The 71,900-nt window shown below is 38.2% G+C and overlaps 3 protein-coding genes across 21 annotated transcripts; 2 read left to right on the forward strand and 1 right to left on the reverse strand.

Moving 5' to 3' along the window:
- Positions 1-1,220: 1,220 nt before the first annotated feature.
- On the forward strand, positions 1,221-15,039 carry mak (male germ cell-associated kinase). Of its 13 annotated transcripts, none has more exons than XM_041967884.1 (17): positions 1,221-1,295; positions 4,841-4,969; positions 5,106-5,453; positions 6,424-6,478; positions 6,803-6,924; positions 7,368-7,447; positions 8,585-8,717; positions 8,800-8,971; positions 9,114-9,281; positions 10,217-10,465; positions 10,677-10,885; positions 11,072-11,211; positions 11,500-11,643; positions 12,669-12,755; positions 12,983-13,102; positions 13,352-13,447; positions 14,382-15,039. In XM_041967884.1, the coding sequence occupies exons 3-17, from the start codon at positions 5,353-5,355 to the stop codon at positions 14,540-14,542; spliced, it is 2,037 nt and encodes a 678-aa protein (XP_041823818.1). In that variant the 5' UTR covers positions 1,221-1,295; positions 4,841-4,969; positions 5,106-5,352; the 3' UTR covers positions 14,543-15,039. The 13 variants fall into 13 exon arrangements, with proteins under 13 accessions (XP_041823818.1, XP_041823822.1, XP_041823816.1 ...); XM_041967888.1 differs by having other exon boundaries at positions 7,368-7,423; XM_041967882.1 differs by lacking the exon at positions 7,368-7,447 and adding an exon at positions 7,913-7,995.
- A 27-nt stretch (positions 15,040-15,066) lies between these two features.
- tmem14ca (transmembrane protein 14Ca) lies at positions 15,067-19,089 on the reverse strand. Of its 4 annotated transcripts, none has more exons than XM_041967902.1 (5): positions 18,980-19,089; positions 18,404-18,488; positions 15,729-15,830; positions 15,469-15,556; positions 15,067-15,276 (listed from the first exon to the last, which is right to left on the reverse strand). In XM_041967902.1, exons 2-5 carry the CDS (start codon positions 18,477-18,479, stop codon positions 15,216-15,218), a joined length of 327 nt encoding a protein of 108 aa, XP_041823836.1. In that variant the 5' UTR covers positions 18,480-18,488; positions 18,980-19,089; the 3' UTR covers positions 15,067-15,215. The 4 variants fall into 4 exon arrangements, with proteins under 4 accessions (XP_041823836.1, XP_041823837.1, XP_041823838.1 ...); XM_041967903.1 differs by having other exon boundaries at positions 18,977-18,997; XM_041967904.1 differs by lacking the exon at positions 18,980-19,089 and adding an exon at positions 18,687-18,731.
- Positions 19,090-21,981: 2,892 nt separating this feature from the next.
- Positions 21,982-35,869, forward strand: tfap2a (transcription factor AP-2 alpha). 4 transcript variants are annotated; one of them, XM_041968831.1, is made up of 7 exons: positions 21,982-22,093; positions 26,436-26,855; positions 28,080-28,131; positions 29,798-30,023; positions 30,930-31,048; positions 32,814-32,955; positions 34,171-35,869. In XM_041968831.1, the coding sequence occupies exons 1-7, from the start codon at positions 22,061-22,063 to the stop codon at positions 34,457-34,459; spliced, it is 1,281 nt and encodes a 426-aa protein (XP_041824765.1). In that variant the 5' UTR covers positions 21,982-22,060; the 3' UTR covers positions 34,460-35,869. The 4 variants fall into 4 exon arrangements, with proteins under 4 accessions (XP_041824765.1, XP_041824764.1, XP_041824763.1 ...); XM_041968830.1 differs by lacking the exon at positions 21,982-22,093 and adding an exon at positions 23,640-23,881; XM_041968829.1 differs by lacking the exon at positions 21,982-22,093 and adding an exon at positions 24,564-25,086.
- Positions 35,870-71,900: the final 36,031 nt, after the last annotated feature.

Consider the following 71,900-nt stretch of genomic DNA (forward strand, 5'->3'; position numbering starts at 1 on the left):
ATGTGACATTTAAAATGTCGTTTATAGGGTCGCAATGAATTATTTACCATTCACTAATTTAAAATATTACCAAGTTCCTACGGTGTTTGTGTTAAAGAAACAGCAGTGGTGGCAGTTGAGAGTTAATGACAATTACAATCATGTAGCGCCATCTGCCGGTGAGGAACATGAACTGCTACTGTGTCCACAGAGGTGGTTTTAAAAAAATCTACACTAATTGTTTTTCTAAAGCATTCGTGCTGTGAATGCTCCTGTGAAAAACATGTCAAACATACGGGTTAAAAAAATGCCGTCTCTGTTGAGGTTAAACATGAAGACATCAAAATACTGCTAGGCTGTGGTTTTTACTTGTTTACAAGGTTACTCAAATAATTCCGCTTGATATTAATGTTCAAACTAAACTTAGTACAAAAAGCAAGGAAAATAGTCTTTAATCAATTATTTAGTCGCTTTAAAAATACCTACTTGTATTGTGTTATACATATAGACGCCAGATTAGTCCCCTTTAAAAGGTATAACTTAAAGATCGTGCTTCTGTGGCATGAGCAAAACAACTACAGTACATGTGTGGGTTCTATCCCTCAATATGTGCCAAAATTCCCTTGTAATATTCTCCTATTGGTACTGATTATTGTAAATGTTAGACTTCGTCCTCATGTTTATCAATATTTCTTTTTTTAAAAAACATATATTTATTGATTTTCTCATTTATACAAGGCATATTGTACATTAGTATACATTGAAAGCAAAGATCTAGTGGCCTCACAAACAATCAATTTTTCTTTTCCCAGTCCCCCATGGCGCTGCATTGAAATAAGTGGGTAAAGGAAATGGATGTATGGATGAATGGATGGATGGATGCATTTCTATGGTAGGCTCATTCAATTCACATTTTGTCAAGTTTATGTAATAATTATTTTAAGCTTAATAAATGGTGTGTAGAATACTTTATTTGTGGTAAAAAAAAAAAAAGACTTCATGATGCAGCTAATGCTAATTTGTTGATGCTTATTAATTCACTATTTTTTATAATCTCTTCTTACAAAAGTGGGTTGAGGTCAGAAGTCTGCAGGCCAGTCAAGTTCCTTCCAGACCAAACTAGCACCATGTCTTCATGGACCTTGCTTGGAATACCTGAATTTAGGGATTTGCAGGGGCGTCCCAGTAGTTCTGGCAATATTAGATTAGCAAATAATGGCAGTCTTTAATGGACAAAGAATGATGGAGGTGTGTGTGTATGTTCATTGCTGCTGTGGAAACTGTGGCATCAAGACGTCTCGTTCTGACTGATCACGGTAAAATGTTTTTCGCAACTTTTAGTAGGCCTGCATAAAAAACTAACTAACTAACTAACTAACTAACTAACTAACTAACTAACTAACTAACTAACTAACTAACAGCATAGTCTGGTTAAATTTAGACATAACCGTGAAGTTAGTCTTTTCCAAAAGCTGCGCCAAAGGACAACAAGCCCCACAAAGCATTGCGTGCATGGCCTACGCCTCTTGTGTCACCAGGCAACTGAACAGGCGTTGCGTTTGTATGCACGTTACCATGGGAAGAGGTCACGCATGCGCGCGCGCGCACGCATCTTATCGTAAGAGCTGGGTTTAGACACCACGCAATTTTTTATCTGGAGCTGTCAGCCGAGCCAGACAATAGGACAGAGGACAGACTACACCCCAAACTGGTGAGTTTAAAACTGAGAGAGAGAAGCAGATAGAGTGAGCTTAACGGATAACACGTTTACCATGGCTGATAAAACGAACTGTCAAAGCTGAAAGGCTGTGTCAAAAAAGTAATTTGAACTTCGCTTTTTTTCCCCTCCTGATAAATTACGCAGGATAGGCCAACGAAACTGTTGCAATGGGCTATGAAGATCATTTTATTTGTTACACTCACAGCCTGCTAAAACGAATAAGTTTTACAAACAAAACTCAAGAATATTTGTTCAAATTAATGTATTAAGAAGTGTTGTTTAAAATAATTTAATGTTTTCCATTTTCTTTGTGTGGTTAATGTATGTGTGTGCATTTAGTATAACTGACCTTGATTAGCTTCCAATGTCATGTGGCCTTGCTACATCTTAATTCCCTTTAAATCCCTCCTCAGCAGATTGCAAGCCAGTTCTTCTCTTGTTGTTATTAGTCTCAGTGAGACTTAGTTGTCATACTGTCATTTCCTTTTAGAGAAAGAATTTCTAATTTAAAATTAGAGAAATAAAACAAACAAACAAACAAAAAAACCTCTATGCAAAACAGATTACAAATCTAAGAATATTTACTCATACTTAATTTATCTGGTGATTTGTGTTTTACATGATTGTCAGCATTCCAATAACCAACCCAGATTTTAGCATTCTTTTAAAGTGGGCTGAAATAAATTATTATTATATATATATTATTATTGTCTTCATAGTTCAATCCTTACATTCTCACAACTGAAGATGGCCATACAGACCCCTCACAGACTCCCCCATATACACCCCTACAGACACCCACAAGACTAAGTGTGGGAGAAAGAACAGACACCAGAATATATATATATATATATATATATATATGTGTGTGTGTGTGTGTGTGTGTGTGTGTGTGTGTGTGTATATAAGGGATAAGTTATTGAAAGATCAGTGTGCATTTAATTGTTATTTATGCAAGCTATTATGCAAAAAAAAAGTTTATCCAAGATACACATTTGCCTTAGATTATTTTCTTTATCGATAAATTCCAACTGATGCTAGGAGGATAAAATTAAAGGCCATTGAAATTATTTCCCAAATAAATTAGCTGGGTTTATAAGAACCTTATTGATATCTTATACACACTTTGCTAATTCACCTACTTCAACTACTTCTTATTACATACATGCAGTGCTTATTTTATCTCCCCACACTTAAAACACTGAAAATTAGAAGTTAAATTGTTGTTGGGAGGTGATTCTGTGGTGTCATGCTTGCAGTGAGTGCACCACATGTTATTTTACTACAAAATATGACTTAAAACTAAGAAAACAAGATGACGTGTCCCTGTTTTCTTGCCACAAGACTGACTCATTCTTGATACAGCTGGCATTGTGTAAAGCTTCTAATGACAAGATCTTGTAAGTGCACTCCTTTGTGCATTTGTATCTCCTGTAACTGTGGAGTTATCACTAAAGAAAGCAATATAAATAAATATGAATAAAACAGTTTTTGTAACAACTGATCCATGTGTTTTATTTATTTATATTTATGTTGCATGTTTATTTAAAAACATAAATAAAAATAAATAAATAAAAAAAAAAACAATATGTCTTACTGTATTACAAAATGTGTAGGATGCAAACATATTTTAAAATTTCCAGATAAGTGAAATCAGCACACGTCCACCATACATTTTGATGAATCTTGATCTGTTCTTTTCATTTATTTCATCAAATTTTAAAGGAAATGTATTAAGCATCATATTTATTTCCAACTGAGAAGATTAAAACCAGCTTAGTAAACTAGTCTACAATGAAGTCCTGTTACTTTAAGAGACAAAGCAAACAAAAAAGTAACTAAATTGACAGTATAATCAATTTTTAATTGTTTAAAGGTATAGGTAATTAGTCTGATTAGCATACAGCTTATTTTATACTTGTGCTCACCATACAACTCTATCAAACAATTAATGTGGGAAAACTACTGAAAGTGTGGATTTAAGTTAGAGTATAATTTTGTGAAGTCCAAACATGGTTTAGTGGGATACAACAATTTGCATTCTGTTGTAACACCAAATCATTCCTCTATAACTTCTCCTTCATTTAATTGTAACTGGACTGTACTTATAAAGCACTTTTCTAGTCATAGTTTGACCACTCAAAGTGCTTTATGAAATTCATTTTTTAATTTTACTTATTTTGTTTGAATGACATGTGACTGTGGTTGTCACAGTGGTTGTTGTGGATAAGTTTCTGTGTGACTTAGAATAATAACTTCTGTTAATTCATGAATTTTAATGCTTTGTCCTGCAACTTGTGGTGTGAACCCTGTAATAAAACCGTGCTTGAACTGGCAGAGTAGGAGGGGGGCGGGCAAGGTGGATTTGACACAGTGAAAAAGTGTAAATGAAAAAGTATATCTTGCATTCCTTTAGATTTATATATTGTTGAAGATATACAAAGATAAGCATATGCATAGTCACAGTCTGTGACTATAATGACAAAGCACATGTGCCAGGACTGAGCCCTGGCACATGTATCTTGCCCAAGAACATCCAGCTTAGATCACATGGTCTACCCTTACAGCCATAGTTGTAGTTGCAATGCCTAAGAAGTTGTTTACACACATTCATTTCAGCATGTCTGACTGTTCAAGCCCATGATTTATGTTTAATGTTATTTTTCCAATATACATATACTCATTGCAGTTTCACTGTTTGAGTCAGCCTAACTTGGGTCCTCCATACAAAATTATTCATTTAGCTGAAAAGGCTTCAAGAAGGCAGCTCTGCATTCATTTTGCAACCTTTTTCAGTGTATTAGTAATTAATAAAGTGTCAGACTGCATGTATAGATAATATCTAGCTATATCAGGAATACAGATATAGCTCTGATTGCAAACTAAAACAGCAGTTAGCTGTGCACGTCTTCCAAGAAAAAAATTCCACTATGTTTAATGTAAGTATAAGTTGTTTACCCTTCAGTTCTGAAGAAGCATTTAGGGAGATTTATTTGGCTGAACATACAGTTTGATCACTATGGCCTATGGCGTCAATCAAATCCTCTTGCCAGGCAGGGTGCTCGGAGAAGGTTTTGAATGCTGGTAAGCATGCTGGTGATGTAACATCCTATTTACATCTGTTTGTCTAATCTGCTTTAGGCTGGCTATGTCATCTCCCTCAGGTGCTCATGTTTGAGCCTCCTACAACACTCATGCGGCACGTAGCTATTCCTCCTCATTAAAGGAACTACAGGAAGTTATCCTGCTGTAACATCACCTTTTGCCCAGGTCTCTTAAAAATGTTCCTGTTGTGCAAATTTGTGAGAGCTAGTGAGAGAAATGATAGCATTTTAGTAATTTTTTGTATTTTTAATTAACATATGTGTCTGTTGCTGATGAGTTTTCTTCTTTTCTTTTTTTTTAGCTGTCTCATGACTTCAGCCTTTCTATCAATGGATCTGTTAGCGGAAGATGAGTTTTGAGTTTCAAACTCAGTGGATTTGTGACATATTGGATCAACAGAAGATTCCTCGTCTTGGAAAAGAATAATTAAACTTTTGTAGAGACCAGGCTGGAGAAACAAGACCAGGAACAGGAAGGACATTTTTTTTATACAGATCGTCTAAGACTTAAACAGCGTTAAGAAGCCGATGAAATCATTTTGAGACATTATGAATCGCTATACCACCCTGAGGCAGTTGGGTGATGGCACCTATGGGAGTGTGTTGATGGGGAGAAGCAATGAGTCCGGGGAACTTGTAGCTATCAAGAGGTGAGTGTGTTGATTTTTTTATTTTATTTTATTTTTTTTAACAAAATCTCTACTAGGCCTGCACAGTGTATGGATATAGCATCATGTGTTGTGAATGGAGGGAACTTTATGTTGTGACAAGTTTACTGTTGTGATGTTACGCTTATTTTAGTTTTTTTTTTATTTGGTGGACTAAGCAGTAATAATCCACAAAACAGTGTTGTTTTTTTTCTTTATCTTCAATAAAAATTGATGTATTTAGAAAAATCTAATCAGCGGTTAATAATAAGGTGCTGCCTTTTTCTTATATGTCTCTCTGATGCTTTCCACCAGCTTTAAGTGATCCTGGCAGATATTACTATAAGACAAGAGGTTGGTGCCCTGGATGAGCTGCGTGCCATTAACAAGGCAAACAAACCAGCTTACTTTGCTTTGTTTCTGCAACGCAGTCATGGTGTTCAATAATAGACGAGTAACTGATGAGATGCGTTCACTTGTTGATCATTTGGTTACCATGCAAGATAATACATGTGGTGACGGTGAAAGGCAGTGAAAGTAGAAGGGGTGTGTCAGGTTGCTGACATTGTGGAGGAGATGAGGAGGAAAGGATATCTGCTCATTCTGTAACTCTTATGTAATTCCAGAGGGAGAGGTAATGTTGATTAGAGAGGTTAATAAATGCCAGCTGGTATGTTGTATTCATGCACATGGTAACCGACAAATAAATGCATTGATCAAATCAACGTATAATTTAAGTCAAGAACCTAAATTAGTTTGGAATAATAGTATCTAAAGTAGCTTGATATACATTAAAATTGGAGATGCCTCCAAAGAACTGAATTATTGATGGAGACACACAAAAGAATTTTTCCAAATACATTTATAGCACTAAATTGTGCATTGTATGTAATTATATAAAACGTTATTCCCTTGCATATATACATACCTCATAATTTTTTTTATTTTAAAGTCTTTTTATTTTTTTTCCCAGGATGAAGAGAAAGTTCTATTCATGGGAAGAATGTATGAACCTAAGAGAAGTGAAGGTAGGGATGGTTGTATATACTGGTAGCAGCACACAGAAGCAGTCTTACTCCTAATTACAGGCATCAGTGACAGCCACTGGACCAATATGTTTATTTATGAAATGATTATTTCCTGGTTGACACAGTTGTCCATAAAGTGTCCTATGTGAGCTAGTCTACATTTACATGAAACACTGTAAAATATGAACCAACCACCTTGTGTTTTTAATTACTACGCTAGCTCTTTTGATATATCCCTTAAAAACCTGGTATTAAATGTGCATGAGCATGTGATTACACACACATTAATATTTTTCTTGCTTTTCACATTGTATTTCACTCCAGTCACTGAAGAAGCTGAACCATGCCAATGTGGTGAAACTAAAAGAGGTTATCAGAGAAAACGATCACCTCTACTTTGTCTTTGAGTACATGAAGGAAAACCTTTACCAGCTTATGAAGGATAGGTAAGAGGAAAGACACATTCACATTACAAATGTTTGACAAATGTAATAAATTTAGAAAGGATTTGCAGCCAATGTGCCATTAAAAGGTTTAGATATTTATCTTTTTAGTGATTTATTTTCAATGAGCCGATAGGGATCCAATGATTTCTAGATTTCTCTCCCCAGTAAACAGTTTCCTCCTCCCACTGAATTTTGCAAAAAGCTGCCACAACACAGAACACCATCTCTGGAGGAAACCTTGATGTTTTTGCTAGTTTGGAAAACCCCAGTTGTTTATACAGTATGTGAAAAACACAGCTGGGGCTTATTGTCAAAGACAAAGGCAGACAAGTAAAGGAAGCGTTCAGATTTGTGGCTTTGCGTTGTTTTACAAGAATACTTCCTGTGTTGTTTTGCTTTCGTTAAACTTGCTCATGACACTTATGTTGATTTTATGTTTACAGAAGAAAAATGTTTCCCGAATCAGTCATAAGAAACATAAGCTTTCAGATTTTACAAGGTCTGTCATTTATTCACAAACATGGTAGGTGCATTGGGTTTTGTTCATGCTTGCAAGCCTATGAGAGTGGTTTCATTCTGCAAGATTTACTCAGTTTTACTCACACTTCTCTACAAAATCATGAAGTAATTCAGTTACAAATCAAATGGCTAGAATGATTTAACATTTATTAAATTCTTGTAGTATGCGAACCCTCCAATGCTGTCTCACTCTCTGCATGAGTTCTGCGTGATGAATGGATATGTGGATGCCTCTTATCTCAAATATTAAGCATTTCTAAAATGCACTTAATACATCTGACTGGAGTTTTTTCAGTCTGGCCTTGTTATGATCACATTTGACCAGAATTATCACAAAATTAGCAAAGTTGGAATACGATCAGAATAAATGTCCACGCTTCCACACATCCAAAATGCAGATATTTTTCCTTTTCTTAACACTTTTCTTTATATCTGTCCTTCCTTCTTTGTCTTTTTGGTGCACTGATAGAGAGAATAAGATGTTCTCAGAGAATGAAATTAGGAACATCATGTTTCAAGTGCTATCTGGGTTGGCTTTTGTACACAAGCATGGTAAGAGGATTTGCTCTGTCTCTTTTTTTCCCCCAGAAAGTAGCACGACCTTTAGCATTAGTTAGGATTTATTTTATATACCAATAAAATGCTTTTAATATGTTTGAATTTTTTTAATGTCGTGTTTAAGATTATAGTGAGGAAACCTGGGAATAATATAATTATTTATCGTCTCAAAGACTGCATTTGATTAATATAGAGACATATACTTTTGTTTTACTTACAGGAGTAATGGGGTTAATATTTGCTTCTAATCTCATGTTTTTCCAGTGGTTTAAAATTAAACATGACATTGCTGAAGCTGCATTTGAAATTTTCATGTACAGCTTGATGCATATTTTAAACAACTTCTCTACGCTTTCTTTAACATATCACAAATCATTTAATTATCATTGTAACTCCCAGTGAGAAAGTGTGCAATGCCCTTAGGCCTTGGTACTGTAAATAATAAAAAAAAGTTTAAAAGCAAGATTAATGTAAATCTATTTAGCTGTAATTCTAACTGAGTTATACACACATTTGTAGCACATGTAAAATGTGTGTGATTGTAATCACATGGGTTTTAATGCTTTATTTATTATTTGTGCAGGTTTCTTTCATCGAGACATGAAGCCAGAGAATCTGTTATGCATGGGTCCAGAACTGGTCAAAATAGCAGATTTTGGACTGGCCAGAGAGATCCGCTCCAAACCTCCATACACAGACTATGTGTCAACTAGATGGTGAGAGCACTTTTCTAGAGCGTGCACTTATCTATTCTTGTTTACATTGTTTTGCTTAAGAGCTATATTTTTCTGTATCAAGGTACCGAGCTCCTGAGGTTCTGCTAAGGTCATCTACCTACAGCTCTCCTATTGACCTGTGGGCGGTGGGCTGTATCATGGCTGAACTCTACACACTCAGACCACTTTTCCCTGGAAACAGTGAAGTGGATGAAATTTTTAAGATCTGCCAAGTCCTGGGAACTGTTAAAAAGGTGAGAACTTGTTGAGCAGAGGGATGTGGAAGAGTTCGACCTTACCTCAGGTGCAAAAATGAATTTATAAATTCATTTAAACATTTAAAGAAGTGAGTGAATATATGAATAAATGTAATCCTTTGAATGTCTCCATAATTAGACAGACTGGCCAGAGGGCTACCAACTAGCATCTGCTATGAACTTTCGCTTTCCCCAATGTGTGCCGACTCAACTGAAGACCCTCATCCCAAATGCAAGCAACGAAGCTATTTTACTGATGAAAGACATGCTGCAATGGGACCCTAAAAAAAGACCCACTGCTGTACAGGTAAACAAGATTTTTTTCAATGTTTGATTATATACTTCATGTATTAGCATGACTGCTTGTTTAACTGTACTGTGTATGTGGTTGCTGGGAATTAAGACTGAACCTGCTCCAAGTTTTTAACTTAAGCATCACAACAAATCCTTTAGCTTTATTTTTAGGTCTACTGCCCTCAGTTTAGTTAGTCTGTAACGCTCACAATAAGATACAAATGAATTGTTGTTAACATGCAGAGATCGAATAGTCATCCTAATCCCTGTCATTTAAGGGGAATTTAAGTCATAATTTATTTCTTCTTCAGCTGCAGAATTATTTCCTTTGCATTTGTGTTTCAACATATTCTACACAACGTATGGCCTTATACTATTTATATGCTCCAGTGAGATGGCTGAGTTACTCTGTGGACCTTGAGATTGCTTTGATTTTGTGTGGTGCATTTCTGCATCATTTTAGCCCATTTTAACCCTTTAATGTTTGCACAAAAAATAAATAAATAAAAGTAAGCAAAGAGAAAAAAAAGGTTTTCTTTTCCTTTGGACAACGATAATAAGAATCCATGTTTTTTTATTTAAACAAATGGTTAAACAAACAGTTAATATTATTGTAACACAGTGTATTTGTCAAAACTTGAAACCATAAAGGGATAACATGCAATATATCACTTTTGTCCTTACATACCCAAACCAATTTGAGTCGAGGTGACTCATGCATGTATACATCCGCCATTTTTTAATTAGATTAATTGTAGTCACTGAAACATTTACTTTACCAAATGGCTTGAACAAGTCAGGTTTTTCAAAAGTTTTGATGTTTTAATGTAGAAGTTGTACAGAAGCATTTTTGTCTTTTTTGTATGAAAGATTTACATAATAAAGAAATTACACACAGCTAAAACATTAGAAAAACAGCAATTTGTATTCATTCCTCTCTGTACCCAGGCCCTGCGTTATCCTTACTTCCAAGTGGGCCAGGTCCTGGGGCCTCGTCCTCAGAGCCAGGAGGTCAAGAAGGTCCAGACCAGGCCACTAGTTCAGAAACAGGTCTCTGAGTCGAAGACGGATGTGCCGCAGTCTTCCTCTGAGTCCAAAGCTTCCTCAACTTCCTCCAGAAACCATCAGCACCATCAGCCTCTTCAGCAGATCCCCATGCCTCAGGCTGACAGTAAACCAGGAGGCCTTAGCCAAGCAGTGAGTGGTGTCATGAAATCACATCATTATTCATATTTTTTTAGGCTACATTAGGTGAAACAACCAAAGATTGTACAAATTTAGGGTAACTTGGCAGAATAAATGTATCTTTCCAGCTTGAGTGTTCTGTTCAAAGCAACTGTAGAATACGATGTAGTAGAAAGTAGGAGTTAATTATTCAGATACTTTATAATATTGTTGTTTTCTGCAGAAGGCAGCACCACTGGGCAGTGAGAACACTGTTGGGAGTAGTGTGATGGGGATATTGAAAAGCGGACGTCGTCGTTGGGGACAGATGGTGACGAAGACCTCAGACAGCTGGGAGGAATCTGACCAATCAGAAACTGCTGCCTCCAACTCCAAGAAACCCAGTCTAGGGACTGCAGAGGAGGAGAGGAGTTCTAAGGATTGCTGCCCTTTGTAAGTGTTGTCATCCTTTACAGGAGTGAAAAAAATTAACTGTGAAGCAAATCAACAATCTAATATCATTGAGTATTTTTAATCATGTGGGTACCTGCAATATTTTTCTTGCAAAAATACTCAATTAAAATGCATAACTTCATAATCATCCTTAAGACTGTAAAATTGTTTGTATTTTGTTGTTAGGGCCAAGGATCAAAAACCTCTGTATTCCTTCAGCACCGTTACCAAATTACCAAGCAATGTTAAGGTCAGCCAAATGGATTCCAGTCTTCCTGGATCTGCAGCACGGCAGCACTATCTCAGCCAGTCACGGTACCTGCCAGGTAAGACAAGCAGGGAGCCTCATTCTTAATGTAAGAAATGTAATTACCTTAGGTAGAATCTGCTTTTTGTCATGTTCGTAAAGGGATTATTGGCCATTACTGGTAAGATTGTCTGCTGGTATTTTAGTTAGTTTTATAAACAACAACAAGAAAAAAAACCCTGATTTCAGGTTCATATATATTTATATATATATATATATATATATATATATATATATATATATATATATATGTATATATACAGAAAAGCTCCACTTTTATTTACATCTATTCATGTGTTGCTTTAAGGCTTGATTGGAAAGACTCAGACTCCATCTGGGGATAAAGAGCTAGGTGGTATGACGCTGCGGGACCTGTGGGAAAACTCTTCAAACACTGTAAATAAAACACTGGGTCCAATTGGAGGAGGACTATCTGTCAGAGCCAACGCAGGTATGGACCACTAATGTCTAATGCAAATGTATTAAGAGGTGTTTGGTGTAGTGTACAGTTGAGGGAACTTTTCACCAGATTTCACCAAATCATTGAATAAAAGATACTTAGCATATTGCCTAGCATCTTGCATATCTGATATTGGAGTGTGTGAGATGCAGAATCTATTGAACAAACTAATGAATGTTTTTTAGGCTGCTCTGGGCTTTTATCAACATTTTTGCAACGCTGTAGAAAAGTGGCATGCATGCATTTCATTGTGTTTTTCATTTTTTTGTCCTCTTGAATCGACCATTTTTGTGCTGTGGTTGTTAAGTGAATGCTTTGTTTCTTTTTCATTTTAATTGCACCTATAACCTGAGTATTTTCTTAAGAAATAAAAATAAAAAGGCATGAAGACTAAAGCAAAGCATTATCTGTAACAAATCAGCACAGTAAACCTGCTCACTAATGACTATACCATCTTGCCTAGCATAGTAAACCTGTGGGCTGGCAGTGTTGCATAGTGTTAAGTGATACTGTCCTCTTTGTACCACAGAGATGCTAAATGTTAAGGATGCAGTCAATATTTCCTGCTTAGTAGTTATGGATAAATGAACAAATAAGTGTTGGGAGTGAGCCCAAATATCTGCAGTTGTGGAAATATGACACATCTATAAGTCATTGCTTGTGCAGACATACAGTATGTGTCCACTTCTTTGCCCGTCTCTTTGTCACCTTGTCTCTCTCTTTCATGATCTATTCATGAGATTAAGACTGTCTGTTGAATATCAAGTGTGCCTTAAATGGCCTTCAAGTGCACCCCTCACCCTTCATTTGCTCCACCTCCCAGCATTTATTTATAATGCAGCTATTATTCTATTAGTCATTACTGTAGTGTTTCACAAAATTACAAAAGTACTTTTGCTTACAAGTTCTTCTATATATCTCTTTTACTATTTTCCTTTCAATCCTGTCATCCTTTTTCTTCTTTTTCTCCTGACTGTGCCCACATCCCCAACTCTACGTTTTGGCTATGAAATTAGCAGAGAATGCCTCTAAATCTGCAGATAGCACACCAGAGAAAACTGTTGTCAAAGAAAGAATACTGGAGAAAATTGATCTGTCTAAAGGTATTGAAATTAGATAACTTATTAAAATTCCAGTTTGTCGCAATTATGTAAATCTGTAGCTTCCTTATTAGTTTGTGTATTAAAGCTGCTTTAAGTGTAAATATTGTACTTACTGTAGTTTGTATGCGTAGTATTTAGTATTTCATGCAGTTTTAAGTCTAAATGATTTTGGCTGATATAAATTGTTAATAAAGCAAATGCCTGATACGTGTTCTCTTTTCTTAAAGGGAACTTTATAAGCACCAAATACAACCTCTCCGGTGGTTACATCCCTTCTTTCCAAAAGAAAGAGGTTGGCTCAGTGGGACAGAGAATCCAGCTTGCCCCTTTGGCTGGCCAGCACACAAGTAAGGACTTCTTTCAACTGAATATGTTTACTTATTTTCATAGACTTAACCAGTTTACTTTTGCTCTGACAAAGAACTTACCTGATTCCTGATGCCTTTCTCTAATCTTAACCAGAAGTGAATAAATTTCACTGTGTAGTCCTTAAGCTTAACTGTTCTCATATTCAATCTTGTACTATTTTCTCTCTTTTGTTTCTATTAAAACTCAATTATTCCAACTATATTTGTCCCTTTTCTTCACTCTTTCAGTCAATCTTTCTTCTTCTCCTGATAATAAAAAAGACAAGACAAAAGCTGCAAAACTCAAGCCCACTTCCAACTCATCACTGAGTGAAACTAGTGAAGGTATTACCATTTTTAAAAAGCTGCTTTTTTCCCAACTGTTCTGGCTTTTCCTTTTTTTGTTTAGAAGACCACACTTTTTATTTTCAGGCAGCTTTTAGTCATTTTCAATAGTTAAAAGATTGTTCATTGTAGCTGCTGCCAAATACAAAACATGTGGTTTATTTTGTATTCAAAAAGAAAATGCACCCTCTTCTTCAAGTTTTTGACATATTAAAACACCCCAAAAAAAATAAATAAATAAAAAATAAAAAACACGATGCAGCAGCTTGTTTGCAGCCATTTGTTTATGCGCAGGTTTCTGTAGACAATGTGAGGTCTGAATTTTGTCTGGATTAATTTTTTTGTTCATTCTTTTGTTTAGTTGCTGCTTTGTTTGGGGTCATTGTCTGATGCACGGGTCAACTTTAGCTGTTAAACAGATGACCCACATTTGACTCTGAAATACTTTGATATACAAAAGAGTTCACGAGCAACTCAATGACTGCAAGGTGTGCAGTTGCTATGGCTGAAAAAAAGCCAGAATCATCAACCCTCATCTACTAAGATCTCTGCTGTAATCTCATCAGCCCTAAACACGTAGTTCCAGAAGACTTGTGGTTTGTTAAGATGTAGCTTGCAAACCTAAGCTGTGTTGCCATGTTCCTTTTTAGAGATAATACGCTTTGCCCACAGCCATTTGGGACAAGCCATACTTTTTCCAATTGTACTGTGATGAATTTTAACATATAAAATGCTAACTGAAACATGTATTTATTTTTTTAACTTCTGCTGGAAAAAGACCAAGCACTGCACAAGAACTGTTGAACATGAACTATTATGTCCTAATACATAAACCTTAGAATTGTGAAAGTGTTGATTGAGGGTATACTTTCATTTTCACACGACTGTATATATTTGGGGTGAAAAAGTAAAAGTATCTGGCATGTTCCTCTAGATTACGAGGGCTGGAAGAGGAGGACAGAAAGGACTCAGGTGAAGGGGAGCAGCTATTCAGCACTGGGGAAATCATCTGGAAACCTCCTGAGCAGAGCTCCTGCTGTGCAGCCCGTCCACGGCAGGGTGGACTGGACATCCAAGTACGGTGGAAACCGGTAGTCTTGGGAAACAGCTAAAGAAGCTTTGAACTGTGGGTGTCAGGCTTTGTGTCCACATCATGGACATTTTGTGATCTCGCACATAGTTCACATTTTAATTTCCAAGTTTGCATAATGTGTGCGTTGGAGGGGATGGTTGCCAAGACCGGTACTGTCTACAAGACAATCCCACTGTTTTCCTGAGGAATCCAGTGTGAGCCAATTCTACTGTTACTTCTTGGACACTCTAAGACTTAAATGTAGTTTTTCTTTTTTTTCTTTTTTTTTTTACTTTGTAAAGTGTTTCATCTCCGCTGGCAATATATTTATTGTTATATGAATGGATTCTGCAATTCTAAATTCCCTCAGCTTTATATGTCCTACTGTAGGTGGCACAACAAGAAATAGTTGATGTCAAGTCAGAATGATTCCTGCATACTGTTAACCAACTGAAAGACTCTTTGTATTACACAATAAATATTTTGTAATGTTTTTTTTTACTAATAAAATGTAACTCAGAAACAAGACAACTATCCTTACTGTATATAGACAATATATTTCATGGTCAAACATTTTTCTCTCTCTTTTTTTTTTTAAACAAAACAACAGCAAATGCCAGATGCTGACAGGCTGTCCCTGAAAAAGCAGACTGATGTGAGCGAATGAGAACTAAACATTTTTCAGTCGTCTTCGTCTCATGAGGATCCTGCAGGTTTCTGGAGCAATGCCAAGCTAAGTTTCCCCACCATCAGAAGACTGGAACAAGAGGAACAAAATTAGAAGTCAAATTTAATTAACGAATTAAAATAATAATAAAATAAATAAAATTACTCAAGATAAATATATTAAATAAATACTGGATTTTATATATTCAGTAATAATATCATGAATAACATTAATATCCTTAGTATATTTATTCTTTTATTATGGATTTGATAAATATCAGACCTCACTCCTGCCATCAGACCAGCTGGCATGAACTTCCTTGATCCGTAGAACCTCTTTCCCATAATGCCGGTCAGTGCTGCTGATGTACCTGGCAAATAAAACACAATGATCAATGTTAGTGAAGGGAGTCATAATGAAGATTCAAACCATGTTAAATGCTTAGCACACATTTGCATTTAAAATTATTCTTCCCCACAAAGAAAACATTGAAGGTTTTCCACTTCAGTTTTCTGAAGCCAAAATATTTCACTTTTACCCACCTAAAGACACCCAGACATTATTAGGGTCGTTGGAGATCTGGTAGGCTCCAAAACCTGCAAGGCCCCCGAAAAGAAGACCAGCAGCCAGGGAAGGGACGCTGCCTGAAAACAACAGATGAGAAAGGGAAAGAGATGGAAAAAAACAAAAAAAAACATACTCTATTTGCCTTATTTGACTTTTTATCAATATATTTTAAATAATATTGACAGTATTAATAGTATAGTAAATAATGTCTGCTAATGAAACAGATTTGCTAAGGGAATAAAAAACTCTGTTTTGTAAAAGAAATGCCAAATATTAGCGCCATCTCTCAGTTGGATTTATTAGTTATTTTTAGCATAATTCTTTTAATTCATGGGTTCAAAAAGACAACCAAGAAATATTGTGAAACCATTACAGAAAACTATTACAATAAATTTACATCAATTTGATCCATTATGTGTAATGCAGCAGAGAGGTAGGATACACCCTAGACAGGGCAAACACACTCAAGTTCACACTCACTCCTAGGGAGAATTTAGAGTGAGCAGTTAACCTAACGTGCATGTCTTTGGAAGGTGGGAGGAAGCCAGAGTACCCAGAGAGAACCCACACATAGACAGGGAGAACATGCAAACTCCACTGTTTGAACATCCCGCCCACAGGTTTCTTCAAAACAGTCTCAAAGACTGCAGCCAGATCTGTTGCAGATTGTGAACTTGTCTTTAATTTCGGGCGTCTTCACAGAACGTCTAAAAACAGCTGTAATCAAAACTCTGCTAAAAAGGATCTAGACAAGACACAAATGACTAAACTACAGGCCGATCTCAAATCTTCCTTTTCTGAGTAAGATAATCGAAAGAGCTGTTTTTCATCAGCTAAACAACTTTTTAACACAAAACAACTGCTATGATGTCTTCCAGTCAGGTTTTAGACAGCATCACAGCACTGAGATGCTCTGATCAAAGTCATTAATGACATGTTTGTATACAGACGATGGAAAAGTGTCAGTCTTAGTCTTACTAGACCTCAGTGCTGCATTTGATACAGTCGACCACAATATCTTACTTAAACAACTGGCAAACTGGATGGGTCTCTCTGGCACTGCGCTATTTAGAGAATAGAAAGTACTTTGTGTCAATAGGTAACTTTACATCTGAGCAGACAAGAATTACATGTGGAGTTCCCCAAGTTTCCATCCTGGGGCCTCTTCTGTTTAACATCTACATGCTCCCACTGGCACAGGTTATAAAGAAAAATTACATTTAGTTACCATGGCTACGCAGATGACACACAGATATATATTACAATGTCTCCAGGAGACCAAGGACCTGTACAGGCTCTTGGGAAATGCATTGAGGAGATTAATGACTGGATGTGTCTAAACTTTCTTCAGTTAAAAACAAAACTAAGGGGATTGTCTTTGGAGCCAAAGAGAAACGACTAAAGGTCACCAGTCTATACACCTGAAAACTACCAACCAGGCCAAATCTGGGTGTATTGATGGACTCAGACCTTAACTTTGAAAAACACATTAAGAGAATCAAAAAGTCAGTCTACTATCACCTTAAGAATATATCAAGGGTAAAAGATCTGATGTCTCAGCAGGACCTGGAAAAACTAGTCCATGCTTTCATCTTTAGTTGGGTTGACTGTAACAGTGTTTTTACAGGTTCTACAAAAAAAACAGACACCTGCAGCTTATTCAGAACTCTGCTGCTCGAGTCCTCACTAAGACCAAGAAAGTGGACCACATCAGTCCAGCTCTGAGGTCTTTACACTGGCTGCCTGTTCATCAGAGAATAGACTTTAAAGTTCTGCTGCTGGTCTATAAAGCTCTGAATGGTTTAGGACCAAAATACATCAGAGACCTCTTGACCCAGTATGAACCTACCGGAACCCTCAGATCATCTGGATCATGTTTCTTATCAGTTCCAGAGTGAGAACCAGACACAGAGAAGCTGCATTCAGCTCTTATGCTCCACATGTCTGGAACAAACTCCCAGAAAGCCCCAGATCAGCTGAAACAATCCATTTATTTAAATCTGGGTTAAAGACCAACCTGTTCTCTGCTGCAGTTCAATAGTTTTTATTTAGGAGTCAAAATCTGCATCTGTTTCTTTTCAGCTGGAATCTTTAAACTTGATCATGTTTTAATACCGTCTTTCCCCATACTGGACCATTATTTCTTGCATTTTAACTATTTTATTTGAGCTTTTTCTGTCTGTTTTCATTTAATTCATTACAATTCTTTTAATGTTTTTTTTTTAATGCACTTGTATTGTTTTCTATACCCTTCTGTAATGTTTTATGTAAAGCACTTTGAATTGTCTTTTACATGAAATGTGCTATACAAATAAATTTGCCTTGCTTTTGAACCTCCCCTCAGCTGAGGTGCTAACCACCACCCCACATGCAGCCCTAAATAATAATAATAATAATAATAATAATAATAATAGTAATAATAATAATAATAATAATAACAACAATCTTACTATGAACTTCCTTAGTTGATTAATACACTAATACAGTTTTGCTTTTGTTTTAAGTGTAAGTAGCTATTTGAACCTCTAATCTAGCTGAATAATTTAGGCAATGCCTGACCATGCGGGTGGTTATCAATAAATACATGTTTGACCTGACAGGTATAACCCTACTTAAAACCCCACAAAAATATTATATTAGAGTCCATTACCTGCTTTTGCATAACCAACAACTCCCCCAGACGCGATGAGCGTGGCGTAACCATAACCAAGCCAATCCACAGACATGTTGGACACCTGTCAGGGCCACAGAGTATTCAGTAAGTGAATCAACAAACAAACTTGAAGCAGCAAACATGAGCAGAACTCATTCAATACGCATGAACATTACTTACTAATGCAAAACTATTAAAATAACTATCAGACTCCTGCAACACAGAGCTGTTACTGAAAGCTAACTGAACCATCAAAACATACACAAACATTTTAACATACGAAAAGTTTTCAGGTTGTCACACAGTAGCACTCAGTTACTTCTGATTAGAAATCGTCACACTGAGGGGTACATGTATGTGTTGTGTGTGTCTGGAAAAGAAGATAAGCTGCTGTGAAGAGACTAGCAGCAACAGACTTAACTAGCATCGTCGTTACATGAAGAAATTTTGCAGTCCGTTGACATGAACGTCATACAAATGTTAAAACAAGGTTCCGGTTCTAATTTTATTTTTATTTTCCCTTTTTTTTAACGAATAATAACCAAAACAAGGGCTAATAAGACTACATACAACCTTGTTCCTTCGGTATGTCCTCTGTTACAGTCAACTACCAGCCTGTTCTCTACCGGGCACAAATCAATGGTGCACATTTTATGAAGTCGGTTGGATGGCTGATGGGAAATGTAGGCGGTTTCATTTGATGGCGAAGTGCTGCGTTCATGATGCAATATCTAGTGTGTTGGCTGCACATCTAACAGCTTACAATTACGGATACAAATAATTTAAGTATATAGTATATATAATACTTTATTTCCAAGATACAAAACATGGTTCGTGTAGTGATTTTAAAATAAAATTGCATTATTGACCCACGAGTAAAAATAAATAAATAAATTTAAAAAGAAAGAAAGAAAGAAAGAAAGAAAGAAAGAAAGAAAGAAAGAAAGAAAGAAAGAAAGAAAGAAAAAAAGAAATGTAAGACATTTTCCCTAGCCAGCAATGCATTAATAGGTCTGCATTTCTCCCCAAATAATCAGGTTTAAAGTAAGACTTCAACAATGTATTTGTCTTAATCATGTTGTGCATTAAAGTAATAGCAGACTGAGGCATGTTTATAAAAAATACTGTCCCATCATTCCACATGCTTAATTCCCGAGCAATAGTGCCACTAATATAGACTCGTTAGATTTAAATTAAAGAACGCCTTGTTGACCCCATGAAGGACACTTGATTGATTCCAGTCGAAAATAGTTTTATATTCACGACCACAAGATGGCATCACAGGATTGAATTATGTTGCGTTTTTATCCACAACACTTCACCATTGAGTGGTCAAGACAGGGTAAGTTCTCACAGTGCCTTTTATTCTCCAAATATCACGAGTTTTACTTTGTAATCCGATGGCAAAACAAGTGATTAAATCAACAACATCAAAGATATATGGCTATAAATGTTCATGTTTCAGACCTGTTGTTGCGGGATTTTCTAGCAATACTCGAAAGGTTGTGTAAAGTTGAATTGAAGTTATTTAATACAAGAAAATCAAAAGGTACTTTAATTAATAATTGACTGGAATCGCCCATGTACTCATTGGTTTCCTGCCATTTGTCATAAATCCAACTGCAGTGTGTTTTTTCTGAAGCAAGGTGGCGCCAGAACACAATTTATTTTCCTTAAAGAGCATGCGTTTGATTTAAAAGACCTGAAACCCTCTCACTGTCACCACATGAGGCGTTTGTACCTAGAAAACTGATGATGGGATAGTTACCGTCTGTGCCGGACAGACGCTTCGGTTGTGGTGGGATCTCCAGCCATAAATGAGTTATGTAATATTCATTAAAAAGAAAGAAAGAAAGAAAGAAAGAAAGTTTCCTTTTAGTTTGAAAAAGAACAAACCAGCCACAAAACAGGAAAAAAAAAACTAAACTAAAAAAAAACAACAAAAAAAACAACAAACAAACAAACAAACAAAACACCCCCCCCCCCCCCCCCCCCCCCCCCCCCAAAAAAAAAAAAAAACCCCAATAATAATAATAATAATAATAATAATAATAATAATAATATAGTGTCAGCTGTTTGGAAGAGGTTGGCTTGCTTGCCTGGGGTGCAGCCTTTGCCAGTGTCTATCAAACACAGCTCGCGGTTTTAAGTTGTTTGCCGGAGGCCTTGGTGCAGTGGTGGAAGTGGTTGAAACCAAGCCTTGTAGACAGGCAAGATATTCAAAAGGGACCCCGCTCCACTCTGAGAGTATTCAACTCTCAGACAGCTCTGCTTCAAAACTTACTCCTCCCTTGCGCAGAGCCCCAAACAATATTTCTGACCCCCCACCCCTCTCCTCCTCCTCCTTTGTCCAGGTCTATATTGCTGCAGGTATTGTGTGTGCAGTTAAAACGCATTCGCCTTTGAAGACAAACATGAAGGCTTGTTTTAAATATTAACACTGCAAAAATCTATATCTCCGTGCATTATGCAACTGCAAAAAAAATAGTTAAAATAATAAGATGAAAATAAGTAAATAGATCTATTGTTTGGAGAAAGAAAAAAAGTGTTTGTTGAAGAGTACTCCTCTGTTAAAAGTTGGCCCACTTTTCACTTGCAAGCATTTAATATGTTTAATTTATATCGTGGCAGAAATGCCAGAAACGAGCATCGCAGCCCTTTACGTCCCGTTGGGCTGCATGTTTGTGTGGACGTGCGTTAATCTGCGTGTGCTTCAAAGAACATAAAGAAAACAAACAAACAGAAAAAAATACAAACAAAAAAAAGCTTTTTTGTATATATATATATATATATATATATTACTTTAAAGAGGAGTGAAATTTTTGTTTGGACTAAAAGCTTTGACCATTATCACCTATGTGAGCGCACGTGTTGCTTTACCTTCACAGTGCGCGTGTGTGCGTTCGTGTTTTTGTGTGTGCGTGAGAACAAGTGAGAGGGAGAGCTCATTCGCTTTCTAGCCCGAGGGGTCTACATAAGTATGTATTAGAAATAAACAGTGGATAAATAAATAATGACCCTCACAATAGCAGGGTAGCTTTTTGTGCAAAAGTAATGATATTGGCAGTTAACCTTCAGGTTTTTAACTTGACACACTTTTATTTGGAGAGATAATCCGTGTTTTACACCAAAAAACAGCAGATAAGACAAATAACAGCACAGAAAGGTTAAAGGACTCATACTGGCCCTTCCCTTTTTTATTTTAATTGAAAGTAGAATCTATATAATTTAATATATTTTCTATGCCATACTCTTTAATATTCTGTAGCTTAAAGCATATCCTCAAATAAATGAATCACCAATGACAAAGTATATAATAAATAAAACTGAATTCTTTAAGGTACTGGTGTTTAAGATATATATATATATATATATATATATATATATATATATATAAAGCTCATTTATGACATGACTGTTTGAGACAGCTCAAACTTTTCCAAGTCTCCCCCCCCCCCCGATTTTCCCAGGTATTCATGCGTTCTTGTCCACACCCGAAACAGTGCGCATGCGTCGCCAGGTGCCCCCCTCGCCGTTTTTTTACGGCCAGGTGAGACGATCCGGTCTTGGTAAAAACGTAAAGGTTTACTTTGGAGATGAGATAGACAAGGAGCCGCTCAAAAACAAACCCGCAGAGTCAGCAGAAGACAAAGAATGTCAATTATGGGCAAAATGGGGGAATGGCAGGTATGTGCTGCTTACTTTAAAACAAAGAGATTGCTTCGAAAAACAATGAAAACTGACAGTGTTGACTCCTGGTAGTGTGTAACTGCATTGTGAAGTCTTCTATGAACGGTGCGTGGTGGTAAAGTCTTACCCTGAAGACTGTTGTTTGTTTTATTTTATTTTTTCAGATTGTATTAGTATAAAAAAACAGATAATATATATATATATAGTCTTTTAGCATTTTTTCGGTAGATGTCATATTCTTTCTGTTCTGAAAACCGGTTGAAAACTGTGTTTTAAGGTCTGCGTGCAATTTTGATCCAATGTATTTGACATTTATCATAAATTAGAAATGTGTGGAAACCGACTTTGAGAGTGTTTGGTTTCTTTGTTAAAGTGGAGTACCGAAAAAGTGCAGGTTTGCTCTAAATCGAGTATCCGCGTCTTTAACTTTTCATTAAAGTACTTTTCTTTTATCCATAGCAGCTGTTCCAGATTCGGACTGCACGCAAAGAATCCTGTAATTGAGTTTTTGTATTCATATTCTGTAGATTGCCTGGGCTTCACTGAAAATCTGGCCTTGTTTTGGGAGGTGTGTGTGTGTGTTGAATGGGTGGATTTAAGAGACGAAACAAAACACTTGGGTTTCACTCGTTAGAAAAGAGAAGAAAATTATATATAAAAAACAATCACCAGGCCACATCTCCAGAAACACGCTGGCATGAATTGCTGTCAGTCACTTTCATCGCTTCCAGATTCATTAATAACAACTGAATGTAAAAAGGAGAAAAAAAAGGTACTCCACCAAAAATGGTAATCCCGGTTTTAAGCAAAAGGGGCCAACGCCTGAAAGCGCTGGCGACCTGTCTGCTGACCCACGACCTGCTGAGGTGAGGGCTCGACCGGCGACAGGGCAGAGCCAGGCTCCCTTAGCCGCTCATTCAAATGAAACAAGGCCATGTTGTTGTGTTAATTATTTACATCTTCCACCCCCCTCCAAAAAAGCCTGCTACCTTACAGGTAGTCAATGAACCTGTAGAGCCGCTTCAACTTTTTAACATAACATTGAAAGAATAGCCTGTGAAGCTCTGCGCTCTCAATGGGATTAAAATAACACTTTGAGTTTGAAAGAAAAAAAAAAAAAAATCAACAAAGTGTATGGCAGGGTGGTATTTACATAGCCATGTTGTTTTCACTTAAAACAAGAAAAAGCTAAGAAATAGACTGGCTTCAACAGTTTAAACTGCACAGATTTTTACAGCAACTATAATAATTATTTCACATGTTTAAAATATTTTGAAAAGATTTTTATGTGGGGTTAACTGTAGTTTCAGAAAGACGAGGGAAAACTGTACTAGAAACCGTCCCAGGTGCATGCAGGTCCCCATGCATGACTATGTACCCTCCCCTTCGCTCGACAAACAAACACACCTCACTGAACAGTAGCAACAATAAACATGTGTAGCGTCTTGCTGCTTTAGTTTTTACCTGTGCGCTGTCCATTGGTGTTGTGTGAGCAGATGGGGGGGAGAGAATCAAAAACGGCTGTTGATATGCTAATGAGGCCCTGTGCCAGTGTTATTACGGAGTTGCTCCAGCCCTTCACTTCCACCATTAGAGGGAGACCTCAGAGCGCGAGACAGACAGCAGCCCACAGCTTCAATAAAAGTAGTTTTTTTTCCTGAGCGGGGAGCACAATTCACTGAGTGAAAACAAGAATAAGGCGATACCTATACTCAATAGCCACCTCAACAACTCATGAAAATGCTTTGGAAATTAACTGATAACATTAAATATGAAGACTGCGAGGTAAGGCATCTTTTTCTTTAAATTTTATTTTGTTTTTCCCATTTTTTAAAAAAAAATATTTGATAATAATTTAAGGGTAAGTTGTTTTTTATTTATTTTTTTGGCCACATTTGGCATTCTTTTGACAGCAGTTAGTGAATACATTTCACTGCAGGAGGCTTCATCTCATAGCAATCACTGACACCTGTACTGGTGTGCAATAATAAAAAAATATTATTATTATGAATAATAATAATAATAATAATAATAATAATAATAATAATAATAATAATAATAATAATAAAAATAATAACCATTTATTTATTTCCCTCTTTTTTAAAAATAAAATATGGTCAAATATGAAAAGACATGCGGAAGCATTAAAATGGTAATATGAACTCACCATGGATTAAATTTAAAAATATATTTTGGACCACTTTAAGCGCTGATACAGCCTGTTTTTATTTAATGCTTAAATGACATGCACATGCAATTTTCTTCCTTTTTATTTATTTTATATTATTATAATTTTTTTAATCTGTTCTACTTTAAAGCCTTTTCCTTTTGCGTGTGAACATCCTTCTTACATGCACGTGTGGAGTGCTTGCAGAGTGAGTGTTGTTTTGGATATAGACAAAGTTTGCCAGTAGTATCAGTGGCTAGTTTAGGAGTGGAGAAGCCTGTCAAACGTGTTTTTTCGCGTCTTGCGTGGATAGGGACGGTGGAAGAGCTGGAGAAAAATCAACTGGAAGAAATAAAGAAAGAAAAGGGGGAAAGAGGGAGATCGAATCATTCGCGTTATACTGACTCTGCGTCCAGATATCGATGGAAAAATAATATATAGATACGATTTTCGTTTGAAATCCGGTCGTGGCCCAGTGTTTCGAAATTTTAAAATGCTTGTTTGGGCAGGAAGGGGAGTGGAGCTTTCAAGCCGCGCGTAAAAAGTTCGTTAGAGCGCCGGATCCAGCGGCCCTATCTTAGACAGTGATTTTATTTTTCTGCATCTTTCCGGATCAGAGTTGACGTTAGCCGGCGTGGCTCTGGGCTTGTAGAATCGAGGAGGAATCGGTGGATTAATTCGACTGAGACAAATGAAAGAAATGAGTGCCACGGAGGACAGCTCGCTGTCGGAGTCTGAGCAGGAAAACAAAGGGACTGGCGGTAGAAACGAGCCGGTCGGAGTGCCCAAAGCGTCGTCTGCTGGATTTTCACCCTGTTCAGAGGTGCACATTATTCCCTTCCCTGGCTTCTCCTGTCTGTGGTCAGTCTCCCTTCTTTCATATCATTCTTTCACTTTTGCGCTTTGGCCCTGGGACTCTTTTCAAATGCACCCCCTCCCCTCTCCTCTCTCTCTCTCTGATTCGTCAGACGGGAGTGAATGACCCTCTTTTTGTCTCCCTCTCCACTCCCTCCACACTCTCTCACTCCCCCTCTCTCTCTCCCCATCTCTGATTAGATATACTGATTCCTCCTTTCAATGGACGTCATTTAAGCGTAGACTCCTGCCTTGAGTTGCGTCCTCCGCTTCACGCCAGATTTCCGACTATTCTCTCCTTATTATTAAGTATTCCTGTAATAATAATAGTCATGAATGTGTTCTATTAGGAGTCCAAGAGGGAGACGAAGAAGCGGTTCTTTTGCTAATATGAGCTCAAACGAAGGGACGGTAGCAGTGTGATAGAAGCCGGAGAGCAGGGGGAGAAAGAGGGGGTTACCGAGAGAAACTTTTAATCCCGAATCCACCAGCACCGACGAATATCTGCTTTTTTGTTTAACCCAAATGAAGGGCAGCTCGGATCTTACTGTTTATTTCTGATGGATTATCGTCCTGCTGTTGAGGCACATATCTGATTGCCGGAGCCATCGTGATCCTGCAGGACAGAATCTTTTCGGGGGCCTATTTTTTCTTTCTTTCTTTCTTTTTTTCTTTTCTTTTACTGGTTAATTCCGGTTACTCGCCCCCTCTACAAAAAACACTATTAGTATTCACTATTAGTGTTTTTGAACTGATTTTTTTCTTGTCTTGAGTTGCACCAAAAATCCGCACAGATGTTAGTACACAGTTTTTCAGCGATGGTAAGTTTCCGGAGCCTCACCTTACCAGATACTTCTCCTTTGCTTGTTTGTGTACCAGATTGTTTTTTTCTTCGTGAAATTATGCTTTGTGGCGTTTGCATGTCGAAAAACATTGTACACCTAGAAAAATAGCTTAAACAACACCAGAGCTGAGTTACATATTTATAGACATTTGTTCCTCTTGAATTAAGATATTTCGCTATCATTATTTATTCTGTTGTTATCACTTTTTCAGGAACTTTGTTGGTACGACGTCTTTCTTGTTTTTTTTATTTCTCCTTAAAAAATAACGGTAAAAATTGGACACATTCCCCATACTTGGTTTAATTCCTGTCATCCTCCCAGGGTCCAATCCCTGAGTATACGCCGGCAGAGCATCCGTAAATAATATTAATAATAATAATCATATAATGATAAAAAGGAAAAGCCATCACATCAGTTAATGACAATGTTTTTAGGCTAAAACATTCTTACCTTTGTCCATCCTCCTTGCCAGGATCGCCACGATGGCACCAGCAACGGGACAGCCAGGCTACCTCAGCTGGGCAGCGTGGGCCAGAGTCCTTACACGAGCGCTCCGCCGCTCTCCCACACGCCGAACTCGGACTTCCAGCCCCCGTACTTCCCCCCACCATACCAGCCCATCTACCCGCAGTCTCAGGACCCGTACTCTCACGTCAACGACCCCTACTCTCTAAACTCCCTGCACGCCCAGCCGCAGTCGCAGCACCCGGGCTGGCCGGGCCAGAGGCAGGGTCAGGAGAGCGGCCTGCTGCACCAGCACCGCAGCCTGCCCCACCAGTTGTGCCGGGAGTATCGCAGGGAAATGCTCCTACCGTCCGGCCACGGCATCGAAACGGGACTGTCGGACTCTATCCCTATCCATGGAATACCTCACTCTTTAGACGACGTTCAGGTGAGGCAGCGTTTACATTTTCTTCTTTTTGTCAAATTGCTTGCAATACAAAAAGAATAATATAAAATAATAATATTGTTATAAACAATCGATGCCACGTTTGGCATCTCTACAATTTTTAAATTAATATTCTAAGTAATAACAGTGGGAGTGATGTTTTTTGTTTTAGTCTAATTTAAAAAGAATTATAATTTATATAATCGCATTAGCTGCTACAACTGGTAATTTTTATCATTAGCAGTATTTTTATAAGTGTTTAAAAATGATTTTTGTGCGAGTCAGATGGAAGCTGCCTTTTTCCTTTAGCTTTTAAAATGGTTATTCTAAAATTTATTTCCTTTTGCCCCTGTTAAAATAGATTGTTTCATTTATTAACACGATAAAGATAATAACAGATTAATGAAGATTTTATTTGATGTGTTTTATGAAAAAGGTTTTCATTCTAATAATGTTTCATTTTTTAAATTTCCTTACTTGATACGTATTTTAAAATCCAATAATGGCCTCAAACTTAAAGCAAATTAAACTAAACTGGCAATTAATGCACATCTGTTTTCCTCCCACAACGTGTGCTTTATGTATGAACTCTCTTTTATTTTATTTGAAATCTTTCGAGGTTCTTTGCAAACTGGAGCATCATAACACATTGCTTGCACACAAACAAGAGAATTAGGTTTGATGTATTGAGTTTTAGATGGGCGATGTATAATCTCTAAGAGCTGTCAATAACCTCCCTATTCTTGTGGAGATGATTCTTCCCAGTTTTTAATCAGAAACAAACACCAATAATTCTCTAATTAGTTCATAGGCCTTTAATAGGCTGCGCTGCCGTAATTACTATCCAATCTAGATTAGAAGTTTCCTTGTGCGTAGAGCCAATCTGAAAGCGAAATTAGGTCAGGATTATGGGGCGACACAGCTTCGTTATTTAAGTCTGGGTTTGTGTTATATTGTAAGGTGTCCATCAGCGCAACCCGCTGAAAACACCCGTGGACAATCCTAACAGGTATGGGGCCTTGAGAAGCTCCCTTGTTGGCTGATAGTAGCTGCTAATTGTATCAGGCTTTGTTCGTGCACACCAGTCTGAGATGCATTTACTTTCAGGGAGTGAGGTTGACATTTTTGTGCCTTTGTGGTAAAATTTTAATTTTCTTTTCTTTTCTTTTTTCCTTTTCTTTCTTTTTTTTTTATTTTTTATTTACTTTTTTTTTGCATTTGTCATAGCCTGTTGAGGATCAAGGAATTCACATTCCCGACCAGACTGTAATTAAAAAAGGTAAGCAATTTCCTGTGAGATATCATGCATGTTTCTTCAAGCTTCACACCGCTAGACTACCTACGCACGCTCTCTCTCTCTCTCTCTCTCTCTCTCTCTCACACACACACACACATGCACACACTCCGTTCACCATTCTGCTCGAGAGAACTCGATGCAATGCGGTAATGCCTGACTGATCCTAATACGCAGTAGCCTATTTTTCATTACATGGTTTCCAAGTGCATCAAACTGGCTATACCTTTTTTTCTTTTCTTTTTTCTCGCTGATGGAATTTACTGTCAGCGTTTCAGCACAGCGGGGAGATGAGTGGAGCTGGTGGGCTTTGTAGGCCCGTGCTATTGATGGTCCAAGATACAGGCCTCTTTAGACGATACTGGCACTTAGAAGGCAATAGCTGCAATCACGCAGCATGGCCAAATCTAAAATGGAAGTTGGTACCGCTGGATGGGGTTCAGGCCAAGTGTGTGCAGGATGATAATATGTCGTTTGGAGGGGGAATCAAAACTGGGCATGGAAAATGAAAGATCACTGGCTGGGGTTTTTAATATCTGGAAATGTAATTTTCATATTTAGAGTACTTTAGTGAGGCTTGTTGGATCATTTTGCTTCGGCATTTTTCATATATTTATTTTGCTGTCAGAAATTCTGTGATTTATATTGCTGATGATCCAACATAAGGAGGCCTTTTCATGGTCATGTTTAAAAGCGTTTGTCAGGTCAAATCAGACCTCACTAGATAAGATGTGGAGTGATTTTTCTCCCTTTCTTTCTGCTTTTTCCCATTCTTTCCCTTTTTTGGAGCCAGTCTATCTGCACATCAACATGATAATTGGCTTCTTATATTAGTAATCTCAAGAGTTCGTTTAACTCCTATTGTCTCTATTAGGCTCCCTTGAGCCATTAATGTCACAAGTGATCTATCCAAAGGCGCACAGTCCCCCTTTGTCTCCGGTTACTGCACACCAAAACGGTGTAAAAGCCCGGCAGTGCTGAGCCGTTCGACCCCCTCCCCCCTCCCCCGCCCTCACACTCCACTCTCGGTGTGAAATTATACACGGGCGACGGTGTTTTGCTGGATACCGAGGATATGTCAAAATAGGTAGACTTTATCAAATCCCTGCGTTGGTGTGGTTGCAAAGTCGCTCTGATCCGAAAAAAAGAAGGAAAAAGCGCTGTTTTAGCGCTGAGCTGGTTCCCACTGTCAGCTGCAAAAATGTGCACATAAAAAAATTGACTCGTGTTATTCCAGTGATGGAGATATACAGGAGTTTTTGTAAATGTGTAGTTGAACGAGAATTGTACTCAATATTCATGATAATCATGAACACATTTCTGCAAAGATTTATTGTTATTATTATTATTATTATTATTAATAATAATAATAATAATAATAATAATAATAATAATAATAATAATAATAATAATGCTATACTGACCTCTATGTGTCGTTTTCTTTTAATATGCTTGTTTCTAAACGTGCCCACATGTGGTGTTAAACTCTAAATACGGGGCCTAAGTCCCCACTTCTCATTTAGTTAAGAGTCTGCATTGCATGAAATTCACTGAGCGCGGTCTCTCTATCTTTCTGTCTCACCCCTCCCTTCTTTTCTCCATCCCACCATCCATCTCTTCCATCCCTTTCCTCCTGTCTCCCTGGCTATAGGTCCAGTGTCTTTATCCAAGAACAACAGCGTCTCCGCCATCCCCGTAAATAAGGACGGTCTTTTCGGAGGGGTGGTTAACCCTAATGAGGTGTTCTGCTCGGTTCCGGGTCGCCTGTCTCTCCTCAGCTCCACATCAAAATACAAGGTCACGGTGGCCGAGGTGCAGAGACGCCTCTCGCCACCCGAATGCTTGAACGCTTCTCTGCTGGGCGGGGTGCTGAGGAGGTGAGTTTGACTGGAAAAAATATACCCCTCTCTCTCTCCCTCTCTACTTTGCTCCATCTTTACCTGTCTATGTGTGTTTTTGTGCGCGTGCGTTTGAACGCTCTCTCTCTTCTCCAATCATTTCTCTCTCTGCGAGCGTGGCATCTCTCTCCCTTTTGCACTCTCTCTCTTCCTCCTCTGTACCAAGAATAATTAAAATCGACCAACCATGACACCTAGCTCCTGCATTTAAAGCAGGAGGGCTCTGTTAAATTCCATATTAACTTCCCTTTGCGCACTGGAGCTCCCTCTCTCTCTTTCAGTCTCTCTCAAATTAATGTAGGCCTAGTCTGTTTCAACCCCAGCTCTATAGGCCCAGTGAAGGCATTACACATGAAAACATTGGTCTCCAGTGAACTGTCTACTGAAGTGCTGCAGACACGCAGCCAGTAATAGCACTGCCTATTAAGTAGGACTTTATTTATTCAGTTTGTACAGTATCAGTATTTGTCTGCCAGTGATAAGAGCTGGGACTCTTTTAGTTTTATTTATTGTTTGTATAGACAAGGGTAAAGCTACCCCCCCCCCCCCCAAAAAAAAACAACAACAATAGTAATAATAAAAATAATAATAAAAAAAAAACAAAAAAACAAAACAAAAAACAAACAAAACAACCCCAAAACATATCTTTATTGAGTTATCTTTGTTTACATTTTGTGGCCTAAAAACCAGGGAGCACATCATATATATATATATATATATATATATATATATATATATATATATATATATATACTTTTTTCCTGTTAATTGATCCCAAAACAGTTTGCTTGTCCTTGTTTAAAAAAATAACACTGCTCTTTACAGATTACCACCACCAGGAGCACAACTCCAATTCTAAATTTCAATTTTGTTTTCCTGTCACAGGGCCAAGTCCAAGAACGGAGGAAGGTCCTTAAGGGAGAAATTAGATAAAATCGGTTTGAATCTACCTGCAGGCAGACGCAAGGCAGCCAACGTCACCTTGCTGACGTCATTAGTCGAAGGTAAGTCGTTTGGCGTAAATCACTCTCCATCTCGTGTTGCTCCCGCGATACCAGGTACTTGCAAAAAAAAAAAGAAAAAAGAAAAAAAAAGATTTTTTTCTTACCCCCTCTCTCTTTCTCTGTGTTGGAAATCAGCATATGCACTCATCCGTGTAATGTGGACCGACTTTGCCTCGCAAGTAATAAAGCATGAAGGATGTGTGTGTGTGATTGTGAGAGTATGTACGTATCTGTGTGTGTGTGTGTGTGTATGTGTGTGTAGAGAGAGAGAGAGAGAGAAAGAGAGAGAGAGAACGGTGCTGGTAATTCCACTGACTTTGCAGTGTTGGCCTTCGTTTTCAGGAGCACACTTGCAGGTCCACGCCTGGCCTAGTTTATACACCGGATTAATTTATGTTGAAGTCCAGTTAATTATTGAGTGCTGCTTGTTTATTGGGCACCGCTGAGCTGTTTCACCTCATGGATGAGAAGTCGATTGATTTATTAACCCTGCATTGTTTCAAACATTAATACAGCCTGGATGTTGCAGCGCAGGGTAGATTTTTTTCTTAATGGTGACTTAATTCTTTCATTAATAGCTTCTCATGCTTTGCTTTTCGGTGACGATTTGTATTGCCTTCAAATGGCGTTGCGCTGACCTGTTGGGAGCTATATGTTTTGGACCTATTAAAGAATAAATTAGGCAATTATTGTGCGCAGGAAAAAAAAAGATGCCTTTTTTACGCGACTGGATAAATCCATTTCCCTCGCTGGGTTGAGCCTTATTATTCAGTGCAGTGGTATTTGGTGAGCTTCTGGTTTCCAAAGGTGAAAGCCTGCAATGGTTCATTGGTTCCCGTTAATCATTATCACAGTCTGGGCCCAAAATGCTATATGCATTGTGTTTTGTGCAAGAAAAAAAAAAAGAAAAAAAAAAGTTCCTGTATTGTAATGAGCCTGGAGAAATGTTTAATTGTGGGTAATAAGAGGATGGTGGCACGTGGGATGTGGGTGACAGAGGGTGGTGCGAGGCAGCTTTTTTTTTTAAGCGAGAGGACTTTGCCTTTTCTGTGTTGTCATTGTTTATGATCCACTTCATTTTATGGAAAATAGTTTACTGGATTCAAGCTTTGATGCTAATTGGCGCATGCGTCCTTCCGGAGCAGAGGCTTATGGGCAGGAAGCCCCGCAGTAAAAACACAACTGCTTCAGGAAATTAAAACCAAAGACTTGGAGAGAGAGAAAAAAAAGGAACCAACAAGAGCGAGTTCAGACAGACTCGGACAGAATGAGAACCGCAATTCTCATGGCTGCAATGGCAACTTGAGATTTAGCTTTAGCCCTTTAAAATTGCTTCCCCTCATGCCTTTGTGATCTACTGGACTTTTAATAACGTGCAGGCATTGGTAATCAATGACATGGTGTTAAGCATGACGCTCCTTCTATATTTCATATCCACTTAGTTTTCTCCTCCATGTTGAACCGTTCTCACGGTATGAAGAAAAGAACTTGACGTGTAATGACAGCTCCCATGGCTGTTTTACCATTTTTATTATTTTTCCAGGATATTATTGTTGTTATCGCCATCATCATCATTGGTATTGTTGGGAATGCACAGGTGCCATAACCCTGCTGTCTGAACGCATAAACAGAGCGGACGCTCTGTTCAGATCAGATTAATCATGTGCTCGTCCAAGCGGAGTGTGAACTCCTCGGCATTTGATGTAACCATATTAAATAAGAAAACACATTCAACCTCATGCTTTTTTTCTTCTCTGTCTCTCAGGCGAAGCAGTGCATCTTGCCAGGGATTTTGGTTATGTATGCGAGACGGAGTTTCCAGCCAAGGCAGTAGCTGAATATGTAAACCGTCAGCATTCCGACCCAAACGAACAAGTCCAAAGAAAAAACATGCTATTGGCCACGAAGTAAGTGCTATTATCACATTTCACTGTGTCACACTGAATACACCCCAGTCTGTGCCAGCATGGGCCTGTGTGTTTATATGACAGTTTGCACATACTCGAGAAAACTTCATCCAAACGCCTCTTTCACACACTATTCACAAGTTTGATGTTTATCTCTTTTTTTCGCCCTCAGACACGAAATCATGATATTGATCCATGTCCATATCAAACGTTTCCAAGATTAATTAATAAATAAGCAAACTTGACTCACGCTCCAGTTGTCCACACTTGTGTATTTTATCCAGACTCTCATGTTTTTTAACTAAACATCTGCCTTCATTGTTGTCATCATTATTATTGTTATTAGTCTGCAGTCAAATAGGCCTGTACTGCTGTTGATATGTTGACTGGGCCTTTCTTTCATCCCCTTGCGCAGCAGCGTTTTGTTTACCGTGTAATTTCAGAGACACTGACACATAGCTGGTTTTCATCCAGAGCTGCCATTGCTGTTTACTATGCATTAACTAAAGCGCAGGGATTCCTTACAAGGCATAGATAGGCAGAGGCCAGCATTTAATATTGATGATGGGCTGCTATAATCAAACAGCTGTCAGCCTTAACCGCTTATGACAGGGTTGTTACCATGAAATAAGAGTGTAGCCTAAATTTGGGTTAAAGCACTTTTTCCAGATAGCTTAGTTTTTTTTTTTAAGTTAAGAAAAATGGTTTCCAATTAAACGTCGTTGTTGTGTTTAAGTTAGTAAAATAATGTATTTTTATTTTATTTTCCTGTTTCAGAACCAACGACTCATGTTGGTCTTTTCGTTTGAAATTTTTTAAACTCGATGTCTTCTCATTTAAAAAAATCAAGCTTGACATCCCACTAAGCTGCGAGATTAATATCCATCTTTAGCGCCAAATCCTAATGTTAATTTCTGAGAAAAACACACATTCATTCAACAAATACGTTGTGATCTACAAAGTAAAAAAAAAAATTGATTCTGAAAAGTCTTATCTCACCTCTGTGACTTGACACTTTTCATTTGCCTAAAGCAAAAAAAAAAAAAAAAAAAAAAAAAAAAAAACGAATTTACACCCGCAGGGCTGGTTATTTTTGCAGTGTATCCATTGTAATTTCTTTCTTTTTCTTTTTTTGTTGTTTTTAAATCAGGACATTAAAATGCAAGCAGGGATTTTTTGATTCGGTCATTAACACCCTGCTCTTTCTGCTTTTAGGCAAGTTTGCAAAGAGTTCACAGACCTGCTGTCCCAGGACCGCTCGCCGCTGGGAAACTCACGGCCACAGCCCATTCTTGAACCGGGAATCCAAAGCTGTTTGACCCACTTCAGTCTAATCTCGCACGGTTTCGGGACCCCTGCACTGTGCGCGGCCATCACGGCCCTACAGAACTATTTGACCGAAGCTATCAAAGCCATGGACAAAATGTACCTCAACAACAACCCCAACAGTCACTCAGATAACGGCACTAAAGGCGGAGACAAAGACGAGAAGCACAGAAAGTGATGTTTCCATCCCACCTGCGCACAGAGGACCAAACCCCGAGGGTCCTTCTACTGCACCCCCCACCCTCCGCCTCGCCCAGGCCTCCACCACCTACCCACCCACTCATCCAATATAAATATTATAAATACCTTATAAATATTATTGAAAAAGTTAAACGTGCCACTTCCTGATCTTGCGCGGTTTTCCATGTTTTGTTTTTACACCCCACTTTGGATTCCAGGGGAAAGGACGCAAGAATCTTCTTCTTCTTCCAACACCTGAACCAAGCGAAATGTTATTTTAAAAAAAAAAGAAAGAAAAAAGAGAGGAAAAAAATGCAGAGGAACAGCTCCAGGGCGAGGAAAAATCTGAATTGCCTCACCCACAGGACTTTTTATGTACTCTTCCCTATTTTTTATGAGCTGCAACGAATGGGCTGAAATCCAGCGACCCTTCTATATCTCAATTTTACGATTGTGACAAAAAAAAGAAGAAAAAAAAAAAAAAAAAAAACGAAGTTAAAAGAGGATGAATTCTTTTATCAGTATTGTGAATAATAAACTTGAAAAACACAGCGAAATCCCACAATTCTCCATGTCATGACTTCAGTTGTAGACTCTCACTCTCTCTCCAAGCGACCAACTTGAACTTTTTTGAATTTCAACACGATTCACGGTTATATAAGGGAATCAGTGTTCATGTATGTATATATTTATTTATGTGTAATTTAATGGGAATTGTAAATAAGGTGCGTCTGTTGAAACTTCTTTTTTTATTTATCTGGTGCCTCCTGTTTTAGTGGGTTTGAATATTCGGTTAGTTCTTCATGTGATTTTATGGTTCTAGAAAACAGAAGTTTGGGGTATTTTTATTTCTCTGGGATATTTCAATTCAGCCCTCTTGTAGCATGTTGAGGCGACACTGAAGCAAGTGAACAAATTTAATAGAAATAAACTACCATTTTCTCTCTCTATATATCATCCTATTCAGTTTTTTTTTAATCCGAGATGAGGCAGAGCATAAGTGAGACCCCGAGGAGATTTATTTTAGTGTGTCTATTTTCGTTTTTATCCAAGCTTTTATGTGTTGTGCCAATCAGAATACGTTTCACCTCTTGTTCTTTCCTTGAAGCACCATAAAAGCAATAAATGGAATATTGTCTCTTTATTTTTTTCAATGTTCGAAGACATAAAAAAACAAAAACAACAAAACAAAAAGCCAAAAAAAAAAAAAAAAAAAAAAAAAAACAAAAAAAAAAAAAAAAAGCATTTTTTGGGACCACCTGATATCTTGTCATGTCCGATAATGTCCAAAAATTGGAGGCGGTTTTAGCTGTATTGTATAGACATGTGCTGGCAATAGTTCCTATGCCTGTCAATGTATTATAGTCCTTTGTTGCCCAGAAAAAAAATAAATATTTGATACGCTTCATCTCAATTTTTATTCATCTTTTAATTTTTTTGCGTTTCACCCGGGTGGTTTTTTTTTCCAGTATTTTTTTTAACCCATTCCGAACGGCTACAGTAATTGAGTTTATATCTCCCCTGACGATTGATCCTTGCAATAAGCAGCTGAACTCATTGTTTCCCTTAAGTATAATAATAATGATGATATAAAAATTCTTACTTTAAACTCCCTAGTTCAGAACAGGATCTTATGCAGGCCAAATGTCTCACAACAATGGATGTATTCGCGTTTGAAGTGTACAGCGCCACCCCTCCAGCTAAAACCCTCTGAGATGTATATAGGCCTGGTGTGCAGTGTTTGGTTGTTACAGGCTATATTTGGCTCTCCCCCTCCCGTTTATTCTGTGCTGGAGCCTTATTCAAAGACATGCATTAAATATTTGTTATGTTGTTTGCCTTTCAGTGTAATCAATGCACAATCAGCCCTCAGTATGTTGCTTTTTTTCTTTATGTTGTGATATAATCAGAAGTCTTCCATGACGAATATTCTCCTCTAACTGGGGTTTAGTCTTTTAGGCAGAGGAAAGTCTATAAATGTGGTTATAACTTCCTGGCTGTAATGGCAAATCTGATACTGTCCTTTGCTTTATTTTGCGTGCAGAGCTGCAACGAGCAGGGCCATTGCATAACATTCGAGTTGACTTTGATTGTATATTGATGGTGTGGCACTCATGGCTCGGAATCAATCTCGTCTGGAGCATGAATCAGTCTGGTGATATATGCATCTTGGTATTGTTTCCTGCATTCCCTATTTCACTGTCTGGTAACCATGCAGTTTAAAATATTGTAACTCTGGGAGATGTAGCACCAGACGACCACCTCCCTCCTCCTCCTCCCCCTTCTTCCTCTCTCCATATCTCCACAGCAGCCACACTTATTATCTGCATGATTTTCGGGCCTCGGTTTAATTCAGAGGCAGTTGTTTTTTTGCGGGAGAGTGAACGAAGCCTAACTGTACATGTCCTTGGCATAATTGCGATGCACAGTGCTGGAGCAGGTGAAGCGAGGCATTGTCTGTCAGGGCCTGTTTTTGTTGGCTCAGTCCTCAGATTGTGTGTGGGATCCTGTCCTCAGGCACAATAGCTCACTCATAAAGGGGAGAGACTACCCGGCTGCTCCTGCTATGGTGGATGTGAGAGGGGAGGGTTGGGGGATAGCATAAATAGTCACTTTAAGGGAAAACAATCGTATTAAAACAGTATTCATTGGTATTAGCGGAAAAGGAAGCCCCCTCGCGTGTGTCATTAATGTTAATGTTATTTAATAAATTTATCGGGTTTTGCTTGGAAAGAAAACAGGGTTTTCAGAGTGAAACAAACGCATTAGAAATAGTTGTATCTGTGACAATGGTGGAAATTTATTTGCATTATTGGGATAAGAAAACGAAGATTATAATTGTGTCTTTCTGTGTAATGGAATTTGAGTGTTAAAGAAACTCCAAAAATCCCATTGTTTTGCCGCTTACCTTGTGCTGATACCAAAGCCCGCAATTTGCATAGCTTTTAAATGCAACAAAAAGGTAATTCTTTTTTACCCTAATTTGATCTTAAACAGGTAGGGCTGGTTCTTCACATGCCTCACAGCAAGCAAAAAGTCATTTGCAAAAAGAAGGAGGTCTGAAATTTGAAGAGCCAGTCAGCAATACCCAGCTGAATATGGATAATTCAATCCATAACCGCTGCTAGTCTCAAGTAAAGCAATTACAGCTGATTCCCGTATAGTAATTAATAAGCACGAGATCTGTTGTTATCAAATATCGAAGAGAACATATGAAACAAAATATATTATGAGTTGCACAGACGAAATTGTGAGATTGAGTGTGTTCTATGAGGATGATGCTCAGGAAAGGGAGAAGTGTTCTATATTTACTTCTTACAGCACTTATCCGCTGCAGATTCAGTGGGCTGGCTCACTGTTGTTGTTTATAGCTGGCAGCAGAGATGTGATGGAGAAACACAGACAGAGCAAGTTGGACCACCTCTTTAGTACTTAAAACCAGAGCAGTTGCATTAAATTTAAATTAATGCTACATATGTGGATACGTGATTTAGACAAGAAATGAATGCTCGTGTGCAAATACTTCCACACATGTTTATTTTTTTCAAGCTGGTTGCTTTCTATTGATCACATATTCTCAGCTACAGCCAGCTGCACATCACTAATGCGTTCATCTGTCCTGTACAAATGTGTCCCCTCTACTTTAATACGCTAGGAGGATTTTTTCTTTTTCTTTTTTTTTCTTTTTCTTTTTCTTTTTTTTTGGTCAGGAAGTCTTTAGTTGAAATTGCTGAGATCACTGCTCGGTGCAGGGACTGTCTGCATGGCCTAATTAGCCTGTAGCAGCATCACTACAACAGTCTGCGCTGTGACGCTTGGAGGCAATGCTTTGGAGCTGCTTCCCTGCATGGGAAGATATAGGGCAGCAATCTATAAGGCCTAGATTTGTTCACTGTACTGACACAGACATTATATTGGTATGACTGGAATTTGATTCAAGCCCAGCTGTCTTCATGACATTTAATGCAGGGATACAAGTTTGATGGAAACTGAAGGAATTGTGGTATTATTATTATTATTATTATTATTATTATTATTATTATTATTATTATTATTATTATTATTATTATCTTTTACTGTACTCTTTTTGAAAAAAAAAAAAGAAAATAATAGAAAGTCTGGCTTTGCAGAGGATTAGTGTCCTCGCAGTGCTGGAAGGTTTATTCTTATTGATGGAGCAGAAACTGTTTAGGTAGAGGATTTTGGTGATCTAAATATATGTCGATGTTCCAGAAATACAAAGATGGGGGCAAAGTCCACGTTAATAGCAAACAGATGGTCATTTCAGTGTACAGAATTTAAGCATAAGCGCCGCTGCTAAGTGGAGCTAGTTACATCACGTTTGTTACTATGAACAGCTTAATAATAAGTGGATTGGACAAGATGCGAGGCCCCTCTAAATGACATTTGATACGGTTATTGGTGCAATCGAATTATGGGACTTTAAAGTTTGCAATGAAGCGCAAAATGGCTAATTGTCCTCAACCCTGACATCAGCCGTCATTTGGGTAGTTGCCTCCCCAACCCTTGGCGCTGACCCCCTATGGGCCTCTTGCCCACTCTTCAATCCAGGTCTCTGAAGCCATGAGAGGTCAACGACTTCACCAAATTGTCCTTGATTACTTGAGACATTAGGTAATCGATTAGAAAACATTAAGTAACTTTGAATAAACAAAGAGACTCCTGATAGGCTTTAGAGCTCAATAATTCGACTCCAATATGGATCATCCACAAAAACAAGAGCTGTCTGCTTGCACACATACGTTTTAGATTCGGTCCCTTTCATTAAAAGAAAGGTTTTGTGTTGCTCTCTGCCACTCTGAGCATATTCTTGCTCTGCTAACACTGTGTAGCTGTGACAGCAATCATCAGGAATTAAATGTTATCCTGCAGTCACACATCAAGTACTGAGCACTGAGGTCTGGGGAAAACGGGCTTGTGTATCCCCAAATATATGAAAAATTAGCGGATTAAAACTGTGTTAATGTTTCTTCACTTGGTTAATGCAGTTGATAATTCTAGTTTTTAGTCATTCTCTCACCCTCTCGCTCTCTCTTTCTGTCTCTCCCTGCATCCTCTGCAGTCAGCCAGGGGGAGAGTGTCGCCCCGGGCCAAACATATGCTTCTTTCCATTGCACTAATCCAAATGCAGCGTGGAGGAATAATTGCTCGAGTGGCCGTGGCTTCGCAGGGGCTTTGTCCCTCACTGGCTCCCGTCAGCCAGGCACACGCCATTTCAATCAACTCTCCATCTCCCTGTCTATGTCCTCTGTATAAACCCCAGACCTTTTTTCTTTTCTTTTTTCTTTTTTAATTTATCAAACACTTCTTAAGTACAGAACTGCGGCTTTTAAATACGTGCCACTCTATTCTGCTGGTGTTGTTGTTGTCAGGTCACCATTTGGAGCACCATCTTCATTAATATTGACAGTGCGCCACATTGGCAAGCTGTTTTTGGCGAAACAGTCGCATGAGAAAATGATTATCACTATTAGATGTCTTCTGCTTCTGCGCCTCAAAATATTATCATTATTGATTTGATTTTATTAATCTTTCTTCCCACACGCACCAAGCATGATTGAGTCACATGAGAAAATATCTCAGCCATCAAGCAGAGTTGACAGGGTTCATTAAGTTTGAGACAGGAGAGAAAACATAGTCATATTGCAAGCAAAAACAAATAATAAACAACTACATAAATAAACAACTACATAAATAAATAAATAAATAATAATAATAATAATAATAATAATAATAATAATAAACAAACCAAACAGGTACATTTAGTCCCGAAAGTTTTTGTAAAGTTCAGATCGACCTTCGTCATGTCCTGTGAACACTGAGTCATACACACACACACACACACACGCACACACACACAAACACACACACACACACACACACACACACACACACACACACACACACACACACACACACACACACACACACACAGAGAGATTGACTACACTTTAACCAAGCCTGCGTTTGTCATATTTTCTTTGAAAAAACTATATATATATATATATATATATATATATATATATAAAGAACTAAATGGAGCCTTCCTGGGAAAATCACATATTTCCACACATAGAGCATGGAATAAGACAGAGCAAGCGAGGTGGGTTTGTGGGGGGTGTTTGGGGGAAGTGGCGGAGAACCGTGGATGTCTGACTGAATTAATAGACATGATAATTTCACACTATTTCATAGTGAGCTATCTGTTCCATCACAGCAAAATAAAAGGGTCACTGCGCAGCTGTGGCAAACCCCAAGCGTTATTATGAAGTTTGATGATAGACATCCCCCCCTTTCTTTTTTCCTCTCTCTGTCTTTTTTCTTCTCCCTGGTACTTTGCTTCAGGCCAGCAATAGCTCGGGGCCACGCCGGTGCCTCCCCATGATAAAGGACTTATACTCTTTCTGTGCGTAAAGAAAGCCGCAGCAGCTTCTCTCTCTCCCGAACCTAATCAACTCGCTGGCTTGGCCCTTTAACGATTGGTATACACCCCCGCCTCTCTCTTCCCCTCTTTTCCATTTTCTGTTTCTTTCTTTCTTTCTTTCTTTCTTTCTTTTTTTGTGCCTTTCCTCAGTTTGTTACTTCTTATTTAGGCTGCAGACCCCAACAATTCTGTTGCAATAAATAAATATAATAATAATGATAATAATAATAATAATAGTGATAATAATAATAATAATAATAATAATAATAATAATAATAATAATAATAACACACCGTGACAAAAATATATCAAGACGTCAGAATCTTTGGGGAAATTTAAATAAAGTGTATTGCAGTCAGAGTTCATACATGTTTTGATCCCTGGTGATGGCACCTGCACCTGTTCAGTCTAACATCCTCTGATTCGGGGTGTTATGGAGAGAAGTAAAAAAAAAACAAAAACAAAACAAACAAACAAACAAAAAAAACAAAACAAAACAAAAAAAAAAAACATTAACTTATCCAATGGAAAATCTTAGATATGTTGTTTGTGATAAATCAGTTAAATACTTATCTTTCCAATCTTTTGGCTGCCATTAAAAAATAGCCACAGAAGGTATACTAATGTTTAATTTAAACACTTGTTGTACCAAAAATAGATTGTCCACTTTACTCTAGTGCTCCATTATAAAGTATTAAGTCATCATCATCATCATCCAACAGAAATATTTGTCTCTGAGACAGTAACAGAAATGGGAGATGAGTACTGACTTAAAAAGTTCTAGAGAAAGAAATCTGTGTCATTTTCAGACCAACGTTCCTGACAGTGACATGTGAGTCTCCAAAGCTAGCGGGATGTGATGTTTGGTGTTCTGTCAGAAATGAAGAGGTTAACAGTTATTTAAAAGTGTAAGAAATATGAAATGTAAGAACAGAACCAAGTCTAATCATGATCAAAATCTTATCTCAAGCTAAACAAAATAAACTTGGGCCATCTGTACAATCTTTTCAGACTAAATCTTTCCCCTTTAAATGAAAAAAAAGAAAAAAAAAAGAACTTAAAACAAGTTATTTATGACTTGATAATTTTAAAACCTTTTTGAAAACTGATTACTGTATTGACTGTATGATTTTTGCCACTCTGCTACATTTCCTCTGCCTCTATTCCACATCATTCAGCTGTTTGTACCAGAGTTACACATTTACACAGTAAGAGAAGAAATTGGAAATCCCAAAAGAATAACATTTAGCCTGTTAAAGAAAAAGTTGCAAATAAAACCAAACTAATGGAACTTTTAGTTCTCTGTAACAGCCCCTTAAGGCAGGCTGACCTTTGGGTTGGAAGAAAGCTATTACTTATTGAAAAATATACCAAAAATATTTACAAAGAAGATAATAGTATAGTCTAAATATCTGGATGATTGAGCTGAGCATGGTGATTTATCCAGTCTTATATTTCCATGATTTTCTTATGTTTTTAAGACAAAAAAGACATAACCCTATAACATCAATCAGCCCAGATTTTGTATATTTTCCAGATGGTTTCACTGATTTTGCCACCTTGGATGGTGTTAAAGAACCACTCAATTACCTGTACATGTGTATGAAAGTAAAAGATTATTTTGCACTGTATTCATTTTCATTGGATTTGTTTTATGCAAATGCAGAGAAATTGTTCTGCAGGTCAGAGGTACAATTAAGTTTTCTGTCATTCTTCCAGCCGATCCTGAGTCCAGCTGATAATAACATAGTAACTTTACGATAAACAGCCACGTTATTAGCTTAAAGCAGAGTGTTGCATGGTTGAGAGAGTTGGAGGAGCTTGGGCCTGGCCTTTCGGAGCCTGTGAAGAAATGGTTTTGATCTCACCACAGGCTAAACACTGCCAAAAGGACTTGACATTGCAGTACAATTTCCCAATTACCTTTTGACATGCATATTGACACAAACGCACAAAACTGTAATTTTCTCTCTGAATTTGTTAGCTTGAGGGGCTCACTTTCATGCCAGTGGATTGTCAGATGTGCTGCTCTCTCCCCCCCAGTTCTCTCACTGAGTATCTCTCTGTCTCTCACTGCCATTGTACTCCAGTGTCCAAAAAAGGAAAGAGAGAAAAAAGAAAAATGTAAGATTCTTTCTTGACCATTTTCATAAAAACATATTTTCTTTAATATCTAAATCTGTTAACATTCGTTTGTATTGTGCCTAATTTTGGTAGATATTTGCAGAAAAGAACAGAGCATAAAATGTTTTGTTTCATGATTGTAAAGGATGTAAATGTGATCTGATGGTTTGCTTCCAAGAAAGTTTTATTTCACACTATTGAATACTTGTATGGAGAAAAAAACCTCAACCGTTTCTAATAAACTTTGGAAAGCTCACAAACATCTTGTCTCTCCTTTGTCAATCTCAAGGTTCTGGCCAAACTCAACATGCCACTTGACACTGAAATGCCATAATCACTGGGATGTTTTCTTGGTTTTGAGATGTCCAGGCAGCAAATAGAGGAGAGCGGACGATGGCCGTGTCATCATGAGCTTGTCATCGTGGTCTGCTTGATTGGCACATGCTAGGCCAGATTACAGGAGCTGGTGTTGACGGAGGGTTACCCAGAGACTCCCAGTCATCTGCTATCAGGAACCCCACCCCTCTGAAAACTGGGTCAGACTTGGGCTTGGCTCTGCCTCGAGCCCCTTTGCCCCACTCCTGGTCCCAATGCAAGTGCTGGTGGAAGAGAAGGATCAAGCCTCAGGCCTTGGATGGAAGGCCTGATTTCCCTCAAAAGACTCAAAGTCCTATATACACTATTATGACCTTAACTTCTACCTTACAATACATTATTAAATTGTGATTACAAAGAAGCATTTATATCCTTTTCTATGCTTTTCAAATGTATTTCCAGCACATTTATTTATTTTTCACACACAAAACAGAGATAAAGATTATTTCTGAGCTGGCTGGATGAAAATGCTGTAAGAAAAAAAAAACTTTAAAGAGAAATGAGACTAACAATGATAAAAATGATAAAAGATAAATAAACTGATTACTGCTCAGCATTGTAAAATGATTTCATGGTATTGTGCACAAATCAAAGGCCACATTTCACGTAATTTCTATGCATTTTACACTTTCCTGTCGTTTCAAGGCGTTACACATCATGTGAAATTGTTCAGGTAACGGTTAAGGTTCAGAGCAGGCTGTCATTTCTTAAAAGAGAGAGAAAAAAAAACTCTCAGCAGAGGCCAGGCTTGACAGTTCAAGTCAGAAAATCTGGCAACGCGTCGAGCCTTCATGAGCAGTTCTTGACTTGTCAAAATGTTTGTAAACCACAAACTCAAAAAGAAAAGAAAAACACATTTTGACAACATAGGGGTAAGTGAGTGGACCAAATACAGATTTTTATTTTTTGGATGAAAAATGTAAAGTAACAGATCTTATAAAATTCTCACTGGTCTTACGGAGAAACCACATTAATGACTGTGGTGACAACTGCTGGAGTTTGAATTTAGAGCGACATTTAACCACAAGCCATTTAAAACTGTGTGGCTGTGCTGCTGTGGCTTAAAAGTTTGTAGTTTGGTCATAATTGTATTGGTCATGATCACTTGTACTGGTTTATTTTTCACATGTATGTATAGTTAAATGTGGCTTGACTAAATGAGTCATTTGCCTAAAGAAGTTTCAAAGCAGATACAACAAAAACACAATGGGCATCCTTTTTTTTTTATCTCCCTCCATGTCTCTGGTGCATACTTTCTTAGTGTGTAACCTACAAGTGCTCTGTCTTCCCTCTGTAGTCACCTAAATTAAAGCAGCCACAACTAAGGGCTGGGGCTGAACGCCAAAGCTTTGCAGTGGCAGCACCGTGTTTAACACAAGTTCCATTAAAAAGAGCCCATTACTACTACTGAAGGAAACGACGCCCGGGGCCTCTCTAAAGTGTTGCGAAAAACCTCATTGATAATTAAATGTTGGTTACCCCCGGTATGCATTGCTCCCGCACTTTGCTTACCAATCAAACCTCCGCCCACCACTGCTGCCAGTGCAGCTCTCTCTCCTCAGTGTTTATCAAGAAATCATACAGCCCTCTAATAGGTGCCAATTACAAACAAAGGGGGCTATGGGGTTAATTATTGCAAATACATTATTTGATTGGGCATATTTAGAGCAGCACAGGGCTGTAGGAGAGTGACAGCAGGGTTAGTGGTAGAGAATGTTTTTATCTTTGTTGATGTGCATGCACAATTTTGGGCAGACAGTGACAAAGACATGCAAGTTGATGTTCAAGCACTTACATTGAATTGACTTTCATTTATTTCAGGGGAACCACAACCAACACCTAAAGTGTTCATAATTAAAAATAATGAAATGTGCAGAGTTGTATTTCAAGTATTACAGGGTGTAACTTGAACCATTTTTCAGTACACTTGTTGGAAAAGTGCTGTCATTTAATTATATTTGGATCCTTACATCATCCAGAATCCTTGAAATGCGTGCCAGCTCATAGTAGCTCAAGGTATAGTAGTGTGAGAATACAGGGTGTGTGGTGAAGGACTCAACTTTTAAATAATTTGTGTTGTTGAATAATATCCTGCATACAAATCGAAATGCCCCAAATGCTCACTGCTGAACCAAACAACAACAACCTGTGAAAAATCATTGTTTTTTAAGCTTCTTTCAAGTGCAACATACAATAGAGTGTATCCATCAATAATACAATAATATGTGAGGAGGGAGGAATGAGAGATGATTCAAATAGTTGTTTCTGAGCAGTAAACACAGGCAAGAGTAGAAAGTAGAGAATGGGAAAGACAAAAAATCATATACACAATTAGCAGTAGGTGTCTGATTAATGATGGGTAAATAGATAATAATCATTATGCCCAAATAGAGCCTCTCCTCAGTCACACTGCGAAGAAGCAAAGATATAAAAGTAAGTTGAGAATGAAGCTTTTGACAGGTTGCTAATGGATCGCTCAAGGCCCATCTGTTTCACTGCAAATAGAGAAATGGTGGGGTTTTGATTTCGGTGTTGAAACTGTTACCACTGTCACTGTAAACAATAATTGTCAAACATATTTACCCCGCAATCGCTTTAGCAGATGTTCCGCTTTTTGTTTCAAGCAGCTTTTTTGTGTGTTGTATCTCCCCTCTGCAGACGCACCACATGCCCCACCACCATCACTGCTGCCGAAACCCCCAACTAGAATATTGAGCAGGTATTTGCAAAAGGTGCTCCAGGGCAGAGTGTGAGGGATTGGGTGGGGTGGCTTGGAAGAGGGGAGGTGAAGTGAGAGGAGAGGGTGAAGGGAGGAGGGAAAGGGTGGAGAAAGAAGGAGGGAGGAAGAGATTATCTGGGCCCTTCATCAGCGGTTCAGTCTCCCTCCTCCTCCTTCTCCAGCCTCTGCCCATCATGGAGCCCTGAGGGCCTGGGGAGGAGGCCCTGTGCCTTGCAGCCATGCAACCTCTTTATCACTCTAATCTGTTAATTGTAGGCGCTCAATTGGCACATGGTGGCTTTTTATTAGAGCCTCCCAACATTAACTAGACTGAGAATGTAGAAAAGCTGGTGCAGCTCTTATCTTTTCTGTTGTACACCTTCTGCCACTCATTCAAAACAGAACTATACAATGTTCCATAAGTAGGATTATTCATTTACTTTTCTATTTTAACCTTTCAGAAGTGGATTCATAATCAATAAAACTGACATTTGAATGACCTTGCATCCATTTTGGACAAAATAACAATGAAGCAGTGCGATTTTCTTATAATCCACAAAAAACGTGACACAGTGTGTCTAAATGTATTTTTCTTAACCCCTTGATGTTTTTTCCTTTACAATAGAGACCCAACTCTTTAAGGAGAGAATGAATGAATGCCGAGATGACCCCTTACTGCAGGCAAATGATCAGCAGATCTGATCTAAGATGTTTCCTGTGCTCCTCCTGCTGTCTTTGTGAAGCTTGTTACAGTGAACGGATTCCTTACTCTATGGAGACTCTGAGGGATGGCGGCCAGAAGGCCAGAGGTCTCCCTCCTCCTGTCCTGTCCAGACTTGTCTGTACTGACCGAGACGTCCATATGCCTATTAAAAAAAAAAAAAAAAAAAAGAGAGAGAAAAGTAAAGAGGGCTCACAGGCTGTCTATGTGACATATACACAGACTTGAATGGACTTTCCTGACACATTCACACACCTTCAGTGCTTTTTGTGGCCTAAACAATTTGTGTTTGTTGTCAAAAGAATGATTAGGGGGGAAAAAGAGAGAGAACCCTCCCTACTGGCTCTCCCATGCCCTAACAAAAGGTCAACAGCAGCTAAATTCTGATAAATGACTATGTTTTTCTGCAAACATTAATCACAATATCAGCATTCTACCAAAAAGGGTCTGTTTAAGGGCTGTGACTAATTTAAAATACAGCCAAATCGTATGGCACAAGAGAAGACTGCAATCTCATATTAAAATTTATGTAATGTTTCCATGTAGATTAACAAAAGAGAGCCAAATTACTTACAAAGAATTCAAAAGGGCAGAGTGAATGTTTGATCAGGGTTACAGCTCAGAAGTGTGTTTTCCAATTTCACAGGTTCACATGGAGCGTCTGCTGATTGATGCTTTCAAATGTTTGATGCCAAAGTGGCGATTGGGGGACGTTATACTTTCAACCAAGCTTTACCTCATGAATCCCACAGAGAAATACAGGCCTGCAAGTTGGTGACAGAACAATGGAGTGAGCGATTTATGGCCGGCTATTAACAACTCCTGCTTTCAGGCCCCATACTGCAAACAGGTGTTTTACGAGTCCGCCCCCACACCGACACATGTCCCACTGTTTACTCCTACCAACTTTCTGAGTTTCCACTTCTACCCCTGGCAAAGGGTTAAAAAAATTAAACAGCTAAGTAGATGACAGCTCCAAATCACATGGTTTATACTTTCTTTCCTGTTTGGTCTCATATTAACTGCAGCCCCAGAAAAAGGAACGTCTGAGAAGAAACACTGACCCCCTTTGCTGTTAATTGATGAATATTTGCCATGTAAAGACTGATCCCTTTTTCAGTGGCTGTTTCACAGCAGGTAAAGAAGCAAAACCATTAATGCAGCAAGCACACAGAATTGCTAATAAAAGGCATGAAAGCCTTGACATTGCTTCAAACTGGAATAGTACAAATTGATTTAAGTATAAACACGTCAGGCTCACAACCATTAGCACAGTATCAACAAAGCGACCCAACATCCCAGACTGTTTTTCTTTTTTTTGCCTTATCGCTCGTGTGAAATTCACCATTTCACTTGTGGCAATAAAAGAGTAATAAAAGTAACATGATGACTAATTAAATTTGGACAAAATTGGTTTAATATATTTAATTTTTCACAGGGAGGAAACACTTCTGGCTGTTGGTTCAGTGCAGTCTCTTTTCTTTGTAGAAAGGCTCAGAAAAAGAAGAACCTTTGAGAGGACATTTTGGATGAAAGAGTATTTGCACTTTTTTTTCTTGTTTTTTTAGATTTGCTTTTAGTCCATGGTACAATAAAAACATTGGTGTTTAAACATTTGCTCTAATTTGCACATTTTCTGTGTATCAATGTGAAATGAATTTCTGTTTCTCAGAAATGGGATGATTTTAGTCTTCTAGCCCTAAAGTATTTATCTTGATTCTGTGGCTTGGTCACAAGGACTTCATGAGGCAGACAACACTGGGCACAATACAGAGCTAAACACACCATGAATCTGTCTATTTTGGGTCAATAGCTCCACAGAGTGCAGCTGCAGAAAGATTTTGGGGTTTGAATGCGTTTCAGTCACATCTGCTCATGCACAGTTAAGAGTATTGTCTTTAATTTGAGGTTTTAAGAGAATACTCAGGGTTCATTTGTAGCATTTTTAGGCAGTGACAAAATAAAGCTGAGGGAATGTTAAGTTTTAAAACACCATTTTCAGACAACATAGAGAAAAAAAAAATGAAAAGAAAATTTCTTTCATGTATTAAGACATTTTTATGGTACAAATCTGTGAGAAAGAGAAGGTCGGATGTGAAGCGTTTCCTGAATGGATACACTTACAGGTTATGGCAGAAGACGGGGAGTAAGTTTGCCATCCTGCATGGAGTGAAACTAATCTAATTCTCTTTAAGGAATGTCCGTGGCCCAATGCATCCAAGGTGTGAGGCGACAGTCTGTACACAAAACTCTTAATGGGTTTAATTAGAAACTGATGCATCAAAAAGTTAAAAATAACCTAACATTGCTATCATAGAGACTTTAGCAAATTACAGAGGTTTTATTGAGGTCTTAAGTAATATTTCCTAAAATCCTTTACAAGTCTTCACCTTAAACAATGCAAACAGTTTTGCTTGAAGTCAAATTGCTTGAAAATATCTGTCCTATAAGAAGCAGAGACTTTAAAGCAGCAACCCATGTAAAGTACAAAAGACTCCACACACTGCTATAGTTAACTCTGTAGGCAAATGGGAGGTTCATGTTTATTATTCTTTGTAGAGAACAAATAGTTTAGTAGTATTGTCAAACTGCAAAGTGGAATTCAACCAGTGTCTATATATGTGTGTGATTTAAACTGTAGCTCAAACTAATCGTCTGTGCTGAGGAAGCATTAGCTGTTTCCTGTTCTGCTGATGGCTTTGTCATTGGCGGTCAAACTTTGCAGTGGACTAAACATGCCACACTCCAGACCGCACTCCAGTTAAATAGCTTTTATTGGGTGACTTTTCGCCAGGCTAAATGGGGATACATTTTATTCATGGTGTTTGGGGAGAGCCTGGGGTGTGTACGGCCAACATAAGTGGAAAGGCTTTGCAACTTAAAAGAGCGCTTACCTTCCGGCACTTTTTTATTACAACTACTGTTTACATCTCCCAATACATCCTAAGTATTTCCATTATTAAGTTTGGACAAATCATTTGCCTGGGGTTCAAGGTAGTATGCCATTGAAACATGATCCCACTGTTGATCTTATTACTGCCAAACCAAACAAGCAGAAATCAATTTCAGCAGGAAAGGTAAAGGAAGAAGGGAAAAAAAGAGGAAATTAGATCAAAACGATCGGGGGTGGTGTTTGCAGCTGTGGGTGCAGGAGAGAGGTGAGTCTAAGAGGTACATATGCCGTCAGTTCGCTGCCTGAACAAGTCAGCAAAGAGTGAGTGGTAATTTTTTAAGGCATTAAAATATGGTACCTCTCTACAAAGCAGCTCACCTCCACCTCTTGCCCTGGGGGTGAAATCAGACACCTTGGATTAGAGGTTGTTTGTTATATTCATCAGACACTGGGCTTTATTTAAAGACTCACTCCACACTGTGAGAGGGTATGTTCCAGGTACTTTGGTACTAACAATGCATAAAGTCTGATTATGTGACACTTAAAAGCACTGTGTACACTGTACAAGAGTTACAAATTGCATAAAAGAGCATTTTAAGAAAATATTTAGTAATAATTGAACTGATGTGGTCCACATTTTCTAAAAGATAAGAAAAGAGGTTCAGTGCAGTACTTTATTGGACACAGTGGTTCTGGCACCAGTCCACTCAGAACCCCAATAAAACAGCAACATGCACATTTTCTTTGCCCCTTTCCTCTTATTTGGGTGGCACTGAGAGTAGAAAAAACAGCACAATGTGGTAAAGCTGTTAATACCAGCTGAGTGATGTCATGGAAAACTTATCACGTCTGGTAGCAGCACCTTCTCCAGAACCATCTCTCCCCGTTCTTTAGTCACCTCCTTGTTTGTCCACAATGAGAGTTTATAAATAGATCTGCTAATTGAACACATATTGTTTGAGCAAATGTGCACAAACATTATTATAAACTTGCACACAGGGAATGCGTGTAAAGATCTCCATGCACTTTAGTCCTAAAATAACCTGTCAACTTTTAAAGTACTATAAAAATCTTTATTTTCAATACTTGTGCATGTGCAGGCAGATTTAGGCAATCGGTATTGTGGAAATGATTTTCTTGAGACAAAAACAAGCAGACAAGTCTAACTGAAAGTTTCACTGCAAGCTAACTTCTACACCGATCCTAAATATTATAAAACTAACAGGGTAATTTGCATTTTGCTTTCATATACTTAAACCGTGTGTTATTTGCAGGGGTTGCTCAGAGTAACATATGGCATATTCCTTAAAGATCATACATATTTCAAATATGTTAATGACTCAGATTGTATGCAGTGTGGGGGAGAAAATGTACAGTAAAAAAAACCATGAATTAGTCTCATGAAAAATGCAAACCTGTCTAATTATTCGTGGGGGACAATCATCAGTTGCAAAACAGCTTCTTGCATTCAATGAGAGAACAAATAGTCGAGGGAGTAGTGATAGCTCTCCTCTGTAATTAGCATTTTTTGTTCTAAGCACAGCAGTATTTCCTGCACAGGGCGGTCATACAAACTGACTGAGACCAACTAGAATTCCCAGGTACTTTCACCTTCTTACGTCATAGGGCAGAGAAAGTTATGAATGAAGATGTTCTTTTTCTCAGTGTTTCTTAATGTTCAGGAGTCTTACGTGTCACCACACTTGATTTTCCAGATTTGTGGCTTGAGATAGCTTTGTGAGTGCACCAAGAATCTCTACAATGCGAGTGCAAAGCATGCGCATGAGCACAATTGCATGCCTTCACTGTGTTTCTTTTTGATTTGCATAAAATATCATCTGGAAATATTTGGACAGAAAAGAGGCGGACATAAAACTGGTGATGCAGCAATTACAGAAAAATTCAGAAGACAAAAGCAGGTGGCATTTAATCCTACATTCCTAATGTTGCTCTGAAGCTCAGACTGTTCAAAACTAATGTTGAACTTCACTGTCAGGAAAAATCATGTAATGGAAAGTGAAGCTCTTTACCTGTGACAACACTAATTGCTTGTTATCCTTGAAGAGAGTTAAGGTCTGTCTTTAAATACATATTTCGTACTATATACAGTATGTGAATCATCCACTCAGTAAACTGACTGTTCGAATCTGTTACTCAAAGAAGCCAATAAAGATGATGGCATGTACTGTCTAATCAGCAAATCAGCAGCAAAAACTCCTCTATTGCATTCACACCAGATGCAGTCATAAAGCAGGGAGAAACCTTTAATTTGTGACAAAACACATTTTTATTAGATCAAAAGCAAAGAAAAACATAGCAGCAACTTGTCAAGCTAATATATCTCTCTACGCTTCTGTCAAAACATATTTATCTTAAAACTTTAAAGAACAGCTGCATTTCATCAAACAGGATCCTGGCCTTAAAACGGAGCTCTCACCACTTTACAGCTCACAAATCCAAGAGAAGACAGTATTCCTTTGATGGCAGACAACTCAAACGGCAAATATAATGCTGTCTGCAAAGTGCGAATATTTGTATCTTTTTTCCCTTCCTCTACTCTTTTTTTTATGCCTGCCCTGCTGTCTGCCTGTGTTGTTTTGAAGCGGTGAATAGATTTAAAAGATGCAGGATGACAAGACAAAGAGCTGGGGAATAGCCTCTGGGCACTTGTGCTTTAAGTCATGCCATTTCCTTGCATGGCAAGCAGCTCTAAATAAGTTACTTATAAGCATTTATTGATGCACAAGTGTGGCATCTGTTCCTGGGCTGTGGTTCTGGATGTAATTAGCTCAGAACCTTACGCACTTCAATCAAGCGACACATTTAGAGATGCAGCACCCCTTCTTACCCCCGAATGCACACTCTCTCCTTCCCTCTCTCCATCTCTCCCTCCCTCCATCAATGTTTCTTCCTGATTCGCCCTTTTCAGTCTGTCATGCTTGGGTGTTTTACTTATTCAAACTGTGTGGAATCCACCATTCACAGTAATTACCTCACGATAACCTCCATCATCATTATCAATTATCCCCTCTTGCATGCCACAAAAATTGTGGGGATTGTTTAACTGTAAAGCTCCTGAGGTGCTACTCTGCTGCAAGCCCACATGCTGATGATAGCCTGACAGGTAAAAGGACACTAAACAATTAAATAGCTTCATGAAACCAGCCACTGATTCAGGCATGAGCTATTTAGCTGAACCAGATTTGAAACTATCCCTGAAATTCTTTTAAAAGGTTTTGTTTCACCAAGTGCGGAGAGTATTGTTGCCTTGTGTGCACACACATCACATGTTTGTGCTATGTGTGTTTGTCTCTATGCATCCGTGTGTATGTACTTAGGCACAGCACAAAGAGGAATTAAATTTGATTAATTTCAGACGGATTTTGAAAATATAAACTATTCATTTTGTTATGTAGAACACAAGAGAAGGTTTAAACCTAGCCCTGGGGTAGAGTCTTTGTGTTGAATCTCCTTTGATATTACTGAGGGCTTTTTTATTGAGCGCTTGACATGATAGATAAACCATACAGTGGATTGAATGGCCTTCTTCTGCAGCACCCAGTAAATGCCATGTGCCATTAACAATGCTGCAGTGGGGTACATAAACCATTAATATAACCTTTATGACCATGCAGTCTAACTGAGCATGTCTCCTATGCACAGCTCTTCTTCTGATGGACGTGTTCGCTGAGGCCTCCTCACAATATCACTAAAAGAAGAATTTAATTGCACCAAACAGATGAGATGACAGACATTAGCTTTTAAAAGGCTGTTGTAAAATGAAGAACATAAGAACTACTACACCTATCTCCCACAATCTCCAGGCCAATAAAAACTATACCTTTGTGGGAAGGAAATAAGGGGAAACAAAAAACAAAACAAAACAAAACTATATATATATATATATATATATATATATATATATATATATATATATATATATATATATATATATATGACAGAGAGAGAGAGAGAGAGAGAGTGCTGTTCCTGCAAGGTCTGACAAAGCCAGCAACCAGTTGCAAGGAGTCTATGACCTGCTGTGGGACTTTAATTGAGGAGACAAGACGAGTGCCTCTTACAGGCCAGGGGTGTGGAGAGGGTGGAGAGTGACAGGCGATCAGTCAAAAGAAGAGTGGTCCCAGTATTGAGACCTGTGGGGTGCCGCAGACCCTCGGCCACTCCAGCAGAGCATAGCCATTGATCATCTCTAGGGGCCTATCGAGGAAGGATTGTGACTAAAGCAGGCATGCTTGGAACAATGGTCAATAGTTTGGCTGACGTGCTTAAGCAGCTGGGTGTCAGTGCCTTTAAAAGAAGGGCTAGACTCCCTCTATATGGCCCACAAAGCATTGTCTGTTTCTACCCTCAGACAGAAAAGGTGGTTTTCTGTGAGGGGCCGGGCCCACTATCATGTGGTGGCTTTCCCCCTCAGCCAGAAGTCTCCATCAGCTGAATGGACTTTGTGGCTGACATGGTCTATATGTTTGTGTGTGGATGAAGGGGGGGAAGCAGCAGAGGAAGAAAGCAACCCATTGAGTAACATAGAAAGGGGGGAAACACACACAGCATATCACAAGGGAGCATCTGCTAGCAGGAATGTGTACATATTGTCAAATGATAGTCCAAAGATAGTCCTCCTTCATAAAAACTGGAGAAGGTGATAAAAGGCTGCCCTGACAAGAAGAGTCAAGAGGAAGAGAATCTTGTTTGCCTTGCCTTGTTACAGAGTTTTCTTAATGGGGTTCGTTTCCAATGCAGCACAAGATCAGGGAGGTCTCACCACCTCGTGACACATGAGTCAGAATGTTTCTGTGACCATGAAAACTTTGGATTAAATTGTGCAATTAGTTTGAAGAGCAGACAGCATAATAACTGCTTCCCCTCCCACTTCTTCTAACAGCAACACCAAGTTGTCTGAAGAGACAAAGTTTTCAAGAGCATGCATGCAAATCCAGCTCTGTCCATTTATGACTGCACGCTTATTGTAAGTGCATGTCAAGGCATGTTCAGACATCAGAGAGCTATTAAGGGTCCTGGAAACACCTGCTGTTATACTAAAGAGCTGTAACACTATGTTAATTTTGATAAATGAACCTCAGCTTACTGTAGTCGTTTAACAAAATATATGCAAAACTTTTGAAACATAAACAGAAACAAAACAGAAGTCTGGGACACAATGGCTAACATTTGAATTTGTCTTGTTAACTGCAGTAGGGCCAATGAAACCAACATGAGGTTGTGTTGTCATCATACAATACAACTGTAAAATAATTATAAACGTATTATTATGTATGTCCAAGCTGGTGTGCCTTATTGCAAATCCATGTCTTCATAAAAAGGAACCAGTTTATAGGAGGAACAGACAGGTTGCCGCCCAGATGGAAGGGGAGGAGAAAACCATAGTGTTCAATAGGAGAGTCCGGCACACACCCACTTCTTTTCTATGAAAGTTTTATCATCCTAAAGATGACTGTTACATCAGTGTTATAAGAGAAAGAAAAGGCAAGAAAATTTGCTGTGTAGCTGTAATACATTAAAAATGATCTTGGCATTTGCTTGACAAACTTAGTTCATCATAAGAGTTAACATGATTGTGATCCACAAATTTACATTCCAGTGTGGCACACAGATTTTATTTAAATACATGAAGTTTGTGTGATCCTGGTCAAACACATGCACAAACATTAGAGGCAGAGCCTTAGTAGGGAGATGAATGGTGGTTTTTGGTATGACACAAGGCAACACTCACCTCAGTCCAGAAACCCTTGCCAATTGACCTCTTCACCAACCTCCAAGCCTCTCATTCTGTCGCTTGGAGTCTAGTGGACTGTGATTTTCCCAAGGGGTTTCTCTTTTCAGCCACCTGACTATTACCGGTGGACTGGGCTGTCACACTGAGCTACCTGCACAGGACAGATACAATGTGTGCACACATGGACCCAGACACAGTCATTCAGCTATCTATCTATCTATCTATCTATCTATCTATCTATCTATCTATCTATCTATCTATCTATCTATCTATCTGTCTGTCTGTCTGTCTGTCTGTCTGTCTGTCTGTCTATCTATCTATCTATCTATCTATCTATCTATCTATCTATCTATCTATCTATCTATCTATCTATCTATCTATCTATCCATCCATCCATCCATCCATCCATCCATCCATCTACAGTCCGTCCGTCCACCCCCCCCACTCTCTCTCTCTCTCCAATAACTAAACAATGTTTTTTATATATATAATAACAACAAATAAAGTAAATGAAAATATTAAATATATAACATTACATACCAGAAGAGTGACAATGACTTTTAATGCAGACAGCGAATCCTTATCAAAGTTATAGCAAGTGGCAATAATTGTGGAAGCATTAACAAAACACTAAAAATGTGTCTTCATGTATGGAGGCTCTGTGCACAAAAGTCAACCCTATCTCTAGTAAGTGAGCCACAGGTGGGTCTTAAAACAATCTGATCTAACTTTCATCTTATCCATCAGCATCAATGCACTGCACAGTTCTTCCTGTGCTGCACATTGACAAAAGTAATGGAACAGCTTGGCAGCTCATCTTTTAATGCCTAGCATTTGTGCCAACATCCAAGCATTTATACTCTTTCACTTTAACTGCTAGCATCTCTGCACCCCACCAGCCACACACATTCAACCAACACCCTAATAAGATGTTAAAAGGGTCACATCAGGGCTGAAGCCTCATAAGAACGCTCTGGTGAATCATTAGCTTGGTTTGGTGCCAGCCAGGGCTAACTCATTAGCTATGTCAATGATCTGCCCTCCAGACAGAATCTCCTTTATTTTAAATACATCAGAAATTTGCCACGCCGTTAGGTTTTTAAAAGATAATTGCATTTCATGGCTTGATGTAACCTCACAAGAGGTAGCACTATTCTTCGTTTTTGCATGGAGCTACACTTGGCTCGACAAGGGGTAAAATGGCAGTTGAAGTCTTTTGTCCCAGCATGTTACACCCCTGATGTGCTGGCTTTTGCTACACAGGAAAGTCAGGCGTCGTAGGGCCACTGTAACTTTATTAAGCACAATGCCAACCCTATGCATCGCCCAAGACAGGGCAGGAGGGAGGTGAGGTGGACAAAGCAGACCATTGTGAATAAAGCTGGAGGACTAGTGTGGTGGACCACATGGTCCTTTCCCACAGTTATCAGTTAGGGGCCAGCATCTGAAAATAACAGATTATGGCTGCTAACAGCTAGAGATGTCAAGAATTAACAGTTGTGATAAAGACAACATGCCTCTGTCCCATGTGTTTAATACTCAGTAATATGCTGTATTATTTGATTGTATTACATCAAAGCAAATTGATTTTAGGAAATCCCTCCTTGTGTTTCTTGGTGGCACAGATTAATGAAAATAAATTATTCTTCTAACTTTATATACCAACTTTTTCCTGCTTGTGAACCTGCCCTTTGTAAACTATCATGGAAGACAATGCAAGATTTTTTTTTAATGAAAAAACAACAACAACAACAACAACAACAAAAAACAACCAAAAAACAAAACATTTTGCACTAAGTAATCTAAATACACTGGGTGATAAATCAAGTGAAGCTCTCTAATTACACCATATCCAAGGATGAGGATTATATAAAAGAATTGTTATTAGAGATTTATATTCCAGTAAATACTGAAATTAAATAATTTATGCCAGTTTGATGCACTTACTATATATACCATACAGAAAATGGTAATAGGAAGCACTTTAACAAATCCCTTAAGGAAGATTTATGCGTTTGGTTGCTGTGCAAAAGATTTTGAAATGTAATGTAGTAGTCATCTGGTGATATACAGTAGATTGCTTTACATTTTACAATGCATTAGCACAGACAGAATTTGTTGCAGCAAGTGAGCAGTGCTTTCTCCCTGAACTGAAAGGTTGCAACCTGGCACAAAGCACTGATCAGCAGGGTCTCCAGACAGCGGAGGAGAGAGAGACGCAGAAAACAATCTTCTGCTTGTTTCTGCTTTACCTCTTCTGACACGGCCTGACCCCACCATCGATCCCCTCTCCACACAATGTGCTTCCTCCTGAAGAGCAGACCATGTAGTGTGTATCTGTGTGTGTGTGTTGTGCGTCCTCTTTCCTGACATGATATTTAGTTCTAACCAAAATGCCCACAACTCTCTAAGACAACTCTCCAAGGTGTTTTCTTGAGCTGCGGATTCTGATTTTGTTGATAACGAGGCTACAAGTTGTACTGATGCTAATATATGTTTTTATACTTTGCCAAAATCGCAAATGCAAATCCAGGAGACGCATTTTTGTGGTTTAAATTGAGTTGTCGCATAAGATTTTTCTCAGATTCAGTGATCAGTTGTCATCACCTGAGGTGATTGTGTTTCCTTTTTGTGTGTGTATGTGTGTGGTTTTCAGGAACATTTACCAGTTTACTAGCAGACAGAGCAGGTTTGTGTTTATGCTTGTCAACATCAATGACAAAAAGCAAGCTGAATCATTTTACTACGCACACACACTCACACAGGCTTGTATGCATGCAAGCGCTGCCCACTCACCTTATCTTAGACTGCTTGCTAAAAGAAATGCAGTACACTGAGTAAACTAGGCCCCCTGCCAAAAAGAGGAAGAAAAATAAAAAAGAAAACAAAATGAAACAGAAAGAAATATGTTAGAGAGATGGAGATGGAGCTGTTTGGACCTAGAAAGTGACTGGAGATAAAAATAACCAGTCATACGACACAGAACAGATCTGGGCGCTGCTTCTCGCGCCCCGAGGCTCGGCCTGCTCAGCCACTGCTGTGAGAGAGAAAGAGAGAAGAGTGAAAGAGAGGAAAGATGAAGAGGTGAGGTAAAAAATGTGCAGAGGGCTTATGGGACGACTGTATGGAAGGAGAGAAAAGAGTCAGCAAGGGAAAAGGTAGGAAGGTTAGAGAGAATAAAACAAACATTGCAAGTATTCTGGCAAGTGATTGATTCTGAAAAAGAAAAAAAAGAAAACTCATGAACTAATTGCAACAGTGTTTATAAATAAATAATGCAGAAAGGAAAGACAATACGATTTAGAGTAATAATGTTTTATGTATAACCAAAATAACTTACTCATATCTAGAACAATTTTGACCAAAATGTGACTTTTTAGACCAAACTAATAAAATAAATATTAAATATATTATGGCTTACACTGAAAATCAAAGCATCAGTTCACTGACTTGTCCCTTTCTGGTTACAGAAAGCATAAAAAACACCAAAAAACTGTTAAACAGGATAAGATCTCAATGTCATATGTTTTCACGGAAAACCACGGGTTGCTGGTCCAACTTCCCACATCAGAGATGGCTGAAGATTTCTCCAAGTAAAACCAACACTCTCCAGATGACTCGACGCCACCAGTAAGTGGGACGAAATGTTTCTGGTATTTGAATTGACCCTTTAAATAAGATTAAATGCCATCCAAACAACCTTGTGATGTACTCAAAATCTACCCAGCACAGCTTCTGGCAGATGTCTTTGGGAAAAAAATTCTGTTGCTGATGTAAACATTGAGAATCCAGACATTTAAAGAAGTAGACTGTGTCGTCAGCTTTCATCCCACTCAGATAACCTGATGAATAGTCCAAACACCTCTAACACTCTAGGGGATCTTCTTTTAAAGTCTGTAACTAACAAACAGCTGGAACGAAACATCTTCAGTCCCGCCTCTGCAACCATGTAAAAACTTTTCTTTTCCTCTCTGTCAATGTGCAACTGACTGACAACAGCATGTTTCTATCCTGGCACCATATGCCCTCCACGCTGCTTAACAACCTCGTCAGTGGAGTCTGTAAAGGACCATAAAAAATAGGCGATCACGGATAACGCCTGATGGCCATTCTTGGCATCAGGAGGGGGGTCCCCTCCTCCTGAAGCAGGGCTAATTAACCGACAGGCTTATCTAATGATACCCCTATCTCTCTCTTTCGCTCTATCTCTCTCTCTTTCTCAGCCTAGACACCCCCCCAGACACTTCTCCCCGCACGCTGACATTGTTTTCTATTATTATTCAGGCACTGATGCCTCAGTAAGTAGTAAAAAGCCTGTTGCCCATTCAGTGGCAACTGAAGAAGAGAGCTGGGTCTGTGGATAATTAAAAGTTCCCCAGGTCTCAGGCCCTTAAGGTTTAAAAGGAGGGGAGGAGCCGAGGCTTTCAGTGACTGTAACAGGGGCTTTCCGTGGTCGTGAAGATTGTCTTTTGGATGAGTGCACCACCAAAACAGATAAAAAAAAAAAATTAAAATATGCTCCACTCAAGCCTAACTTTGAAAAAGACGTGTATGGTTTAAGGTTAAACCGATGCCCCATTAATTCCACAACTAATAATTAAGCTTTAATTTTCTTACATTTTGCCTTTAAATACCTGGTATACAGTTTATATTGTACATTATGTAGTAGCTGCAAGACTACTACCTTTAGTCCCCTCCCCCACACAGGAAAAAAAAATGCTGATAGAAAGCATGAATTTTTGCCATTCACAAACACCATTAGAAAATTTAGTGTAAGAGACACAGTAATAAAAATGAAAATTCTCATGAATTATCAGTTTTGCATCTGAAACCCTCTGGTCCTTGCAGGCTTTGAGTTAATATGCATATCATTTATCTTTTTACTCCATGATATTGTTAATCTTCTGTAGCCTTAATATGAAAGCTGAATAGTTTGTTTAGGATGTGGATACTTTTCTTTTTCTACTGCATTGTGTTCCTTTTTCAGTATTTATTAATTTTTTTTAATCAAAAAAGTAACTGAAAAAAACTATTTAAAATAACCAAATAGAGGTGACTTAGTTGTGTATTAGTGTATATTTTTGGCATGGAAACACCTGAATGACAGCAGTATTGTTGTTAAACTCTATACTAACCACACCAGTCAAAGCCAGCACCAATAACTGAGCAACCAGTGGTGGGAAAGTAGCCTTATTCTACCTATAATTAATGCATCTGATGCAGCTACTCATTTAATTGTCTTATTGTCTCAGCTGTGTTAGTACCAGAGTGGCTAACAGCTAGCATCTTCTATGATTGTGAACTACTGGATTAGATATCTTCTGCTGACTGTTAGCAAGTTCTGTATGGCTTAACGACATGTATTGCACTACTGGGAGCTCAATATTCTTAAATATGACTTATTTATTAGGCCATAGTTCCTTACTCATGCAAGCATGCCAGTTTGGCTTTGTGACTACCTCCTTTTCTACCTAAGAGTTGTAGCTCAAACCTCTTATTCCACCTCTTTACCATACAAATAAGATGGCAATGTTGGCATTAGTCTGATGTTGAACGGACATTGTGAAAGGGGCTGAGGATTGTAGCTGCAGAGCTGCTCTTCTCCAATCGATCAGCTGATTAAGCCTCATTACTGATTGGCTCTGAGCTGATTGCATCCCATTGTAAAGAAATCACTTTTAGCCCCAAGGCTTGTGTGGTTTCTGTTTGTGTTTGTATGTGCATGTGTGCGTGTGTTTTGGTGAGTTTATATGATGGGGCTGTCACAGCTCACTTGATTACTGGGAGGTGAGAAAGGAAATGGAGGGTGGGGGGTTGACCACCACATCACACAGAGACACACATAGAAACACACACAACAGGGTCAAAGAGGTGAAAGAGAGACAAAAATGATATTGCTGGAGAAAGATTTTTTTTTTTTTGTAACAATCTTCATCGGTTGGCCATTCTCCAACTCTTCCTCCCTCTTTTCATCTTCCTGCCTTCCTTCCCCTCCTCCTTTTTTTTGGTGGCAGATTTAAGCTGGGTCAAGCAGAAACGCTAGCCCAGTTTCCGCTACTATGGCCGATAAGGCATTGTACCTTGGCTCAGTAAACAATGGGATGCCATCTGTCCATTAGTGAGAGCACAGCATGAGGAGAGAGGGAGAAAAAAGAGAGAAAAAGGCAGAAAAGAAAAAAAAAAAAAAAAAAAAAAAAAAGAGGAGCCATTAGTGTCCACTGTAAAGGCAACAGAAAACTGAAATAGATGCATTCTCCTCAGCACAGAGTCAAGCAACTTGATAAGATATTTGTACAAATAAAAATGAGTAACTTTGCTCATGTGTTTTACCAAACAAGTATCACCAAACAATAATATAAAAATCAGCTCTTTGTTTGGTGGGCTGTGACAAATCTATAATTTGTCACACATAACAAGAGTCCAAATAAGAAAAATATCTGTGATATGATGACACAAATCTACAACATATTCTCAAATGATTTTGGTCTAAAATTGTGTATAACTGAGTTTAAAAAAGAATTATAATCTAACAACTGTATTAGCCCCTGAGGCTAATTCAGCTTAAGAGGTGATCACAAAGACTGCCAGGGGCAATGCATGTCTGCCTCTGGCAATGACCCCAAAAAGACCTCCCTACACTATTCCCAGAGGGTCAATTATATCTGGAACTCAAATTTAAATGCTGAAATTAAACATTTATGTAATTTTTCTTTATCACCGCTGTAATATGAGATACATGAAAAATAAGTCAGTTAATGTACATAATTTACCGTTAGTAACGTGATTCCTCTTTTGTGATGGAGACGCAAGTTATAAGGGCAAAAATAATAAGTTTTGTGGAGTAGGGGTGGGGGATGGTTCCTGTAAAGCAATTAAAACTCTTAAAGCTTGGGTGGACATATCCCAAGAAGACTATAAAATAAAAATACATTTAGGTATATGAACACACAAATCTTAAGCTCCTTTTATCAGGTCCGTCATGACACACGCACATACTACATGTTGAGTGACTCAGATCCAACTTTTCTGTGGGTGTGACTCATATCTGAACAGATTTGATTCACTTCAGTATCTAGTCCTAGACTGGAAATAAAAGACTGCATAGGTTATTTATTACTTGATGATTATGTTGAATTCCACATGGTATTTTGGTTATATACATTGACATTAATCAGGTATAAGGCACCAAGTGCGGCTCTATACACACACACACACACACACACACACACACACACACACACACACACACACACACACACACATATATATATATATATATATATTGAGTTTATTATAAAAGTTGACTGTAGAAGATAATTTGCACTCAAATGTTTCTGCAACATTTATATAGCATTTATACAAAAGTAAATATAAACGTACCAGTGAAGCTCTATGAACTGAGATTTACCTTCAGCATAAATGTATTGTGGGAAAATAAATGTTTCGCCACAAGATGCTAAACAATGATTTGACTGGTCATTTAGAACATGTTCTCCCCATTCACTCCTCAGTAGTTTGAATAATTTCATGCATTTCTTGAAATCAAAGGACTGTACTTCACTTATACTTACATACATGTGTATTTATGTCATTATTTTAGCAGCTTAAAGGCTCACCAAAAGTTAGAGGTATTTAACTTTCAAGTTAAATTTACAAAAATGTAAAATGCTAATGCTCCACTAATATCTGTGGAGCATTAAGTTCTACATTTAAGTTGAATCATGTGATGGCAATTACTTCATCTAAAACTAGGCACTGAAACAAAACCTAACAACAGTGGTGTGTAAACCACATCATAAATAACGAGTCATATGTTAGGTGTCGTCTTGGTCTGATGATGTCTAAACGTAAAGAGGATAATGAAGAGGACTGTTTAGATAAAGCTGTCATTGAACCAAAACATTCAATGGTCCATTCATGGTTCAGATTCCTCTTTTTTTTTTTTTCTTTTTTTATTCTTTTGCAGTTAATCATCTAGTTCGAGAACATCATGTTCTACAATAAATACAGCTGTACAGGTGCATTCAAAAGTTTAGAGAAAGTCAAATAATGTCCACGTGTAAAGGTAATACTGGGTTTTACATTCACAACATCAGACAAAAATCAGAATATCTCTAACTTTATCAGCAAGTACTTCAAGCATGGATCGGATTTTTACCAGTTGCTCTATAAGCTTCTCCTGGTTCTCCATGGAAGTCTTATGTTTTGCTTGTGCTGGCCACTCACTTGGATATGTCAAGAAGATGTAGTGGCGGACAGACAAAAGTTAAAAAACAACTAAACTAACCCTACAATATTGATTTGTTACAACATTTTGAATAATCCAATATTACTATACAGTCATGTTGAATAACGTGCTCAAAGGGAGTGGGAAGAAGCTCTAGCTTAGTTATATAATATAACAAATAAAAACAAAATTAGAAAGAGTCATGGCTGTTAAGATGTACACAGCAAAACCTAATTTGGCCTAAGAGGGAGTTTTTTTTATTTGTTTAATTTTGTAATATAACCTGAGCAATGGGTCTAAAATACATTGCACACAAAATACGAAAAGTTTCTTTTCACTGAAACAATATCCCAATTATTCACATTAAAGCAAACATTATAATTAGGATGAAAAGATATATGAATTTGAACTGTACAGGAAAACGTTTATTCTTAGATTTTTTCATTCTTATTCAGATATAACTTAGCATGTAGTTCCTAAACCATGTGGACCAGCTGGACTGGAGGTGCATGGTGATGGATCAGATGTTCTCCTTTCACTGTCTGAGTCCTGCATGTTGTCCTGCATCTCACTTTCTCCTTCCTCATCTTGCAGATCCTCTTCCTCTACCATCTCGTCACAGCTGTCGTCTCCTACCACCTCCTCCTCCAGTCCCTCATCACACTGGTCTTGCATTTTTTAAAGCTTTATTGAACGGCCTTGCATTATCTTGCTGTCGATTTTCTGTCGATCTAATTTCTCTTCTCCGTCAACCTTTCTCAGTTGTTTTAGTCTCTGATTCTCTCACTTTGAACCATGAGAAAAAACTAGAGATGCTGCCTTTCCTCTTTATTCAGTTAAACAAACCTAACTTCAGACCTATTGTAACATTACATGCACAAGAGGTGAAATAACATTCTTTTAAGTTGACGATGCATCACAGCTACCAGCAGCTATTAAAACTGAGCTGTCATTATTATTCCATTACTTAGTATGATGCAGTTATTTAGTGTTACCTCTTTCCTTCCATGCTGCAGTTGTCTGTCATTGCAGCTCCCTCCTTGCTTTTCCCTTCGGCTTCAAAACAAAGCTGTGCATTACCTCGTGTTGCATTCAATGTAGTCGGACATCAGAAAGTCACGCTTGTAAATGTATATTTTGCCATAATTATTATTCATTGAATTTGATGGGAAGGCAGCAGGGTTCACAAGGCTTTGATTTAGGGTGACAATTGCCACCCTATGCCACCCTAGGTAGATCCACCTATGCAAGGCACTCACAACTATAGTCTATACTTTGTGGCCACTGTTTGACCATTAAACCAGACCTTCCATTTGAATGGATGTGCACATATAGCAGAGTTTTATCTTAAGTGATGTTTAAGTTACGACCTAGCAAAACTTAAATTATACTGTCTCACACATCACACAAATCCAGATATATACACAGAAAGGTGAGTACCTCTTAAAACAGCCCAGATTTATTCTGTTTTAAAAGATTCTTCTGTTTTAATGTGAGGAATCATGTTTCATTTATGCTCAAAGGCTTCTGGCATTGATGCTTCTTTTTCCTTTTCTGTGTCTCCCTCTGTCTGCCCTCACTGTCTGTCATCCTCCTCTTTTCTATCAACAGCTTTCTCTATGCAGCTTGCTTTTTTTATTCTCTCTTTCTCTCTCTCACACACCCACGAAGGAACCTGCTAGAAGTGGTGGCATCACAGCTTCTCATCAGAGTGAAGGAGTAACAGGTACAAATGTCTGCTCTTTAGATGACTGTGAGCGCTGCGATCCTGGCACTCCAGAGACACTGCAGAAGTGCTGCAAAGAAACTGATCCAAGGACTGTTGTGTGTGAGTGTGAGACCTTGAGAGTGCAGGTGCATTCAAACATATAGTAGATGTTTTTAGCTATGTTGATGTGTTGATGTAAGCATATGAATGTGTATAGAAACATGTACAGGATAGGTGTGATAAGTGGTGGATGTGTATACTTTGTGTGGCTTGGACTAAGTGGAAGTGCCACACACAGATCTCAGAGCCATCCCTTAGGCAAGGAAATTCCTCCTGAGTGTTTTCACTAAACAATCCATGTCTTTCTTGGGTTGTTACTCTCCCTCCAAAGTTGTTTTTTTTTCCTAAAAAATGTGACAGGATGTAGAACATGCTTTAATCATGGAACACCTTGACAAGTTAGACGTTGTAAATGATAAGATGTATTTGAATGTGAAGGACTTAGTCAAAGAATGACAATCAAGTAGATTCTCAGAGGTGATGGACCAAACAGGGTCAGGGTTTCACAAGTCTGCCTATGATATGGAGTTGCCATTTTGTGATACTTGGCTGTGCAGTTGCAAACTCATGATGTTTTTGATTCTGAATTTAAATAAGATTTTAAAGTATAAGCAGGTGCAAAACTACTGAATATTGCAGTGGAGCAACAAAACCTCAGTGCAAAATGTTCGAATCTGAACATGAAACCTAAATTTGAGACCTTTAAGCATTTTGTAGATCTCCTCATCTCTGAAAACCAGAGCAATGTGCACTCTGGTATGAACTCTTTTTACGTGAGACCCATAATGTGATTTTGTCACTGAAGGAAACTCTAGAAGCTTTCCTGTCTTTGACTGAATGAAAGGGTCTCATATACGCTAATGTGCATTAAAATACACAGAGATAGACTGACTTTTTTCTTGTAAGAATAGCATTACCCTGCCTATTTTGCAACCTTTATTAAGGGCCAAAATATTCCATATTAACATTAAAAAACAACAGTTATTTCAACAATTGTACTGACTTTACATTTAATGTGTTACAAAAATGTCCTTAACAGAACATGTACCAGAGTAAATTAATAACTTGATTTAGTAATCTGGTCACGAAAAAGCTCCATACACGCAAAAAATGTATATTTACATGTTTATAAATCATATTAGAGGTAAAATACTTGCCTATAAAAGACTGTATAGAGAGGCTAAAAAGAAAAAAAAAATGTTGAAAGCTGAAATATTCCAAAAAAGCACAACAGTTGTGCATAACATGTTTTCATCTGTCAAAACAGCAAAAGCCCACAAAATATGCTGTGCAGATTCTGAAAGAGAGAGAGGCAGTAAAGAGAAAACGAATATGCAGTAGATTGAGGGAAAGTATGAAAAAGACAGACACAGAGCCTGAGGGAGGATGGGGAAGGAGAGGCGGGTGCAGGGCTACCTGCTGCGAGACTTCAAAGTGCATGCTGTCACTTACATTATTTGACCTTTAACCCCATGAAAAACCCCAATGTTATATTATTATCCCTATGTGTTATTTGTCTGAGACACTTTTTTTGGGGGGGGGGGGGGGTCAGTGGCAAAAAAAAATTGTACCAAAACAGAAATCTGAGAACTTGGAATCTGAAGTTTCATCCCTCTAAAGACTTTTTTCTATCTCTCTCACTCTCTTAGTCTGATTTTCTTTTTGCTCTCTTTTTCTCTCAGTTAATCTCCTTCTATCTACCTTTAGTGATGGTGGAAAAGAGAAGATCCCTTAAAATGATTAGAGTTAAATAAATGGTGGTGTGGCCTTAGGGCCTGGAGGCAGAGCTGATGTGAAATCAGATGCTATCTGCTAGGTGAGGCTTGGCTCACCTTGCTCTGCAACAATAACAGCACTGACAACTTCTATGCACACTACTGAATTATTAGGACTAACACTAACTTTTCTTCCAAAGATCACAACACCACTGCTAATAGTAATATACTCTGAAATGGATCAGTGATATGTATTGCAGCCTATCTGATCTGATCAAGCTTTCACCCGGCTTATCGATGTAAACTATAAAAACTGCAGAGATCTTCACTTCATGTCAGTAAGTGCAATGGAAACTGGAATAGGAATACCGAACAGTCCCGGGTAGCTGATGACAGACACATTCACACACACTCTGTTTGATCATACTGCAAAATATTATTCTTCAGGAGCACAAGACTTGTTCTGTTTATGCCTCCATTTAATTCACAGCTTGCCAGTAATCAGGGATGATGTCTGATGTCATGCTTGGGTTGTCATTTATCTGCCATTTTTGTCTCTGTGTGTGCTGTGTGTGTGTCTAAGGTTATGCCTGGATGGTTATCTATCTTTTTGTGTTACAGCGCCTGAGGGGAGCTTCCGAAATCTGATAAGCCAAGCAGGACTGTAAATACCTGCCCACTTTAGCATCACTGCAAGAAAGACACACCTTGTCATGCATGTTCATACTGTATGTGTGTGTATGTGTGTGTATTCATTTTAATCTGAATAATTTCCTGTGTCATCAGCACCTTGAATTGGTGCATGCATGTTTCATGCATTTGAGTGTGTGTATGAAAAATTGTGGCTGTCATCTTTGTCTTTGTTCTCTGGGTGATACGTATCAGCAAGTACTCAAAAGCACAGTAGCAGTGTGCATACAGCATCCTTCTGCTTTGATATCAATAATGCCTTATTATACTGAGACTACAAACAATTATACAGTGCCTTGATAAGGTGTTGGGTCAGTATACACCCCCAAAATAGATTTGGCATTGATTGAACAAGGCTCTGGAACTAAGCTGGTGGGATAAAATACAATTCCTCCTAAATATATTCCCTCGTTTGTTGCGGTCATGAATGTGGTAGAAAGCACTGCCTAACTAGTCTTTTTCAAATATGCCTTTACAAGCCAGGATTGGTGCACATTTGCTATATATCATGATATGTATGAAAGTGCAGAAGCTAAATAGAAGGGTTCAAGGTTGACTTATGCCAGTTGTAAGTGAGGTAGCAATGAGATGATGCTATTGACACTCAACTGATTTCTCAATGCAGGCTTGATATGCATTAGTACACAGTCATGGATGACTGAACTTCCTCTGTTTGGCATGCATGTATTGCAGCAAGACACATGGGCAGGCTAATAAGGAAAACTTTTTTGTCTGTAATATACAGCTGGCATTATATTATACAAAGTGTTTAACAGAGTTTAAATGACTCATTTTATTCATCAAACCATTCAGACATCTTTTGTGTCCTGTGGACAAGAGCATTATCACCTGTCCAAAAAACATGGTCATGATGTACTGTGTCCAGAGTATTGCTGTATTTTTAATGCATCCTTTAAATTTTTATTTTTGAGCACTTAGCAATCTTTGATAGTCCAAATTAGAAACTAGTTAATCTTTAATAATTTTTTGTCAGCATGCATTGTTCTTCCAATGCTATAAATCTGCAGTTTAAAGGTCCCATATTATGCTAAATTCACTTTCTAAAGGTTTTCTAACAGTCGTACGCATCCTCATAGTCTTTCTATTTGAGGCCCAGAAAATGAGAAAATTCTGTCTCCTCTTTTACGTACTTGCTCCACTTTTTAGCAAATGTGTACTCAAACAGGTGAGTTTAAGATTTTTCACTTTGTAACCTTACGAAGGGAAATAATCACTCCCCTGTAGTAGTGGATATTGCCCAAAACTCTGTTATATGTAAATGAGAGGCCAAAACTCCACAAAAATGTTGTGTTTTACTGTCTCAGCGTCGTTGTGTAAACAGGGTCTTAAACTTAAGCAGAGACAAAAAATGACGATGCACTCATGCAGTGAAAAATCATAATCAGGAGTATCAGCATACTCAAATTCATGTGTGGGATCATTATTTGGTGATTTTCTTAATGCAGAAAACAGAGTGTAGAGTTTTCTACTTAGCAGGAAGTGGTTAAAAAATGTTCAGGTGTTTTGAAAGTAGACATCTGACCATACTTTGCATTTATGGATTTATGAAAGCAAAAACACTTTGAAATATGTGCATTTCTTTGAAAATACAAATAATATAGTATTAATAACAATAGTACATGGTTGTTTGTCTCTGTGTTGACCCTTATAGACTGGTGTCTTTGCAGCATGTATCCTGCTACTTGCACGATCGCAGCGGGGATTTGCTTTAGCAATTGACCGTCAATTGAAATAGGTAGGTGTTGCAAATGGATGGATGAATGGATGGATGGATGGATGGAACCATGCAAGCTATATTTACTTTGATCAAAGTAAATTTTTTCAAGTAATACATCCAGTTTGACTAATGAGCCAAGATTAACAAAGCACTGTCAGCTTTGTTCTGTAACCCTGAAACGATATCACATCTGTAACAGCTTTCAGAGCTAAGGATCTATTTACTTATTTAATTAGTATTTAGTTAAAACACTGGGTTTTTACCAAATGTTAAGGTCCTTAAAGCAATGGCACCAACATCACACTGCCATATTTAGTCAAACCATAAATGGGCCAACTGCATTTGCAGATCCTTCCATGGGCTATTTCTGCAACCAAAAAACAAAATAAATTCAACTCTGTGGCTTTAAGAATGAACAATTATTCATTGCAAACAACACAAAGTAGACTGAGCTTTCATTCTCTGTTAATGATATATTTAGAATAGCATGCAAACACGCACAGACAGTCATGACAATATGTTACAATATGTTAACTTATGACTAATATATGGAAGCAAACAGCATATGTGTCTAGATATAACATTCAAATCCTTTCGTTGATTCTTTGCTAAGAGTCTAAATTCACGAGAACAAGCTTGGGCAGGTTCTTTAGACTAAGCCCTTTTCTCATGCAATCATTATTGTCCGCTTTGATGTGTGACCTCTCCTCCCCTCAGTGGATGTGGAGAAATTAACAGCTAGATGAGCTCAAAGAGTCTTACTAATGCACACACAATTAAACGTGAGAACATTTTAGTTTCACTGATGTATATACCTTCTTGCATACACACATTTATTGTATACACTAACATATCAACAGTGCAAACACATACAGACACATGCTTACATTGTCCCATGAAGACATTTGTCAGTAATCATGTATGCAAACATTGCCTGACACACTCTTTCACAAGAGTTCTTATTTAAATATTTTATTTCGTCACTTGGCTTTTCAGTCGGAGAATCATATGGCGTGTGTGTATATCAAGGCATTTGTAATGCTTTGATATACACATAACTTCACCAGTTTCAATGAAAAATTCTTTCATCAGATGACACTGGTTGGTAAAGCCTTAACTGAAATGTGCTGCACTTGCACCTTCGACTTCACGTCATGTTGTATTGCCTCAAACTGCATTTTGCCTGAATCTAGTAGGCCCTGTCTGCAATCCAGATTCACCTGGTTCTCTGACCTTTCGCAGGTCAAAAAGTCAGAGAACAGGCGCATGAAAGAAACAAGCGTGATCCTCTGAAGCTGCAGTCATCGGTTTCTATCCAACAACTTAATACTTCTTTTCTTCTCTAAGACTTAAAGATGCAGACAGGGTTTGGAGACACTGAGTTAGTGCTGAGAAAGAGGATTTGTGTGTGTGTTGGGGGGTAGTCTCTCCCTAAATGCCTTTCTTTCCTTATACTACCTGTCTAAGGCAGGTGGGTACAGAGCATTACTGCGGCACTTGAGCGTGCGATGATGCTGATCCAGTCAGAATGTGAACCTGTGACCTCAACCTGCATCTGTTACACCCGAAAACCACATCCACCCTTTTGAACCTATTCAGTGAAAAATTCACACTCCAAAGCCTAGCTTTAATCTGCTATGGCGCTGTGTCAAACAACAGTGATACACCAAGCCATCCTCTTCCATCCGCTGTCATCAAGTTAGTTTCTATTTAAAAGCTTTAAAGTGCCTCCTTAATCATGCAGGCAAAGCCAGCTAACTTGCTCTTGGCCCTTTCATGAGCATGCCAAGTGTACCTCCCCATGCCTTTCTGGCTTTGTACTGGTATTGGTTAGGATTAAGGAAAGAATCTTGTACTGTTGGTACAGTTAATCTGTCAGGGTAACATGAATGTCCATGTGGAACTGACGCACTGCTAACTTTTGTTTACATCTCTGCTGAGGCTGTGAGCAAAAATTATTTCTATTTAAACCACGTGTTCTGCACATTCAAATGTCTGGAATGAATCGAGAAGGATATTTTCAATACTGTTTTTTTTTGTTTTATACCTTGCCATTTCTTTGTTTTTTTCCCCCCAGTGATTCTAGCATTTGCCCCCACATAAAGAACTGGAGCTACTTTCTTGTTGAAAACCTTAACTGCACACTACTATTTACGGGCATTTAGTGGTTTGTGGCAAAGGACTCTAAATTGCAAAAACATTTGCACAGCAATACTCCAATACTTTGCCTTGGAAAGTAGTTTTTAGATCAGGGTTTTATTGTGTTTGT

The sequence above is a fragment of the Melanotaenia boesemani genome, chromosome 18 (genome assembly GCF_017639745.1).
Source record: "Melanotaenia boesemani isolate fMelBoe1 chromosome 18, fMelBoe1.pri, whole genome shotgun sequence".
In the NCBI taxonomy this organism is placed as follows: domain Eukaryota; kingdom Metazoa; phylum Chordata; class Actinopteri; order Atheriniformes; family Melanotaeniidae; genus Melanotaenia; species Melanotaenia boesemani.

Excerpts from the sequence above, each read along its gene's own strand:
- tfap2a (XM_041968829.1), top strand. The coding sequence starts at position 24,955 with ATGAAAGAAATGAGTGCCACGGAGGACAGCTCGCTGTCGGAGTCTGAG. Across the intron at positions 28,132-29,797 it reads CCAGACTGTAATTAAAAAAG|GTCCAGTGTCTTTATCCAAG; the intron begins GTAAGCAATTTC and ends CCCTGGCTATAG. Across the intron at positions 31,049-32,813 it reads GCTGACGTCATTAGTCGAAG|GCGAAGCAGTGCATCTTGCC; the intron begins GTAAGTCGTTTG and ends TCTGTCTCTCAG.
- mak (XM_041967882.1), top strand. The coding sequence starts at position 5,353 with ATGAATCGCTATACCACCCTGAGGCAGTTGGGTGATGGCACCTATGGG. Across the intron at positions 8,718-8,799 it reads GACTATGTGTCAACTAGATG|GTACCGAGCTCCTGAGGTTC; the intron begins GTGAGAGCACTT and ends TTCTGTATCAAG. Across the intron at positions 13,103-13,351 it reads TTTGGCTGGCCAGCACACAA|TCAATCTTTCTTCTTCTCCT; the intron begins GTAAGGACTTCT and ends TCACTCTTTCAG.
- tmem14ca (XM_041967900.1), bottom strand. The coding sequence starts at position 18,676 with ATGTTTGTGTATGTTTTGATGGTTCAGTTAGCTTTCAGTAACAGCTCT. Across the intron at positions 15,831-18,403 it reads TGTTGGTTATGCAAAAGCAG|GCAGCGTCCCTTCCCTGGCT; the intron begins GTAATGGACTCT and ends TGTTGTTTTCAG. Across the intron at positions 15,277-15,468 it reads GGTCTGATGGCAGGAGTGAG|TCTTCTGATGGTGGGGAAAC; the intron begins GTCTGATATTTA and ends CTCTTGTTCCAG.